This window comes from Cyprinus carpio, chromosome B3 (genome assembly GCF_018340385.1).
Source record: "Cyprinus carpio isolate SPL01 chromosome B3, ASM1834038v1, whole genome shotgun sequence".
NCBI classification, from domain to species: domain Eukaryota; kingdom Metazoa; phylum Chordata; class Actinopteri; order Cypriniformes; family Cyprinidae; genus Cyprinus; species Cyprinus carpio.
In genome coordinates, this window is record NC_056599.1 from 35,157,394 (window position 1) to 35,229,482 (window position 72,089).

A 72,089-nucleotide genomic window follows, 5' to 3' on the forward strand; every position below is an offset into this window, starting at 1 on the left:
GTTTTCATTTACAATAGCATGAACCACGAGTAGTCGAGTAACTCAAGTATTTTTCAAATAAAAAATCAACTAGTAGAAATCACTACTCTTGCAACCCCTATACTGTACAACATTAATAAGTATTTCATTATTGGTAAATTTAAGGCTACCTAGGTGTAGACATAAATAAAACACAATCTAACAAGTAGAAAATTAAATTAGAAACATCGAAACTTCTCAGAACGCAGCAAGTGCGCCGCTGGTCATGCACATCCTTTCCCGTAACAAAATTGAAAGCTAAGCCAAGATGGAGAAACAGCTGATCATGTCACGGTGTCTGTTCTGTGTCTCCCTGGGTGGCCACTAGAGGTCTCACTTCCCCTTATTGTCATCTTCGTCAGAACTTCATTTCCCACTAGCCTAAGCTGCTCATCACTGTTCATTGTATTCAGCTGTTACCACTTACCTTGTTTGCACCTGTCTTTAAATACCCTGGTTGTTCTGTCGTTGTTACGGAGTCCTTGTTGAATGTCACCCTGCTTTTTTCCTGGTTCCCTCGTGAGTGTTTGTGTTTCGTGTTTTGGACGGTTTATGTTTGGTTTTGACCCCTGCCTGGCTGGATTTATGATTTTGGATTGCCCCTAATAAAAGACTTACTGCAATTGGATCTACCTGTCTGTGTGCGTATCGTGACAGAAGGACTCCGTCATGCCTAGATCCAGCGGTGTGGGATTTCGAATCGGTTCCCCAGCCACCATGGAGGAACGGAGGGGGAGATTCCGGAACTTAACCACCCTTCGTCAAAGGGGGAGTGAGGTGGGTGGCCTGGCGCAATTGTTTTGGACCATGGCGGTCGGGATGGGTTATAATGATGCAGCACTGAAGGACTTTTTTAACAACTGTCTGGATGACCCTTTACCTCAATGGGAGATGAAGGGGCTGGAGATCCTAGACTTTTGGGGGTTTACCCATTACCTGTGCCATCGTGCTCAATGGGATACTTCGACCACACCTGTGTCTCCAGAGAAGAGGGCCGCCAGCCCAGCGCCACAGCACAAGATGGCCGCCAACCCAGCGCCACAGCACAAGATGGCCGCCAGCCCGGCGCCACAGCACAAGATGGCCGCCAGTTCAGCACCACAGCACAAGATGGCCGCCAGCCCAGCGCCACAGCACAAGATGGCCGCCAGCCCAGCACCACAGCACGAGATGACCACCAGCCCAGCACCACTGCACAGGAGGGTCGAATCTACACCTGTGTTGGCAGACAAGATGGTTGACTCAACGCCTGAGTCTTCCGTCAAGGAGCCACCGGCACGTCACCATAGAGGCCGCAGGAGGAGGAGACAGGCGTCAGCCGTTCCTCAAAGCCCGGAGGACGTTCCCGAGCAGGCCGCTGCCGTCCAGGAGGACGTTCCCGAGCAGGCCGCTGCCGTCCAGGAAGAAGTACCCTACCAAGCAGCCCCCTTCCATCAAGACGGAGGTGTCCAAGGTTCCCGATGCCGAGGCGGTGCCCGATGTTCTTTCCGATACCGAGGCGGTGCCCAATCCGAGGCCGTTCCCGAGGCGGTGCCCGATGCCGAGCCCGAGGCGGTTCCCGATGCAAGGCCCGAGGCCGAGAAGGTGGCCGAGACAGAAGCGGTTCCCGATGCTATGCACGAGGCCGAGGCGGTGCCCGAGGCGGTGCCCGATGCCGAGGCGGTGCCCGATGCCGAGGCGGTGCTCGATGCCAGGGCGGTGGCCGAGGCGGTCCCCCGATGCCAGGGCGGTGCCCGAGGCGGTTCCCGATGCCGAGGCGGTGCCCGATGCCGAGGCGGTGCCCGATGCCGAGGCGGTGCCCGATGCGGTTCCCGATGCAATGTCCGATGCCGAGGCGGTGCCCGATGCCGAGGCGGTTCCCGATGCAATGTCCGATGCCGAGGCGGTGCCCGATGCCGAGGCGGTGCCCGATGCCGAGGCGGTCCCCGATGCCGAGGCGGTGCCCGAGGCGGTGCCCGATGCCGAGGCGGTTCCCGATGCGGTGCCCGATGTGGTTGCCGAGGCGGTGCCCGATGCGGTGCCCGATGCGGTGCCGATGCGGTGCCCGATGCCGAGGCGGTGCCCGATGCGGTGGCCGAGGCGGTGCCCGATGCCGAGGCGGTGCCCGATGCCGAGGCGGTGCCCGATGCCGAGGCGGTGCCCGTTGCCGAGGCGGTGCCCGAGGCGGTGCCCGAGGCGGTGCCCGATGCCGAGGCGGTGCCCGATGCCGAGGCGGTGCCCGAGGCCGAGGCGGTGCCAGAGACGGTTCCCGATGTAATGCCCGAGACCGAGGCTGTTCCGGAGGTCGAGGCGGTGGTGGCCGATGTTGTTCCCGATGCCGAGGCGGTGCCCGATGTTGTTTCCGATGCCGAGGCTGTGCCCGATGATGCGAGGCGGTGACCGATGCTGTTCCGCAGGTCGAGGCGGTGCCCGAGGCTGTGCCCGATGCCGAAGCGGTGCCCGATGCTGTTCCGGAGGCCGAGGCGGTGCCCGATGCGCAGGCCGAGGTCGTTCCCGAGGCGGTGTCCTTGTCCAAGGCCGTTCCCGAGACCGTTCCCGAGGCGGTGCCCGATGCCGAGGACCGTTCCCGAGGCGGTGCCCGATGCCGAGGCCGTTGCCGAGGCGGTTGTCCTTGTCCGAGGTCAAGCCCCGAGGCCGTTCCCGAGGCGGAGCCCGAGGTCGTGCCCGAGGCCGTTCCCGAGGCGGTGTCCTTGTCCAATGCCGTTCCTGAGGCCGTTCCTGAGACCGTTCCCGAGGCGGTGCCCGATGCCGAGGTCGTTCCCGAGGCGGTGTCCTTGTCCGATGCCGTTCCGGAGGCCATTCCCGAGGCGGTGCCCGATCCCGAGGTCGTTCCCGAGGCGGTGTCCTTGTCCGATGCCGTTCCTGAGACCGTTCCCGAGGCGGTGTCCTTGTCCGATGCCGTTCCTGAGGCCATTCCCAAGGCGGTGCCCGATGCCAAGGTCGTTCCCGAGGCGGTGTCCTTGTCCGATGTCGAGCCCGAGGCTGTTCCCGAGGCGGAGCCCGAGGTCGTGCCCGAGGCCGTTCCCGAGGCGGTGTCCTTGTCCAATGCCGTTCCTGAGGCCATTCCCGAGGCGGTGCCCGATGCCGAGGTCGTTCCCGAGGCGGGGTCCTTGTCCAATGCCGTTCCTGAGGCCATTCCTGAGGCCGTTCCTGAGACCGTTCCCGAGGCGGTGCCCGATGCCGAGGTCGTTCCCGAGGCGGTGTCCTTGTCCGATGTCGAGCCCGAGGCTGTTCCCAAGGCGGAGCCCGAGGTCGTGCCCGAGGCCGTTCCCGAGGCGGTGTCCTTGTCCAATGCCGTTCCTGAGGCCGTTCCTGAGACCGTTCCCGAGGCGGTGCCCGATGCCGAGGCCGTTCCCGAGGCGGGGTCCTTGTCCAATGCCGTTCCTGAGGCCATTCCTGAGGCCGTTCCCTGAGACCGTTCCCGAGGCGGTGCCCGATGCCGAGGTCGTTCCCGAGGCGGTGTCCTTGTCCGATGCCGTTCCTGAGGCCATTCCCGAGGCGGTGCCCGATGCTGTTCCAGAGGCCGATGCGGGGCCCGAGATGGTTCCGGAGGCGATACCCGTGTCCAAGGCCGTTCCCGAGGCGGTGCCCTTGTCTGAGGCCGTTCCCGATGCCGTTCCCAATGCCGTGACCTGGCCATCGCCACAGCCTGCTCCTTACTGGCTCCCCGATTGGCAGGTTCCGTTCGGGCCACTCAAAATGGCGAATTCCTCCCTGGCCGTCTGCACAAACGAGAATGGACTGATCCACCGTGGCCCACCTGAACTGCCTGGCCCCTCGTGGTCCCCTGAACTTTCGGGTCCACCGTGGCCACCTGAACTGCCTGGTCCCTCGTGGTCCCCCTGAACTTTCGGGTCCCACCATGGCCCCTGATCTGACCGAGCCACCTGGGCTACCAGGGGAGCCATCACTGCCGGTCCCAGTTCCCCTACACGGGCCTGGCCCGCCATCCCTCCCCCCTGTTCTGCCTCCACCAGTCCACCTCCCTCCTGGTCTCTTTGTTTTGTGTTTATTTGGTTCTGAGGAGCATCTGGAAGCTGCTCCTTAGAGGAGGGGTAGTGTCACGGTGTCTATTCTGTGTCTCCCTGGGTGGCCACTAGAGGTCTCACTTCCCCTTATTGTCATCTTCGTCAGAACTTCATTTCCCACTAGCCTAAGCTGCTCATCACTGTTCATTGTATTCAGCTGTCACCACTTACCTTGTTTGCACCTGTCTTTAAATACCCTGGTTGTTCTGTCTTTGTTACGGAGTCCTTGTTGAATGTCACCCTGCTTTTTCCTGGTTCCCTCGTGAGTGTTTGTGTTTCGTGTTTTGGACGGTTTATGTTTGGTTTTGACCCCTGCCTGGCTGGATTTATGATTTTGGATTGCCCCTAATAAAGACTTACTGCAATTGGATCTACCTGTCTGTGTGCGTATCGTGACAGATCATAGCTGTACAAGGATAGCCATTTTTAAAATGAATTTATTAGCAGAGCTACTGCAAGGGATTTTTAGTGCAGGTAATGGTTTCTGAGCAACTGCAGACGCCACTGGAGCGCAAGCATAGAGCGCAGGCTACAGAGTGCTTTGGAAAAAAGGAGAAAGCGGCGCGCCTTGCGTTTTCCACACGTTTTCAGTCGCGACATGCAAATGTGCTTTTGTTTTGAAGGATCTTTTTTTTTTTTGCTGGACTCGATCGAGACCAACGAGAACATTTGGCGAGTCCAATGACCAAGTCCGAGACAAGTCCGAGTGCAAACACAAACGAGTCCGAGACAAGTCCGAGACGATAGAAAAATGTCTCGAGTCCGGACTCGAGTCCAAGTCCGGACTTGAGTAATACAGCCCTACATGCTAGTCACCAGCATACCAACACCAGCATCCCATGCTAGTCACAAGCAGTTTCCAGTGTTCAATCACCAGCATCCCATGCTAGTCACCAGCATACCAGCCCCAGCATCCCATGCTGCTCACCAGCATACCAGCCCCAGCATCCCATGCTGCTCACCAGCATACCAGCCCCAGCATCCCATGCTGCTCACCAGCATACCAGCCCCAGCATCCCATGCTGCTCACCAGCATCCCAGCCCCAGCATCCCATGCTGCTCACCAGCATCCCAGCCCCAGCATCCCATGCTGCTCACCAGCATCCCAGCACCAGCATCCCATGCTGCTCACCAGCATACCAGCCCCAGCATCCCATGCTGCTCACCAGCATACCAGCCCCAGCATCCCATGCTGCTCACCAGCATACCAGCCCCAGCATCCCATGCTGCTCACCAGCATACCAGCCCCAGCATCCCATGCTGCTCACCAGCATCCCAGCCCCAGCATCCCATGCTGCTCACCAGCATCCCAGCCCCAGCATCCCATGCTGCTCACCAGCATACCAGCCCCAGCATCCCATGCTAGTCACCAGCATACCAGCACCAGCATCCCATGCTGCTCACCAGCATACCAGCACCAGCATCCCATGCTAGTCACCAGTATCCCAGCACCAGCATCCCATGCTAGTCACAAGCAGTTTCCAGCATTCAATCACCAGCATCCCATGCTGGTCACCAGCATACCAGCACCAGCATCCCATGCTAGTCACCAGCATACCAGCACCAGCATCCCATGGTAGTCACCAGCATACCAGCACCAGCATCCCATGGTAGTCACCAGCATACCAGCACCAGCATCCCAGTGCTACTCACCAGCATACCAGCACCAGCATCCCATGCTAGTCACCAGCATACCAGCACCAGCATCCCATGCTAGTCACCAGCATACCAGCACCAGCATCCCATGCTAGTCACCAGCATACCAGCACCAGCATCCCATGCTAGTCACCAGCATACCAGCACCAGCATCCCATACTAGTCACCAGCATACCAGCACCAGCATACCAGCACCAGCATCCCATGCTAGTCACCAGCATACCAGCACCAGCATACCAGCCCCAGCATCCCATGCTGCTCACCAGCATACCAGCACCAGCATCCCATGCTAGTCACAAGCAGTTTCCAGCATTCAATCACCAGCATCCCATGCTGCTCACCAGCATCCCAGCCCCAGCATCCCATGCTGCTCACCAGCATCCCAGCCCCAGCATCCCATGCTGCTCACAGCATCCCAGCCCCAGCATCCCATGCTGCTCACCAGCATCCCAGCCCCAGCATCCCATGCTGCTCACCAGCATCCCAGCCCCAGCATCCCATGCTGCTCACCAGCATCCCAGCCCCAGCATCCCATGCTGCTCACCAGCATCCCAGCCCCAGCATCCCATGCTGCTCACCAGCATCCCAGCCCCAGCATCCCATGCTGCTCACCAGCATCCCAGCCCCAGCATCCCATGCTGCTCACCAGCATCCCAGCCCCAGCATCCCATGCTGCTCACCAGCATCCCAGCCCCAGCATCCCATGCTGCTCACCAGCATCCCAGCCCCAGCATCCATGCTGCTCACCAGCATCCCAGCACCAGCATCCCATGCTAGTCACCAGCATACCAGCACCAGCATCCCATGCTGCTCACCAGCATACCAGCACCAGCATCCCATGCTAGTCACCAGTATCCCCAGCACCAGCATCCCATGCTAGTCACAAGCAGTTTCCAGCATTCAATCACCAGCATCCCGTGCTGGTCACCAGCATACCAGCACCAGCATCCCATGCTGCTCACCAGTATCCCAGCACCAGCATCCCATGCTAGTCACCAGTATCCCAGCACCAGCATCCCATGCTAGTCACAAGCAGTTTCCAGCATTCAGTCACCAGCATCCCGTGCTGGTCACCAGCACCAGCATCCCATGCTAGTCACCAGCATACCAGCACCAGCATCCCATGCTAGTCACCAGCATACCAGGACCAGCATCCCATGCTAGTCACCAGCATACCAGCACCAGCATCCCATGATAGTCACCAGCATACCAGTACCAGCATCCCATGCTAGTCACCAGCATACCAGGACCAGCATCCCAATGCTAGTCACCAGCATACCAGCACCAGCCCCAGCATCCCATGCTGGTCACCAGCATACCAGCACCCGCATCCCATGCTAGTCACCAGCATACCAGCACCAGCATACCAGCACCAGCATCCCATGCTAGTCACCAGCATACCAGCATACCAGCCCCAGCATCCCATGCTGCTCACCAGCATACCAGCACCAGCATCCCATGCTAGTCACCAGCATACCAGCATACCAGCACCAGCATCCCATGCTGCTCACCAGCATACCAGCACCAGCATCCCATGCTGCTCACCAGCATACCAGCACCAGCATCCCATGCTAGTCACAAGCAGTTTCCTGCATTCAATCACCAGCATCCCATGCTGGTCACCAGCATACCAGCACCAGCATCCCATGCTGCTCACCAGTATCCCAGCACCAGCATCCCATGCTAGTCACCAGTATCCCAGCACCAGCATCCCATGCTAGTCACAAGCAGTTTCCAGCATTCAGTCACCAGCATCCCGTGCTGGTCACCAGCACCAGCATCCCATGCTAGTCACCAGCATACCAGCACCAGCATCCCATGCTAGTCACCAGCATACCAGCACCAGCATCCCATGCTAGTCACCAGCATACCAGCACCAGCATCCCATGGTAGTCACCAGCATACCAGCACCAGCATCCCATGCTAGTCACCAGCATACCAGCACCAGCATCCCATGCTAGTCACCAGCATACCAGCACCCCCACAAGCTATACAGAGCTACCCCCCAACCCCCTCCAGCTCAGCACCCGCATCCCATACTAGTCACCAGCATACCAGCACCAGCATACCAGCACCAGCATCCCATGCTAGTCACCAGCATACCAGTACCAGCATCCCATGCTAGTCACCAGCATACCAGCACCAGCATCCCATGCTAGTCACCAGCATACCAGCATACCAGCACCAGCATCCCATGCTGCTCACCAGCATACCAGCACCAGCATCCCATGCTGCTCACCAGCATACCAGCACCAGCATCCCATGCTAGTCACAAGCAGTTTCCTGCATTCAATCACCAGCATCCCATGCTGGTCACCAGCATACCAGCACCAAAACACATCATATGCTGGTCTTGCTGGTATGCTGGTGACCAGCATGGGATGCTGGTTACTAACATTGGAAACTGTGCCGTAAACATAGATGTTGAGGATGGTAGCCTGTTCACCAGGGTGGAATGCTAACTACATTGAATTTTGATATGATGAAAATCATGAAAATACAAGCAGTCATTTAATAAGAAAAAAAAGTTAATTTAATAATAACAATAATTTAATAAAATAAGTAAACATTAACACAATAATAACACATATTTAACAAAAAAACAAAAACAAAACAACAACAACTCTCATCTGGCTCAACAAGCAAATTACAATAAAACACATACACAACAATTATCTTTTCAATTATCAATTTATCTTAAGTGCTCAAATTTTCTTTTGAGCACTTTTTGTTTGTTTGTTAATGTCCATTATTTTTTCAGTGATGTCCCGTCCAGCCTTTCCCCATCTGGCCTGCAACTCTGTCTCCTCCACATTCTTTTTGACAAGCCACTCCTTAAAGCAGACTAAAAAGGAATGTACAGATAAACAGTAATGCTTCTGTCGCACCAGAACAAAGAAAAATGTATTACTATTTATTTATTTATTACTGCTACCTTTTAATGTCTGAAGTTTCTGGGGGGTTAAACGCTGCTTGGTTGTTTTGGTCGTTGCGCATTCCTTCCCTGTGAGACTTCTTTCCCACAGAGTCTTTGTTCCCCAGATTGCCACTGCCAAACTCCTTCACAAAAAATATGTATATTGTATATTGTATATACTCAATAGTATATACAGATATCTGTGAATAATATATTTGTTTCTCTTACTTTGTAAGATCTCCTTTGGGCTTGGTGGTTCAGGATCTTCGACAGCTAGAAAGAGAACAAACATATCACAAATATGACAGATGATGGAAAACATGACAACAAAGTATATACTTTGTAAACCCTCAAAGATCACAGCTGAAGCACTCCAATAAGACTTATAGTCTTCCCCAATCTCAATGCAGTGTGCTGAAATTTGAATTTGCTATATCCATAGCTGCAATTGCTTTAATTTTAATATTGTATATAAGCTGGTTTGAATGGGATACCCAGGCATTCCCAGAGCAGATGAGATTTATAATCCCTTCAGCGCATTCTGAATCTACCCTGTGGATGGTGCTTAAGAGGCATCCTGATCGGATGCCTGAACCAGGGGTCCTGTCTGTCAGGTGTGGCCATAAACTTCTGGGGATGGGTTTCAAGAGCTAATGTGGGGCCCTGTATAGTTGGGATATAAGTTGGTTTTCATTAATTATGGTATATATCCAGACATTATCTGTAAACATTTTTGTAATTGCGAGCACAAATGCACAACATGACTACATACAGTGGAGACCTTAGTCTTGTATTTGCTGCTTGTTAGTATATTCTAACACTTATGCCAGAGAAAAACGTCAGAGAGTGTGCCAACCAACCACACCCTTACAAAAGTTAACCTTAGCATTATTATAGTATACTACTGTATAAGAATAGTAGTCCTATAGTAAGTTCTATAACATTTTCACCAGTACTATAGTTTGTATTGTAGTGCTATTTTATAAGCTATAGTACCTGTCAAAAGTATGTGTGTCCAAACTTTTGAATGGTAATATATAGTAACCCTATAATATTTAAATAGCAATACTATGATGCCATAGTAATAGTAGTACTACAGTAACATTCTACACTGCATCTGAAAGAAAACCATAGAAAACACTATAGTAATACTATTTAAAATACAGTTGACATGCACTTATAATAATTTCTTGGAAAACAAAAAAACATAGTAATACTACTGGAAATAATATAGTGATATTATATATTATATAGTGCTTGGGGTACTGCATGACAGATGGAGGCGCCGCTGCGATCATTTGCTCTTAAAATACTTCGTCATTTTTGGTCATACAGATAATAGTAATGCATCTTTTGTATCTGTAAAGACTCTACGTTTATTTGTGTGCACTCAGAATAACAACGAAACGATGCGCTTTCTGCCGTCTCGGACTCTGTGGACTTTAGCACGTCACTTCGGAACTCCGTGTATGCTTGCCTTATTACAGACATAAAAAATATATCTATAGAGAGTGAAACTTTTAAATGAACCAATTCAAATAGACAACAAATATTCTTAGATTATGTAATCTGTATGAAACATGCATACAGGTGCATACCGCAGAGATGACGAGTCAGTGTCACCGACTTCATCTCTTAAACCGAAAACAGAAAGCAATAGTGTAACAATAATTTATTAAAATGTTAATGCATTGTACTTGCTGTTTTCCCCTAACACATTCATAATGATTATATTCGTCGGTGTGCAGTGGCAAGCCTTTTTTGCGTGCGCTCGAGGGCTTATTAGCTATGCAGGCAATTAAAGGCTCATTATTATAATTTATGTGGTTTATTAATAAAAGTGTGACTAATAGTCAACTAATGCTTAAAATGAACGACTACTAGTCGACCAGAAAAATCTTTAGTCGAGGGCAGCCCTAATGCATATTGACTAGTGATGGGTCGTTCGCGAATGACACACAGTGTCAAACTCGGAGGAGAGGAGAGGAAAAACACAACAGCTGTGAAAACAAAACAAAAGCAGGAAAATGAGCTGGTGGAAAAACAAGGCCTCTATCTACCCATGGCTTACTAAAGTCATGACAGGGAGACTCTGCATAGTGACCACATCCGTTCCCTCTGAGAGGGTCTTCTTGAAAACAGGACAAATTATTACTGAGAGAAGAAACCGCATCAGCCCCTCGAAAGTGTGTGTTCATGCTAGTTATACAAAACATAACTAGTGAGATAGTTCATGTTGGTTATATAACATGCCAAAAAAGAGGGACCAGTTTAATCCTTTCAGTTATTTATTTTTCTTTAATATGGGTTCTATTATGTTGTTCAGATTCAGATTGTATTTGTTTTGTAATGTTGTTGTTTCTATACATTAAAAAGTTGTAATTTAAATGCAAATGTTTAATAGTATTCTTTTTTCATAACAAATCAAGGCATTTTTAAAGAAATTGTGAGACATTGTGAGTAATTAGAATTTTCACACCTATCATAGTCAAAACATTATTGTTTTTTTAAAGAGCCGTTTGTGAGCCAAAAGTGCCTGCTCTTTTCAGTGAGCCGAGTCAAACGAGCCGGCTCATGAAAAAGAGCCAAAATGCCCATCAGCTAATGTTTGTAGATAACATGTCATATGCAATATCACTTTTATTGATAATATCATATAGCTGCCTGCACTATCAGTATGATATTGAAAGTACAGTCAGGGATATGATACAATTGTAAAGGACATGCAGAGCTTTTATACCTAGGTTTTGTGCATGGCTTCTCGTCGTGGTGAGGCCAATTTCAAATAATCAAATTTATGCATAAAACTACCCAATAAGCACGCAGTACACCTTAACAATCCCATTCTTGTAACTTACAGGTCATACTGATGTATAATTTGCATGTGTGAACAGGTTAAAAAGGATTGTTTTTTAATTATAATCTGTTCCCGTTTTAATGGTTGTGTATATTTTAAATGGGAAGACACGCCCACTGGCGTGGAGCTGCGGCTTGACGTTGAGCACACCTGTGAAGTAGGGGGAGGCTGCAGACCTGGAGCCGGTAGATATACGCCCCAAGCAGTTTTACGCCCCTGTTGTTCCTCATGCGTCCAGTAGGGGGAGGCTGTATATTAGTATATGAGCCTAGTCATATATCAGAACAGCAGACCATATCTATATGTGTGATAGCAGCAGACCTTCTTGAAGCGATACGAATTGAGGTATGTTAAATAATCTGCTAGAGTTATTGTTGTTGATTGTATTGTAATGATGCAACATTTATTATTTATAAACGATTAATGTGATATCAATTCAAAAGATGGGTCAAGTACCTGATTGAGTCAGATGTTCTGTCTGACTCAAACTTAGCTAACCGCGTGTAGGTCAAGCTGCCCCTAGTCTTCTCTTTACCCGCGTTTACCCGTCTCACTCACATTTAAAATTAATTACATTTTTATTTTTATCTTGTTGTCTGTCTTTAGCTTGCGTGACATGGCTTCTTCTGGTAAGACCCTGTTTACTCCTTGCATTTAAACATACTCCACATGGTTTTTGGAGCAACATTAGAGTGAATATTCACAAATGTGAGTTTTTTTTTTTTTTGTTTTTTTTTTTGACAGTCTATGACGTGAACACACAAAATACACATTTATAATAGGCATGTATGTATGTATGCAAATCTCTAAGTCTCTAAGTAAAAAGAGTTGAACTGCACACTCAAAAAAATATTTCAAAAAATAAAACACACCACACACAATAAAAAACACACAAAAAAAATCTTTCCCACAATATTTTAATGAATATTTTGGATTGAGTTGTTTTTTTTATAAATGAGATGATCTAATTCTCTAATGTATAGCTTAATATACAGTTTTCTTAAAATAGCTTACTGATCTGGACAAATGTATGTGCACTTAATGTGTGTTTTATCATACTCTGTCTTTAGTTCTTTAACTTGTATCTCATAAAGGTGTGTGTTTGCTTTAGCTACTTAAAAAAATTAAAATCTCTCTTTCTAAACTTGTATAAACTAAAAACACCCATCTCTTTCTCTCTTCAGGATCGACAGGTTTTGGGCAATGCTAGGGAGAGATGGAAGATTCCAGACTCTGGTGCATTTAATGAAGGCACTTTTGTGTGTGCCACACAGCAATGCATCATCAGAGAGGGTGTTCAGCATGGTTAGAAAGATAGTGACAGAGAATAGAACAAGGATTGACAATTCAACGCTTAACTCACTACTTTCCTTCCAAATTGAATTTCACAGGTGCTGCTCATAGCTACACTCCTTCAAGGGCTGTGCTACTGGCTGCGAAGCATTGCACCTTCAAATACAACCATCAGTAGAGGAGTGTTGTTGTTATTGTACATAATCAGTGGTGTCAAACATGTTTGTTGTCTTTGTCAGCACTTGAGAAAATAGATTTTATACTTGGAGAGGCATGATTATTTTATTTTTCTTTTATTGCACCAATGTTATTGCTGGTGTTTTATTATATACAATGTTCATTGCTTTTATTTTCAGTGGGAAAACTATTAACCGTGAATTATGCAGCATTGCCATTCAGTTTTTTGTTCATCAAAGGCCAATTCTGTTCAAGTGAGCCTTTTCATGCAGATTAAAAATACTTCAGTTTGTTTGAAAAAAAAAAAAAAAAAAAAAAAAGTTCACGTGCAGCCCATGCACTGCCCCTCCCCCTCCCCCACTAGCAGAGTGCTGGAAGCCTGCTCTGGTAAGTTTTAAACTTTCAAAGCATCTTTTAACTGTTTGACTTGGCTGAAATATTGCCATACACTTTGAAAGTGGAAACACGTTGCTCTATATGTGCGTGCAACTATAGCTAAGACAGTTTGTGGGCCCAAATGGAAAACGCGAATGCCGAATGCCTCGTCTATAAAACTGCTTGTCATTGTATTTAGGGAGCTGCAAATAGCTAAATTGTAGGCTATCCGTATGCATACGGCAGCTGTTACGAACACTGGTCATAGGATTAAATAATGCCGACGTTGTTCCGTGATTCTGTGGTATTTGTAGGAGTTTTATTCAGCGACCACCTGGCTGAGGTTTGGACGCGTGCTCATAAAAGAAGCGACGCGCATGCGGTGCAGCGCGCTCATTTGTCCAGGCGCGCTTATGCCGTGATGAGATGAAAACATCTCAACTTTTCAGAATGCCGCAAGCGAACGCAGATCATGTTAACAAAAACAACCGACCTTTCCATGACAACATCGAAAGCTCGGCCGAACAGCTGATCATAGCTGGACAGGGCGGGTTTTTATTTCTCATCTCCATAAATATATGTAGTAGTACAGGGCTAGAAATCAATATCCTTTGCTGATACTTCCTCATCATTGTGTAGAGTGCAGTTCATGGTTGCATAGCAACGACAGACGCCACGGGAGCAAGCACTTGCGGAAAGGAGAAAGCGGCGCGGCTGTGCTTTCCACGCATTTTTAGACACGATGTGAATGGCCCCTAATTCATAATAAACTGAGAATCTATTTGGTTTAAAATCGTTTTTGTTTTGTTTGAAATGGAGATCACGATTACATATATCAGAAAACTACACAGAATAACATGTTCCAGTCGATTTAAAAAAAAAAAAAAAAAAAATACTAATTTGAATCATTAACCCTCTGCGGTCGATTAACGCGTATACGCGTTATGAGGCATTTTCTCCTGATAACCCCGAAAAGAACTTAAATTACACTTTTCAGTTTTGATCGTACAGATAAGAGCAAATACATCAATCGAATCTGTAAAGGGTTCTACTTTTTTTTGTATACAGACATAATAACAACAAAAAACTTTGTGCACTTATAAAATAAAGATAACAAACAAGGAGTGCTGTCTGCCGCCTTTGTCTGCGCTGCTCTTCAGTTTACAAACGCGTCCGTCTTTAAACGATGAACTGTAACTCAGTGAATACTCAACACAGAGACATGCGAGAGAATATTATCTATAGAAAGCCTGACACATGTCTACTTTTAAACTAAACAAGTGCTGCCGAAAAACAAATATTCTGTGATAAAGTAATCCATATGAAAACAAAGTGCTGTCCGTTTTTCACTCCCTTCATTATCTTCTAATGATGCGACCGCCCTACTGCCCCCCACGCGCTTCGAGCGCGCTATTCAAATTAGTTTCACTGAAGCGCGCGCGCTGCCTTGAATACGCCCACGACACAACAGAAGACAACAGACCGAGACTGTTCTTCAGTTTTTTATTTTTTACTGTTTGCTATCACGATGAGAGAATAAGAGACATGGATTCACCCCAAAAAGATGATGATGTGTTTGAGGATGTTGAGATTTGGATTTCCTCCAGAAAAAAAAAGAATGATAGCCATTTATTCAGCAGAGATCATAAACATGAGTAAGTCTCTTTTTATTTAGGTATATACAGGTCCTTCTCAAAAAAACTAGCATATTGTGAAAACAGTTCCATTATTTTCCATAATGTAATGATCTAAACCATAAATTTTCATATTGATTAGATTCATTTCACACCAACTTAAATATTTCAGGTCTTTTATTGTTTTAAATACTGATGATTTTTGGTCATACAGCTCATGAACATTACCCAAAATTCCTATCTCAAAAACATTAGCTATACACACGTGAAAAGGTTCTCTAAACGTGCTATTAACCCTAATCATCTGAATCAAATAATTATTCAACTCAAACAGCTGCAAAAGAGTTCCTGAGGCGGACTGATTCCAGACCTTGGGGGACCTGTGGAATGAGTCCAGACCCGGGGGGGACCTGATGGGAAGCAGTGTGGACTGAGTCTGGAGTAGAAACCATCCAGAGCCACTAGTGCACAGGCGTGTGGTGCTTTTGGGAACCAGAGAAACAGCGGCAGAAGACAGCCCTGACCTGGGCTACAGAGAAGGCAGCCACTGGACTGTTTGCGTCCTGTGGTCAAAAGTACTTTTTTCTGGTACTGATGAAAGTCAAATTTTGCATGTCATTCTGAAATCACGGTGCCCAGAGTCTGGAGGAAGACTGGGGAGAAGGAAATGCCAAAATGCCTGAAGTCCAGGTGTCAAGTACCCACAGTCAGTGGCTGGTCTGGTTTTTGTCTTTGTGGGTGCCATGTCAGCTGCTGGTGGTGGTCCACTGTTGTTTTATCAAGGGCAGGGTCAATGGCAGCTAGGCTATCAGGAGATTTTGGAGCACTTCATGCTTCCATCTGCTGAAAAAGCTTTATTGGAGATGAAGATTTCGTTTTTTCAGCCAACGACCTGGCACCTGCTCACAGTGCCAAAACCACTGGTAAATGGTTTTACGGACCATGTTATTTACGTTGTGCCAATTGGCTGTGTTACGAACTCTCCTGACCTGAACCCAATAGAGCGCCTTCTGTGGGATTATTGTGTAAAGAGAAAGTTGAGAGACGCAAGACCCAACACTCTGGATGAGCTTAAGGCCGCTATCGAAGCATAGCTTTTTTGAGAAGGACCTGTACTTGTACTAGTGTTCACATAACGTGTAAACATTTTACTAGTTAGACTTTTTCCAAACTATAATTCCTGACTAAATGTATAATCAGGTGAAATATTATGAGTTTTCAATAACCATATACAATACTATACCAGTTCAAAAGCTTGATGTAAATAATATAAATGTAACAAAGAACCTTTAACTGTAACAAGCAGGGTAACAAACATTTGCTGTTCTTTCAATTTATCCCCCATAAAAAACCTGAAAACAATATTCTCAGCTATTTTCAACATTAATAATAATAATTATATTAATAATAATAATGATAATGATAATAAGAACAATAAATGTTTTTTGTAGAAAATAAGATTGTTAAAAGGATTTCTGAAGGTTTCTGATTGTGTGACTGGAGTAATGATGCTAAAAATTCAGCTTTGAAAGTCAGCTTTGATTGTTCCTTATAAACTGTTTAACTGCACTCGCAAGTGAATATTAAATTATGTTGGGTGGGGGATAATTAAATATATTCTAAATAAACTACAAACATAAAATTATATAGATTGTTTTTTGTCCTCACATTCTTTCTTGGTAACTCATCCCTCTCAGCCACACAGCTGACTGAATGGTCTCATTATGCAGCCTCATTATGTGGGCCTTTGTCCGTCTCAGGTGTAAATCACAATGGTATTCATGATAGTTGACGCCTACTCGCATATGACTTTTACCAACAAAAGTGTCTTAGAAAATTTGAAATCAATATTATTTGTTTTCTGTAAGTGAGTAAACAAGATGATTTTCACATCATTTAGAAAAAAAAAAAATTCTAGGCTACAACTCCAGTTCTCAAAGTCCTGGGAACCAATGTTCTTTATGTGTTTTATGGCCTTATTCAAGTGATTTAACATTTTTTAGTTTTTCACTAACCACGCATAACATTTTTTTTCTCAAAAAACCAATCAATGTACATACATGCTGCTCACATATTATTATAGCCCAGTTTGTGCTGATTACAGTGAGATTAGACTTAAGCCATTTAGATATTTATAAAAACTGAAAAAAGCACAATGTTCAGGGCATGACAAAACTTCTCCAGGCCCCAAAAATACCCTTAGACTCCAGAGAGTTAATTCAAACACGTTTAAAATTAATTCAGTCTCATTCATAAATACCTGTTTAATTAATACATAAATACCCATTTTTTTAATGAATCTCTTGAGTCTTCTTGAATAAATGATTAAAAAAAAAAAAAAAAAAAAAAAAAAAAAAACAATTAACAGTCGATTTTTGCCACCTACTGGAGTAATCAACTCAATCTTTATTTGAAGAGACTAAAATTGGCAAGAATAAAAGGAAGAAATATTTATTCTGAAAATAAATTTATGCTTAAATTTATTTTCAGTATTTTCAGCACTGAACTCTTTTACTTGTTCTACCTCACGTTTTTAATATTTGTTAAATATTGTTTATTTACTTGTTCTTACTTGTTCTACCTCACGTTTTTAATATTTGTTAAATATTGTTTATCTACTTGTTCTACCTCACCAGTTTTTACTATTTGTTAAACAGTTTTTTTTGTTTTTTTTTTATAAGTTCAATAAATGTTCCTTTTTTAAATTGAGACTTGTAACATTTGGTATCATCATTTTGTCATTTTTATGATGTAAATTGAGTGAGCAAAAGCAGGAATCGGCTTGTCAAATATCGGCTCAAAATCGGGCAGCCCGTATCGGTCATCGGCTAAAGGCTGAAAAAAAAAAAAAAAAAAAAAAAAAAAAAAAAACCGTATCGGCACTAAAAAAACTTGTATATTATATTCATTCATTACACACAGACTGATATATTTCAAATGTTTATTTCTTTTAATTTTGATGATTATACCTGACAACTAAGGAAAATCCCAAATTCAGTATCTCAAAAAATTAGAATATTACTTAAGACCAATACAAAGAAGAGGATTTTTAGAAATCTTGGCCAACTAAAAAGTATGAATATGAAAAGTATGAGCATGTACAGCACTCAATACTTAGTTGGGGCTCCTTCTGCCTGAATTACTGCAGCAATGCGGCGTGGCATGGAGTCGATCAGTCTGTGGCACTGCTCAGGTGTTATGAGAGCCCAGGTTGCTCTGCAGATAGTGGCCTTCAGCTCTTCTGCATTCTTGGGTCTGGCATATCGCATCTTCCTCTTCACAATACCCCCATAGATTCTCTATGGGGTTAAGGTCGGTGCGAGTTTGCTGGCCAATTAAGAACAGAGATACCATGGTCCTTAAACCAGGTACTGGTAGCTTTGGCACTGTGTGGTTTGCACGGTGCCAAGTCCTGTTGGAAAATGAAATTCTGCATCTCCATAAAGTTGGTCAGCAGCAGGAAGCAATGAAGTGCTCTAAAACTTCCTGGTATACGGCTGCGTTGACCTTGGACCTCCGAAAACACAGTGGACCAACACCCAGCAGATGACATGGCACCCCAAACCATCACTGACTGTGGAAACTTTACACTGGACCTCAAGCAACGTGGATTGTGTGCCTCTCCTCTCTTCCTCCAGACTCTGGGACCCTGATTTCCAAAGGAAATGCAAAATTTACTTTCATCACAGAACATAACTTTGGACCACTCAGCAGCAGTCCAGTCATTTTTGTCTTCAGCCCAGGCGAGACGCTTCTGATGCTGTCTGTTGTTCAAGAGGGGCTTGACACAAGGAATGCGACAGCTGAAACCCATGTCTTGCATACGTCTGTGCGTAGTGGTTTCTTGAAGCACTGACTCCAGCTGCAGTCCAGCTCTTTGTGAATCTCCCCCACATTTTTGAATGGGTTTTGTTTCACAATCCTCTCCAGGGTGCAGTTATCCCTATTGCTTGTACACTTTTTTCTACCACAGCTTTTCCTTCCCTTCGCCTCTCTATTAATGGTGCTTGGACACAGAGCTCTGTGAACAGCCAGCCTCTTTTTTGCAATGACCTTTTGTGTCTTGCCCTCCTTGTGCCATGTGTCAATGGTCGTCGTTTGGAACAACTGTCAATTCAGCAGTCTTCCCCATGATTTGTGTAGCCTACAGAACTAGACTGAGAGACTATTTAAAGGCCTTGCAGGTGTTTTTGATTAATTAGCTGATTAGAGTGTGGCACCAGGTGTCTTCAATATTGAACCTTTTCACAATATTCTAATTTTCTGAGATACTGAATTTGGGATTTTCCTTAGTTGTCATTATAATCATCAACAATTAAAAGAAATAAACATTTGAAATATATCAGTCTGTGTGTAGTGAATGAATATAATATACAAGTTTCACTTTTTGAATGGAATTAGTGAAATCAACTTTTTGATGATATTCTAATTATATGATCAACACCTGTAGGTGAGAGTAGGTGGCTGTAGTGAGGGGAGGAGTGAAATAAGCGCGGTCAAGATGGACAGTTCTGCTCTCGAAGTGGAGCATATACCTACAAGCATGGAAAGCCCTTTTAGCTTAAATTATTCCCAACGTTACAAAACGTTTTGGTTATTTATTATGCAAGGTAACATGCATAGAATTTGATCTAAATGTTATAGGCCAATTAATAGGTTAATCGTCACTCTTGACAAAATGTCTTTCTTTTTTTTTCTTTCCTTCTTTCTCTCTCTGTCACTTTTTGGTCTGCTATTAGGCAATAATAATAATAATAATAGCAAAATTATTTAAGGTGTTTTTTCGATAAGCTTAATTAGGCGATATTTTGCTGAGTGTTTTCGTGCTGGAACCGTGCCTGGTTTTGGCCAATATGTTGCATCATGTCTTACTGAGTGATTCATTTAAAAACACAGATTCAGGTATGAAACATGTTTCTCTAAGACGTGTAACAGTTCTTCACTGGCTTTGTTTGGAACTATTTGTGTCAGTGAAACAAAAACAGACAATATTGTGTCCAAAAATGCTCAATTATATTAATTTCTTGGTTGTTGAACTGTAAAATCAACATCACATTCATGATCACGATCATGCTCATGCGCTGATATTCAGAAAACTGCACTCTTGCCTGTGTGACATTAACTATATCAGATGTTATAAATATTAAAATCAAATACTCATAAAGGGATATTAAATTCAATACTCGAACCCCGGGATTATTTTTGCCCTCCTTAACTTGAATATAGTGTAGCCATTATACAGGCATCATCATAAAAAAAAAACCAAAAAAAACGGTGACGAAAATGAATGCATAAAAAAATCATCTAGTAACAGACAGGAGGCATTATTGTGTGAGTGGAAAATGTGACTAAAACCCTTGCAAATCTTAACAAAAACAGGTATTTTACAACCAATAATTAAGTGTGTTTCTTTGAGTGGACTCTAGGGTCTCAAGTGGCTTGAATTCTAAGTCTGTTGTAACTACTGGCGTTTTTTGATGTTGTTAGGGAGAAATATTACGGATGTGGATCCACTTTGTAACCAAGAGCAAAGACACAAACATGCAGTAGCTATTCTGGTCTGTGGAGCAATACGAGTCAAGATTTTGAGTAATTTTGCTCTCCAAGAAATTGTATTAAAATAAAAATCTTGATCAAGTTCATTTAGATACAGCGGCATTTGTTACAGTAGCTTGATACTTCTCTTGTTCAATTTCCAAAGGACATATGGATGCCTCAAATTTCCAACTCAATCACTTTTATTTTTATTTTGGCTTTGTAAGTTGATTGGTCTGTTCATTGAATTAGGTTGTAAACCTTTAAAGTCAGATAACAAATGTTACCATTTCAATTAAACATTTTTATTAAACATTTTTAATGAATTTTAATTGAGTTTAAACGTTTAATTAAACATTTTATATGAATTTTATGATGAATTACCCACTTAAGCCTTTACATAGAATAAAGAACCCATTTAACAAAACATCAATGAAGTCAATGCTGCAATGTGTTCCTTAACCAATCTACACAGCAATTAAACATAGCTTGAACATATTACACAGCATTCCAAACACCATGAAAGTAAATAAAACATTTCACTGACCATTGGCGTCTTTGGACTGATCCTCCAAGTGAACTTGGAGTGTCTTCTCAGTAAGGTTTGTTTGTCTGAATGACTGAGGAGCTCCATGTTTTTAACAGGTGCTCCAAATCAGTGAAAATGACAGAACAGGTGACCAGCAGCCAGATTGCTGCTGCTGGTGCACTCTGGTAAGTGTAGTTATTTGACTCATTTCTGAGATTCAGCTCAACACCTCCCACTTGAGCTCCTGGTTTTTTCCAAACCCAGAGGTCACACAATCCCTTCACACCTCTGCTTGTTCTTCAGTGGGAAGTAAAATGACAAGGCGTCTTACATCTCTATGAAGAATTGTGACTGGAATTTTGGTTTTGAGCCTCTTGGTTCTTTCACTGTTAGTTCTTGTGAGCCCTTCTTTGCCGTTTGCAATTTTGATGTGAACAGGATAGCTGGGAAAAGTCGTAACAAGCACATCTCTTACGATGCCTTTGCTGTCAGCATTGACACTGACCACTCTAGCCAGCTTGTATTGTCCTCTCAGGGCGCTTTGGTCAGCCAACCAGACCACATCTCCAACAGCAACATTTCGCTCTTTGGTGTGCCATTTGTTCCTTATGAACAGATTAGGTCCAGCCAATTGACTCCATTTCCTCCAGAAATGGTTTACCTCTCCTTGAATATGTTTAAGTCTTTTGTAAGGGTAGCCATCAAACTGGAAATCTCCAGGGTCTCCCTTTGGATTGCCACGTCCTAAAAGCAGAGAATTCGGGGTGATGTACTCTATACAGTCTTCTCTGTTTTGAGTTCTTGCATCGATGGGTCTCTCATTTGCAAGGTTAGCTGCCATGAAAAGAAAAGTTTGGAATTCTCCCCATGTGAAAACACCCTCTCCACCAAGGTTGCTCAACGCCCGCTTCACTACTTTGACAGCTGCCTCTGCTGCACCATTCCTATGGGGAGTCTGCAGGGTGGTTCTTCCACGACCATTCTGTACCATGTTTGGCAGCTGTGTCTTCAAGTTCAGACTTGTTTATTCGGTTAAGGAATTTGTGAAGCTTCTCCGGTGCAGGCCTGGCTCCCACAAAATTAGTGCCAGGAGACTATTCCCCATACTTTGAGTCTAGTTCTCTTCTTGACCTCATCTTTCACTTCATAAGGGCCGAACAGGTCCATAGTGTTGAATTCAAAAGGTGCAGCTGGGTCTGTTCGCTCTAGAGGCAGGTCAGCCATGATTTGTTGACACTGTTTTGCCTTGTTTTTCCTGCAGACCACACAGCTGTCAACCATTTTCTTGGCAAGTATACAGCCTTTTATTACCAATTTTAAGATAAGTTGAGCTCAAAACTTCACTCTTAGTCAGCAGCGAGTGTTTGAAATAACTTGATCCGATGTGGATTATAATCTGCATACAAGGCACTCTAGGCATTAACATTACCACAGTAAACAGTAAACATGGTAAATATGACCGCTGGAGAAATCAGACGTCAGCTTCTTATTCTTCATAACAATCATCAAAATAATTAATAAAATATAGTAATCATATCATAACTCTCAATATAGTATAATCTAACTACTCTAAGCTCCGCGTAGTCATAAACATATAATAAAGGTTTTTGTTCGGGAGCTTTTATAAAAATATATAAATGATTATTCTTTCTAAATGTGATGTATATAGGCTATTGTGACTTCAAATAAACAGAAACAGACTCGACTGAATAACAGACTATGTTCATAACATTTTATTTCTGTAACTAATTTTCAATCCTGATAAATAAATTCATCATGATCAATGTATCACTTATTATAGTAAAACATTGATGCTTTTGGATTTAAATCTTTAACAAAGCATGCAAACAAACGGCCACTTGTATCGTGTTCGTTTTGTGATCGCGCAAGTTCCAGTGACTTATTTCTTATTAGTTTTCTGATAACTTCTCTTTGTTTGTGATTTGATGGGGTTGCATGACGTTGTTCCTGAGAGGCGTGTAAAGGGCGGGTTTTAGTGAAGCGCAGCGGAGCTTCTGGCCCGACTGTGGAAACGCAGCACTATTTTGGCCTCGGTGCTACAGGTCCGAGGCTATTTAAAGAGGCTATTGATTGATGAGCCCTATAAATTTAGAAGGAGTGAATGTTTAGGAAAATAGAATCAATAAAATTTGAATCAAGATCTTTTATAGGCTTTTGCATTTTGGATGTCTGTGTGAAAGAGAAGGAGAAAATTCTCTGAGACCAGTGCAGTAGAAGTGAGAGCAAGGCATTAAGTATGGCCAAAGGAAGGGACATTCGATGTAGCATTGTGTGAGGAGATGGAAACTCTGATAAAATAAAAAACTACAAAACTAAAAGCATCAGTAAGAAAATAGAAAAAAGAGAAGCCAAAAGGGAAAAATAAAAATAAGTAATAGCCATGTTTAAGAAGGAAGGAGAGAATATGTTGAAAAGTTTTTAAACAGGCCAGGAAAATACTGAATAGAGCAGACAAAGAGACAGAGAAGAAGAGAAAGGTATTTTCTAAACCTCCCCTATTTCCCTCAGAGGGAGAGTTCCCAATACTCAAGGAAACAGTGGAAGTAACAGGAGAACTAGAGAAGAGGGGCATTTAGAGATGGATGGTAGAGAGGAACCAGTTTTGAAAACACAGAGGCAAGACAGAAAGAAAAGTGAAGAATATTTACAGATGGATTGTGATAGACAGGCACGTACAGCGTTAGAAAAAATGAAAACAAACCAGGAAGATAAAATAAGATTTGAGAAAGTGTTGGAAAAAATTAGGATAAAAGATAATGAATAGAAATAGAAGCACAAGTAGAGGCTATGGAGGAATCAGGAAAAAAGATACAAGAGGTAAATAAATTAGAAAGAGGGATAAGTAAGTTGTTTGACAGTAATGAGGATGTGCATGAAGGAAAGGAGTTATTTGATAATGGAAAATGGGAACAGGGCAGAGAAAAGGGGACACTCAGACCACTGGCTGCACAATTCCCAATTTTAATCAAGGGTGAGCGATGCAGGGACAGTATGTCCCCTTATACCCCCACCCTTCACCAGGACCTCGAGGGGCTGGTTCAATCGCCTCCCAGATATTCATGAGGGGGCTGGAAAGTGGATCAGGGTGTTTGAGGAAGAAACTATGGGCAAACTTTTGGCTGTGAGAGACATTAACCCTCTGGAGTCTAAGGGTATTTTTGGGGCCTGGAGAAGTTTTGCCTGGAGAAGTTTTGCCCTGACATTTGTGTTTTTTTCAGTTTCTTATAAATATCTAAATGGCTAAAGTCTAATCTCACTGTAATCAGCACAAACTGGGCTATAATAATATGTGAGCAGCATGTATGTACATGATTGTGTTTTTGGAGAAAAAAAATGTTCTGCGTGGTTAGTGAAAAACTAAAAATGTTAAATCCACTTGAATAAGGCAATAAACACATACAGACATTGGTTCCCGGGACTTTTAGGAACTGGAGCTTGTAGCCTAGAATTGTTTTTTTCTAAAATTAATGTGAAAATCCTCCTTTTTTACTCACTTACGAAAACAATTATTTTTTTAAATTTTCTAAGACACTTTTTGTTGTAAAAGTCATATGCCGAGTAGGCGTCAACTATCATGAATCACAACCTGAGAAGACAAAAGACCTGCATAATGAGCTGCATAACATTGAGCCATTCAGTCAGACTGTGTCACTGAGAGGGATGAGTTACAAGAAAGAATGTAAGGACAAAATAAATGTATATAATTTTTAGGTATTGTATTTTATTTAGAATATATTTACATTATCCCACAACATAATTTTAATATTCACTTGCGAGTTGCAGTTAAACAGTTTATTAGAACAATCAAAGCTGCGTTTCAAAGCTGAATTTTTAGCATCATTACTCCAGTCACACAATCAGAAACCTTCAGAAATCCTTTTAACAATCTTATTTTCTACAAAAAAAAAAACATTTATTGTTATTATTATCATTATTATTATTATTATTTATTAATGTTGAGAAGAGCTGAGAATATTTTTTTCAGGTTTTTTAGGGGGAATAAATTGAAAGAACAGCATTGTTTGCTACATTTGTTACAGTTACATTTATTTGTTACATTTATATTATTTAACACTCAAGCTTTTGAATGGTATGTAGTGTATATTGTTTATTGAAACTGTTCATAATATTTCACTTGATTATACATTTAGTCAGGATTATAGTTTGGAAAAAGTCTTTGGAAAAAGTCTAACTAGTAAAACTGTTTACCACGTTATGTGAACACTAGTACAAGTATATAAAAAAAAGATAGCTTACTCATTTTTATTGAGGCTCCTGCGAATAAAGTGCTTCATTCTTTTTTTCTGAGGAAATCCAAATCTCAAATCCTCAACCACATCACATCTTTTTGGGGTGAATTATGTCCCTTATTCCTCTCATCGCGAACAAACAGTAAAATAAAAAAACCTTTGAAGAACAGTCCTCGCTGCGTTGTCCTTCTGTTTGTGTGGGCGTATTCAAGCCGCGCGCTTTCAGTGAAACATTATATATCAATAGGCCAAGAAAAAAAATTTGCTTATCGGGCGTCGGGGGCGTGGTCGCATTAGAAGATAATGAAGGGAGACGTGAAAACGGACATGTGCGTTGGTTTTCAATATGGATTACTTTATCACAGAATATTTGTTTTCGGCAGCACTTGTTATAGTTTAAAAGTAGACCATGTCAGGCTTATCTATAGATATATCTCTCATGTCTCTGTGTTGAGTTATATCACTGAGTTACAGTTCATTTTAAAGATGCGTTTTTCTAAATGAAGATCAGCACAGACAAAGACTGCACGACGCACTGCCTTGGTTTGTTATCTTTATTTTATAAGTCACAAAGTTTTGTTGTTATTATGTCTGTATACAAAAAACAGTAGACCCCTTTACAGATTCGATTGATGTATTTGCTCTTATCTGTACAATCAAAACTGAAAGTGTAATTTAAGTTCTTTTTGGGGTTATCAGGAGAAAATGCCTCATAACGCGTATACGCGTTAATCGACTGCAGAGGGTTAAAGCTTTGCTGGCTAAAATTGTAGGAGGGGCAAAGATGGATGAAATTATTCAAATAACTACTCTAGACAGAGCAGTGAGCTCTCATAATATGGATGGAATTGTTTTTGATGCATTCGGTCCAGCAGTGTGTCAGGCACTGCATACGGAGTACCAGATCATACTGAATCCTAAATCTTTGAAGAGACAAGAGCTGGGAAACACAGAAAATCCAACCACATATGTTCAGAAACAGCTGACAAGGTGGAAGCAAGAAACTGAGGGGGTCCAGCAAAGAGACCCATTAATGGCAACATTGTTTAGCACACTTACAGCAGTCCCTCCAAACGCACACCCGAGCCCTGTGCCCATAATTAATGTTTATACTCAACAGCCAGGACCAACGGGATGGTGAAAAAAACCCATACAGCGAGGTCAGAGAGAATCATGACATTGTGAATCCAGATTATAACACTTTTCTGGAAGCTGGACGAAAGCCATGGGCAAGGAGCAGGACCTTCTTCTGGCTGTGAAGAATGGAGACCTTCCTTTGGCTCATAAACTATCTGCCAAGATCAAGACCAAAACCGAACCATAGGCTGCTTTTTTGGCATACTTATTTCTACTTTTGGCAGCGGCCATTTGAAAACATTATCAGCCACAGATCAGATTATACATAAATTAAGTGTTTTCTGAAAGTTTCTGTTTCACATTTAAAATATTTAAAATGAAATAATCTGCAACCTGATACCCTCTATGCTCTTTCTTAAAAATGCTGTTCTTATGTCCCAGATTACATTCCAGGTGAAGAATTCATTTTCAAGCCCATAAGTTGTTGATTCGACTTGGCTAAGATGTTGTTGTGTCTAATATTAACCCTCTGAGGTCTAGGGGGTTTTGGGGGCCTGGAGAAGTTTTGACATCCCCTGACTTTTGTGCTTTTTTCAGTTGCTTATAAATAGATACATGGCTGAAGTCTAATAACACTGTAATCAGTACAAACTGGGCTACAATATATGTAAACTAGCATGTATGTACATGATTGTGTTTTTGAGAAAACCAACTATTTATTTTATGCGTGGTTAGATGAAAAACTACAATTTACGAAGTTCACTGAAATAAGGTTATAAAACACCTAGAGAACATTTGTCACACTGACTGTCAAACCTGGAGCTGGTAGCCTAGAATGTTTTGATTCAAAATGCATGTGAAAGATCATCTTGTTTACTCACTCACAAGAAAACATAGATTGATTTTAAAATTTTCTAAGACACTTTTTTTGTATCAAAAGGGCATATTCAGTAGGCATCAACTATCATGAATAGTAGTGTGATTCACACCCCCCTGAGAAGACAAAGGCCCACATAATGAGCTGCATAATGAGCCTTTCAGGTCCAGGTATGTGACCGACAGGGAAGAGTTACAAGAAAGAATGTGAGGACAAAATAAATGGATATATTTTTATGTTTGTAGTTTATTTAGAATACATTTAATTATCCCACAAAATAACTTGAGATTCACTTGCGAGTGCAGTTAAACATTTTATTAGGAACAATCAAAGCATCATTACTCCAGTCACACGATCCTTCAGAAATCATTCTAATATTCTGATTTGCTACTCAAAAAAACATTATTATTATTATTATTATTATTAATAATATTATTATTATTATTATTAATTTTGAAAAGAGATTTGAAAGAACAGCATCGTTTCTAACATGATTATTTTATTTATCATCACTTGTGTGCTAAATAAGTTTATATATATATATATATATATATATATTATATATATATAGATATATATATATATATATATATATATACTGACTCCCAGCTTTTAAATGGTCTAGTGTAGATTGTTACACTTTTGAGTAAGACGGGGGAGTAATGATGCTGAAAAAAAAAAATTTAGCTTTGATCACAGGAATAAATTAAATTTTTAAAATATATTAAAATAGATAAAGCAGTTATTTAAAATAGTATAAATATTTCACAATATTACTGCTTTAGCAAATGCAACTTTTCTGTATTTTGGATCAAATAAATGCAGGCTTCATGTGTCATGTTGAAATAATATAAATCAACATCACATACCTGGCATTTCCAAAATGTATATTGTTTATGTTTCTGAAGGACATACTTTTTTTGAAAGACATTGAAGAGATGGGAGTGTGTGCCTCGCTTGGTCTTAGCTGTTTATCCAGGTTCCTGATTGGGCTGCTTATTTGCATTGGCTCGCTTTGCAACGGTTGTATTATTTATCTGAAATAAAAAAGTAAGCATGCTGTTTTACCGCAAATAAACTGCATTATTAACTTTATTGTTATGGTCACTGATACTATTAGTAATTTATATGAGAAAACAGAACACAATTACCAGATAGCACATTTATGTCAGTGAGATTTACAGCTTACTTTGAGAACATTTTTTTTTTACCTCAGACGATTGCAACCAGCACCAATGACGGGGTATAACACACCAGTTAAAAATATTTACACTACAGAGCAGATATTCATGAACAGAAGCTTAGTTACATTCTTGAAAACACAAGCATGCTTTGTATGAAGGCCTATACAATATATATAGTTATAACATATATTGCTATATTCGTGAACAGAGAATAGCACTATCACAGTAAAGTTTTGTCTAATCATCTCTTACTGACATTAAGCTAGCAACATTATAACTCATATTACTTTTGTATCGTATTGCTGTCTGTTATAGAACATGAAAAAACAAACAAACAAAAAAAAAACATCCTGGCATCATGAAACATTGAGATTATGTAAATGAAACTTCATAATGTTTCACGTGATTATACATTTAGTCAGGAATTATGATCGTGATTGTGCTAAAGTGGAGTTATTAAATGTGTACAAGTTATATGAACACTAATACAAGTAGATTAATGCACTTTGTGCAAATGTAGTGCTGACAACATCCAACTAAAGATATACTGAGGTATATCTGATTGTGCTAAAGTGGAGTTATTGCAAGTATACTTCACACTTTAAATATCTTGCATTTAAAGACTGACATTATTCAAAGATCATGCAATCATCATCAAGAGTGACATTAACACACATTTTAGGCTTTATTTTAAGAATAAAGTTTAATTATAATTTTTATATCAGTAAGAATGCATTTATTTTTAATGTATTACTCTTTTACTATGGAAATTTAAGTAAATGAGGCACTTTTTTGGAAAATTTGCTATTATAAGTTACTGAGAACTTCTTGGTGTTGCCTTGTTTTGTAAAACCAAACCCATTCCCAAAAATCTCCAAGGCACTTCTTTATGAAAGTGATTAAGATTGATATGGCATTGTGTGACAAGAAACACATTCAAAACTAATAAAAAGACTTCACACTGCCATCAATATCCTGTAGCAGAATATGACCACAATAGTGGACCCTGATTTTCAGGTATGCAGGGGAGTTCACGGACCGTCTGACCTTCCACAAACTGACCCTGTTTGGCCTCCAGTTGAAGCAGTCTCCATCTGCTTGGGGAAAACTTACAGACCGTCCTGAAAACATCCTCTGCAGGTGCACTGCACCAACTTGGCCAATAACTGACCACTGACCCCCTAGACAGCCTACAGAGACTACAGACTAAATACTTAACAACCCAAAAAAGGCTTTAATGTGCCATTCTAACTGCAGTTGATGTCTGAAGGTACCTATTTACATCTAGTGTTTATGTGAAGTGAATACATTACTGGAATGGTCAAGAGATGCTAATGGTCTTTTAATGTTCAGTTTGGATGCAGCTGTTGTTTGGTGTCATATAGGGCTGATTAGTGTTATTGCCACTGCTGTTGCAGCATAGATGTTAAATAAATGAGTCCCTGATGGTTAAGCTTAACCCTCTGCGGTCGATTAACGCGTATACGCGTTATGAGGCATTTTCTCCTGATAACCCCAAAAAGAACTTAAATTACACTTTCAGTTTTGATCGTACAGATAAGAGCAATGGTGTTTAACCATTTGTGTAAATCACAATGGTATTCATGATAGTTGACGCCTACTCGCATATGACTTTTACCAACAAAAAGTGTCTTAGAAAATTTAAATCAATATATTGTTTTCTGTGAGTAAATAAGATGATTTTCACATAATTTAGAAAAAAAAAATTCTAGGCTACAAGCTGTTCTGTATGTGTTTTATGGCCTTATTCAAGTGATTTAACATTTTTAGTTTTTCACTAACCACGCATAACATTTTTTTTCTCAAAAACCAATCATGTACATACATGCTGCTCACATTTATTATAGCCCATTTGTGCTGATTACAAGTGAGATTAGACTTTAGCCATTTAGATATTTATAAGAAACTGAAAAAAGCACAAATGTCAGGGCATGACAAAACTTCTCCAGGCCCCAAAAATACCCTTAGACTCCAGAGGGTTAATAATAAAAAAGACTTACTCATGTTTATCTCTGCTGGGTCAAGCCGCTTCTTTCTTCTTTCTGAGGTAATCCAAATCTTATTCCTCTCAGCGATCTTATTGAGGTGAATTATGTCTTATTCCTCTCAGCGCGACGCGAACAGTAACATTTAAAAAACGTGAAGTACAGTCTCGCTGCTTTGTTTGCTCTGATGAGGGCGGTTACCTGCGCGAGCTTCACTTGAAATATTTTAATATCAATAGCGCGCTCGGCGCGGGGGCGTGGTCGCATTAGATATAATGAAGGGAGACGTGAAAGACGGACATTGCGTTGTTTTCGTATGGATTACTTTATCAGAGAATATTTGTTTTTGGTAGCACTTGCTTAGTTTAAAAGTAGACACATCAAGCTTTCTATAGATATATCTCTCATGTCTCTGTGTTGAGTATTCACTGAGTTACAGTTCATTTTAAAGACGCGTTTGTAACTGAAGATCAGCGCAGACCAAGGCTGCAGACAGCGCACCTTGTTTGTTTTCTTTATATTATAAATGCACAAAGTTTTGTTGTTATTATGTGTGGATACAAATAAAAGTAGACCCTTTACAGATTCGATTGATGTATTCCTCTTATCTGTACGATCAAAACTGAAAGTGTAATTTAAGTTCTTTTCGGGGTTATCAGGAGAAAATGCCTCAGCCCGCGTATACGTGGGCATCGACTCCAGAGGGTTAAACACTAAATTAGTTGTTCCAATTTAAGTATACCAGTTTGGTATATAGCAAAAGTAAAATTGTAGGATATTTTTATTAAGTACATAAATATGTAAATGTATTTGTAGTATACTTAGCATGAAATAAAAGCATTAAAAAAACATATCACAAAAACAATTTCACAATATAGTATTAACCACCAAGGTGTAACTGCTGGTGTTGCCAAGTCCATGGTTTTAACACTGTTGCCACAGGTTGTCATGTCTGTGGGTTTAAGCGACCCCAATAATGTAATATTTACCCCCTAAAATGTGAATTTTACCAGGGAAACCCCACCAAAAAAACATGTATTTTACCCACCGAACGTGATTTTTACTGGGGGACCCCCCTAAAAACTCATTTGGGCTAGTTTTGAGTAGCAATTGGGCAGGTTTTGTTGTGAAAACCTGGCAACTCCGGTAACTGCCTTACTTTTTATTTAAAGTTGCGATGAAACAAAAGAAGAGACAGATCATCTCTTTTGTATTATGACTTACATCTGAGTGATATAGATTATCAGAAATAATGTAGAGAGGGGACTTGGTTCTATGGATTGTAAATTGATTCAGTCATATCTGAATGCAAGCTTGAGGTCGAATTTAAGAAAGTGTTTTAAGCAGACTAAATGATTGGAAGTCCAGCATACAAAGATCAAGTAAAAGAGTTAAATCAAAAAGCAAACATTTAAAATAAAAGTGAATTTTAATTTCATGCCTGACTTTAAAGAAAAGTCTTTGGTTCTTTTAATTGTGATGATTTTGGCTCACATTTAACAAAAACCCACCAATTAAATCTCAACAAATTAGAATATGGTGACATGCCAATCAGTTAATCAACTCAAAACACATGCAAAGGTTTCTTGAGCTTTCAAAATCATCCCTCAGTTGTGTTCACTAGGCTACACAATCATGGGGAAGACTGCTGATCTGACAGTTGTCCAGAAGACAATCATTGACACCCTTCACAAGGAGGGCAGGCCACAAACATTCATTGCCAAAGAAGCTGGCTGTTCACAGAGTGCTGTATCCAAGCATGTTAACAGAAAATTGTAGTGGAAGGAAAAAAGTGTGGAAGAAAAAGATGCACAACCAACTGAGAGAACCGCAGCCTTATGAGGATTGCCAAGCAAAATCGATTCAAGAATTTGAGTGAACTTCACAAGGAATGGACAGAGGCTGGGGTCAAGGTATACAGACGTGTCAAGGAATTTGGCTACAGTTGTCGTATTCCTCTTGTTAAGCCACTCCTGAACCACAGACAACGTCAGAGGCGTCTTACCTGAGCTAAGGAGAAGAAGAACTGGACTGTTGCCCAGTGGTCCAAAGTCCTCTTTTCAGATGAGAGCGAGTTTTGTATTTCATTTGGAAACCAAGGACCTAAAGTCTGGAGGAAGGGTGGAGAAGCTCATAGCCCAAGTTGCTCGAAGTCCATTTGGGGTACAATGTCATCTGCTTGTGTTGGTCCATTGTGTTTTTTGAAAACCAAAGTCACTGCACCCGTTAACCAAGAAATTTTTGGAGCACTTCATGCTTCCTTCTGCTGACCAGCATTTTGAAGATGCTGATTTCATTTTCCAGCAGGATTTGGCACCTGCCCACACTGCCAAAAGCACCAAAAGTTGGTTAAATGACCATGGTGTTGGTGTGCTTGACTGGCTAGCAAACTCACCAGACCTGAACCCCATAGAGAATCAATGGGGTATTGTCAAGAGGAAAATGAGAAACAAGAGATGAGCTGAAGGGCACTGTCAAAGAAACCTGGGCTTCCATACCACCTCAGCAGTGCCACAAATTCAATTCAATTCAATTCAAGTTTATTTGTATAGCGCTTTTTACGATACAAATCATTGCAAAGCAACTTTACAGAAAATTAAGTTTCTACAATATTTAGTAGTAGCTTATCAGTGGTGGACTGTCAGTTTTATGTGCATACGGCAGAAATGTTCGGAAAAATCAATAAAAAGACGTAAACAAACAGACGAATAACACTATTAACAGCAATTATGCAATCAAACTTATAGCAAAATGTGGTAGTTCTGTATGTTGTCTCTGGGTTAGCATCATCTGAGGTCCTGTGAGGGGTTGGAATCATCTCTTCTCAGGTGTTCTGGATCCAGACTGGAGCTTGTGTAAATCCTAGTTACCACGCGATGTAAATCCCGTGGCAAAACAGAGAAACAAATAGAGACATAATTAGCGTAGCTGCTGTTCCAGCCAAGTAAAATTAATTAGTTTAGCCCAAGCTAAAGAATAATAATGCGCATTTGATCAGATATAACTGCATTCCAAAATTATGAGATGCATTTATTGACATGCTTGGCCAAAGAGGTGTGTTTTTAAGTCTAGATTTAAACAGAGAAAGTGTGTCTGAACCCCGAACATTATCAGCAAGGCTATTCCAGAGTTTGGGAGCCAAATGCGAAAAAGCTCTACCTCCTTTAGTGGACTTTGCTATCCTAGGCACTATCAATAGTCCAGCGTTTTTGACCTTAGGGAGCGTGATGGATTGTAGCGTGGTGAAGAATAGCAAACTAGTTAGGTACGCAGGAGCTAAAACCATTAAGGGCCTTATAAGTAAGTAATAAATATTTTGTAACTGATACGGAACTTAATAGGTAGCCAGTGCAGAGACTGTAAAATTGGGGTAATATGATCATATTTTCTTGACTGGTATAAGGACTCTAGCCGCTGCATTTTTGGACTACCTGTAGCTTGTTTATTGAGGAATGCAGGAAGTCAGCCACCTAGCAGTGCATTACAATAGTCCAGTCTAGAGGTCATGAATGCATGAACTAGCTTTCTTCTGCATCAGAAACAGGTAACATGTTTCGTAGCTTGGCAATGTTTCTAAGATGGAAGAATGCTGTTTTTGTAACATGGGAAATATGATTTTCAAAAGACAAGTTACGGTCTAATACAACACCCAGATTTTTGACAGTAGAGGAAGTAACAGTACATCCGTCTAATTGCAAATTGTAATCTACGAGATTCTGTGTAAATGTTTTCTGGTCCAATAAGTAATATCTCTATGTCTTATCTGAATTTAATAGGAGAAAATTATTGGGTCATCCAATCTTTTACATTTTTAAAAACACACTCTGTTAGCTTAGATAATTTAGAACGTTTCATCTGGTCTTGTTGAGATATATAGTTGAGTATCATCAGCATAACAGTGGAAACTAATCCTGTATTTTCTAATGATATTACCAGAGGGGCAAAACATGTATATTGAAAATAGCAGAGGACCTAGGACAGATCCTTGTGGCACTCCATATTTTACTGGTGATAAATGAGGTGACTCCCCATTTAAATAAACAAAGTGGGTAGCGATCGACAGGTAGGATCTAAACCATCTTTAAAGCCTGCCCTTGGATACCTGTATAGTTTTGTAATCTATCTATGAGTATGTCGTGACTCTATGGTGTCGAACGCAGCACTAAGATCAAGTAAAACTAGCAATGAGATTGCTAGCCTTGGTCTGATGCAAGAAGCAAGTCATTTGTAATTTTAACAAGTGCAGTTCTGTGCTATGATGGGGCCTGAAACCCCGACTGAAATTCTTCATAGAGATCATTTTTTTGCAGGAAGGAGCACAATTGAGCAGACACAACTTTTTCTAAAATTTTTGACATAAATGAAAGATTTGAAATGGGTCTGTGTGATGACGAACCTATGTGATTGACGTCATCACCATTTCAGTATGTCTCTGTGAGTGTTAAATGTTGTTATATTTAGTCTGTCAAGTACATTGTTTAAGCGCTTTGTTTACATTTTATTTCTTTATCCCTTATAATTAGAAAAAATTCATACATTCAGTAACATCATACAAGTTCAGTTTCTTTGTTTACTGTTAGTACTTGCTGAAGTGTAATAAATCACAAGGAGTCTAATGTTTTTTACAGATTGTTTATTGGTAATTTAAACGATACAGCTCTGTGGTATTGTTTGTACTTACCCGTTGATCTCTGCTCTGCTCTGCTCGTTCCGGTAGCGCGTGTAACCCGGAACGCACTTATAATAGCAGCGGTCATACCATTTTTCACAACTGGGGGGAGGCAACCTAGGTAGGGATTGTGATGTTTGTTTTGTTTAATGTTTAATGTATGTTTGTAATATTATTTTGCTTAAGCTGCACTAACGGTATTAATTCGGTTGAGTAAGATGAGGTTGTTTTAATGTCATTGTTGTAGTAGACATTATTGAAACAAAGGGGTTACGCCACTGTGCAAATGATACTTTCCCTTTCTGTTTGGCGGGAAGTTTGTGTATTTAAGCAGAGTGTTCCTTTATTGAAGGGGGTTTTTGGTGGTTTGCTCTGTTACTAGAGTGCAACATTATGTCCTATTGTTGATAGACAGCTGTTTCAGCAATTTTCCTTTGTGTTTAATGTGCAAAGGTTTTAGTGCTGCTTCATTAGCATTCATCATGTATTTATTTATTTTTTCTTCATTATTAATTTGTACTTTGCATGGATCATCCTTGGCTAATTAATAAATTATCTATTTTTCACCGAAAACCATCTTGTCATGCCATACCTTCCTAACTCCTCTCTAACTCTCGGACTACAGCACCTGGCTTTGGACAGCCTCAAAGACAGTCCTTTGCGACAGTCTGTAATTTGCCAGTTCACTAGGATCTAGTTGTGGTTTCTTAATAAGAGGCTTAATAACCGCCAGCTTGAATGGTTTTGGGACGTGACCTAAAGATAACGACGAGTTAATAATATTGAGGAAGCGGTTCTTCTGCTACAGGTAAAACACCTCTTTCTGTAATTTAATGGGTACAGGATCTAATAAACATGTTGTTGGTTTAGATGCAGTGATAAGTTTATTTAGCTCTTTCCTGTACCTATAGTTGTAAAGCACTGCAGTTTATCTTTGGGTGGTGCGATGGATAAAACTGAAGTATTAGACGCTGTAGAATCTACATTTGTTATTGTATTTCTGATGTTATCTATTTTATCAGTGAAGAAATTCATAACGTTCATTACTATTTAACTGTGAGGGGAATATTTAGATCGGGTGGCGTCTGGTTATTTGTTAATCTAGCCACTGTGCTAAATAAAAACCTTGGACTTGTTTGGTTGTTTTCTATGAGTTTGTGGATATGCTCGGCCCTGGCAGTTTTTAGAGCCTGTCTATATCGCTGGACATACTGTTTTTTTCCACGCAATTCTAAAAACTCCCAAGTTAGTTTTTCTCCATTGCGCTCAAGACTACGAGTTTCTTTCTTGAGAGAGTGGGTATTACTGTTGTACCATGGCACAGTACGTTTTTCTCTAACCCTTTTTCAATTTGATGGGGGCAACAGCTTCTAATGTATTAGAGAAGATAGTGCCCATGTTCCCAGTCATTTCGTTCTAGTTTCATGTGTATTTATGGGTACACAGAGCAGCTGAGATAAATCAGGCAGGTTATTTGCGAATCTGTCTTTGGTGGCTGGAACAATAGTTCTGTCCGGACGATGACGCGAAGCCATATAGTTATTATCATCAATACGCAGAATGCACGATACAAGGAAATGGTCAGTAACATCATCACTTTGAGGTACGATATCTGTATCAGTTAGATCGATTCCATGCGATATAATTAAATCTAGCGTATGATTAAAACGATGAGTGGGCCCGGTGACATTTTGCTTTACTCCACAAACAGTTAATATGTCAGTAAACGGAAGTCCGTAAGGCATCATTTGTATTATCACCGTGAATGTTAAAATCTCCGAAAAATTAGCGCTTTATCAGCGGTAACACAACAGGTCTGAGAGGAAATCTCCAAATTCTTTTAGGAATTCTGTATACGGCCCTGGTGGTCTATACACAGTAGCCAGAGCAAAGAGATACAACATAGATTTCTTTTGCATATCTGAACGGTATAACATTAAGCAAAAGTATTTCGAATGATTTAAACCTGTATCCTGTTTTCTGGGTTAAACATTGAGAATATCACTATATATTGTGCAAAAATCTCCACCACGACCCAGTCTGACGGGGCTGGCTCATGTTTAAAAACAGTAGTTTGATGGAGTAGACTCATTTAGACCAATATAATCATTTGGTTTGAGTTCCTTTATTCCTCTAATTTTTTTTCCAAGGGTTCGGGGGCTTTTGGGGCCCTTAACATGCTTAAAAAGTATTGAAAATTGGCACACACCTTGGAATCTGCGGCCATTAGGGACGGGCAGAGACTGATACACGGGCGTGGCACAGGGGCTCTACAGCGCCCCCTGGAATATTGAGGGCCATATATCATCCATACTTGCACGTATACATATGAAACTCGGTACACATGTAGATCTCATCAAACCAAACAACTTTCGCACTGCATGTCATAAGCTCCGCCCAACAGGAAGTTGGCTATTTAGGGTTTTGTGAAAAACACATGCTCTGGAATTTGATATACTCCTCTGAGGAACTCCACCCGTTCGCCACAAAACTCGGTGAACATGATCTCAAGACATTGTTGATGCTAAATTGCGAAGATATTTTTGATATCTCGAACGGTTTGTCCGTGGCGAGGCGTTGAAATTATGGCGAGAAATGAGAAACAGGAAATGTCTAATAACATTCACATACACTACCTGAGTTTGATCAAACTTCATTGGTTTGTTCGATGTATGATGCAGATCGCATATATGTGACTATTAGGAGTCAAAGTTACAGCGCCACCAACTGGCAGCAGGAAGTGTGTCATTTTCAAAATGCTTTGAATTCTTTGAATTTTTACTCGATTTGCTTCAAACTTCATCAGAATAATGATAAAACACGGCCGATGTAAATCTGTTGTGGGGATATTGATAGCTAACATAGTGTTGCCATGGCAATGCTTCAAACTTGAATATTCTTTTCTGGGGATTTTGAGGCAGATAACATGCTCAGAATTACATAAAACTCAAAACACATATCAGTATTAATGATAGCTAGACAATGGAAAAAGCACATGAAGGGGCGTGGAGGAGCCACTCTATAGCGCCACCTTTTGTCAAAAGTGAGGGGGTTAGTTTTAGCTACAGACACCAAACTCGGTACATAAATTTTTCTTATCAAGACGGACAACTTTCTAATTCACAGTCATCAGCTACGATGAACAGGAAGGCGGTTATATTGATTTGAATATGGATTTTTGGGAAAAATATAGCTGTGAATTAATGCATACTGCTCAGAGGAGAATTACACTATACACACCAAACTTTGTCTACATGATGCCAAAACATTGAGGAACTTAAATTGCGAATGGATTTTGGATAGCTTGAATGGTTTTGCCATAGTGATTTATTGAAATAACAGTAAAAAAGTAAACATAAATTGTCTTATATTTCTTAAAGTGCAGCTTCCAAACACTTCAAAATTTTTATATATAGAGGATAAGTCATTCTGGGCAAATATGCATAGTTTCACGACTTTACAATGCTCTATGGATAACAGAAAATTAAAAAACTGTCAGTCATCTGATCTCACTCTGAGGCCACTCTCTCTGTGTGAGAGAATGGAGGGGCTGAGTCACTCTGCCATGACTCTGCCATTGCCCTTTGAAGAATGTGTGTGTGTGTGTGTTGAGTGTATGTGTGTGTGTACACTGGGGGATTTTTTTTTTTTTCAAAAAATCATAGACTGCATAGTCTTCACTGTTTAAAACTAAATATAGATTAATCGTTTTTGATGCAAAAAATTATATATATGGGTTTTTTTCCAAAAAATCTGAAAAAAAATCAAATGTAAATAACTGCATAGTCTGCACTGTTTAAAACTAAATATAGATTAATCATTTTTGATGTTACAGAGGTTATTTAGTCAGAAGCAGTGAGCACTTGTATTTTTCTTTGACAGCGCTTTCAGTTTTATTAGGTTGCTTTCACTTTAAGAACCAATAACGGGTTTAATACACACATGCCTTTTCTTTCTGAACTGTTAACGTTAAGAAATATGCCTAACCGACTGTGTTTACTAGGATATTCCCCAAAACGCTAAAAAATATCAAACAACTTATCTAACTACCATGCAACTCTAAGCGGGAGATAGCTCAATTTAGTATTTGCGCGTGCGGCTGTCTGTGTGCGTGCACGCGCTTCAGATGTGTGCGGTGAAAACTTCTCACACAGCGCTCGGCTGTTCCGCGAACAACCCCGAGCGTCTTTTATGCTCACATTGTGCCTTATACCGAGTCCTAATCGGTGAGTTTGAACGAGAATGCAGCCGTTGACGGACATTATGTGAAAATGTAGACAGTGCCAAATAAGCTGCCTATTTATATAACAGATATCTATATTGTACGTCTGCTATCGATGCATCGATCGATCCATATCGATGAATCAATACACCCCTAATATATCAAATGTAGATAACTGCATAGTCTTCACTGTTTAAAACTAAATATAGATTAATCGTTTTTGATGTTACAAAGGTTATGTAGATGTTTTTTTTTTTTTTTAGGTGCTATCGATGCATCGATCCATATCGATGAATCAATACACCCCTAAATAGGCTATATATATATATATATATATATATATATATATATATATATACACATATATATATATAATTGCATAGGTTTATAATAATAATAATAAAAATAATAATTTCAAACTCATTTAAATACTGACCTATGACATCCTGTGACATGACATGTATCTGAATTTACACAAACTCATGATGTAACAGTAAAAACAGTTCAGCTCACAGATGAAGACTAAGCTGTAATGCCGGCAAAAATATTTCACAAATGCTTATAGATCAATAAAATCATTAAAAATGCTATGCACGGCGTGCATCATTAGGCACTTGATATTCCTGATGATATTTTCCAAGCACATTTTTCCAATTCCACATCCCATCAGTCTTAATGACTACTATACATAACTGTTGTATTTTTTCATCATTATATAGTTTATGTATTATAATTGTAAAAACAAAAACAAATTTAGCGACTCACATAGTAATCATTCAACACTGCTTAAAAATGTAAGTTGAAAAATAAACTCTTAAAGCAAGAAATAAGATACAGAATCAGTAAATTAGATTTTAATGTGGGTATATTATCAGTAAACTAATCATTAAATATTTGTAATCATTCAAAAAAATTGGCCCCTTTCATAATGTTGTTCAAAAATGAAGGCCACAATGCTAATGTTGTCCACTCGATGCCGCCACAGGATAGCAAATACTTCAAGATCTGTTCAAAGACTTGAAAATGTTTCATTCATGTGCATAAATAAAAAATGCATATACATTCATTATTTTTTCATAAACTTTAATAAAGCCGAATATAGTAATTATGCAAAAGCTATCATCTCCTAAATACCATTACATTTGTTATTTTAATAGTATTGACAACAGCTATCATCTCCTAAATACCATTACATTTGTTATTTTAATAGTATTGACAACATATTATCACACATAACTGAAAAAGTGTAGAAGGGACACTATATTAGTTATCTATTTTCATGTTGTGCATATAATAGTACTCACATAAGGACTCATAATTTACTTGAAAAGAGACATGTTCATTGTGTAACTGCATCATCTACACAAACCAATGTGCTTGGACCCCTAATAATCACCTTGACTTAAACCACAATTGTTTCAGTTACCTTCTGTGGCTTAGGCCACAATGCTTCAGTGACAGGAATGTGAAATAGCAAACAGGGGAAAAAATAAAAGGCATGACTTTATTTGCATCCAGCTACTCTATTACAGATGTTCCACAGCCAAGACTTTTATTAGAATAGAAAATAGCAAGGGTTCGAATAAATAGTTTATTAATCATTTAATTTCACTTTCTTAATGAATATTGTTCTGTGTATGTGATTTCAAAGTCTTGATGCTTCGGATTAACCTGTTAATTTCCGTATCCCTTAAAACCTGAGTGCCAGAGGGTTACTGTAAATGCATGTGCCCGCTGGGCACAGTTTACCTGATGCCGCTGGGGTGGAGTTTGCGCTGCTTGCAGCTATATTTAGGGCCCGAGCACCGATGGTGCGAGGACCCTCTTGGAATTGCTGTGTTTATTATTATTATTATTATTATTAGGGCTCAAGCCTGGAGGGCGAGAGCCCTATTGTTTTCCTTAGGATTATTTTTTAGTATTATTATTAATCTTCTTATTCTTATTATTTTTTTCCAACGTCTCGGGGGCTTTTGGGGCCCTTAACATGCTCGAAAACTCTTGAAAATTGGCACACACATTGGAACCTGCGGCCATTAGGGCCGGGCAGAGACTGATACACAGGCGTGGCACAGGGGCTCTACAGCGCCCCCTGGAATATGGAGGGCCGTATATCATACATACTTGCACATAGACGTATGAAACTTGGTACACATATAGATCTCATCAATCCAAACAACTTTCGCACTGCATGTCATAGGCTCCGCCCAACAGGAAGTTGGCTATTTAGGGTTTAGTATGCTTATTTTTAGTCAAAGTTTTGGGGGCTTTTGGGGAACTTAACATACTCAAAAACTCTTGAAAATTTGCACACACATTGGAATCTGTGGCCATTAAGAGGCCGCAGAGGCTGGGACCCGGGCATGGCACAGGGGCTCTACGGCGCCCCCTGGAACACAGTCAGAAATGTTGATGTATAGCTCACACATACTTGCACGTATTCATATAAAACTCAGTACACATATAGATCTCATTGTGCCGAACAACTTTCGTATTGCATGTCATATACTCCGCCCAACAGGAAGTCAGCTATTTAGAGCTGTGTAAAAAGCACATGCTCTGGAATTTCATATACTTGTCATAGGTTTTTTACCCGATTGCCACCAAACTCAGTCAACATGATCTCAAGACATTGGGGATGAAAAATTGCCAGGGGATTTTTGATATCTCGAACGGTTTGCTCGTGGCGAGGCGTTGAAATTATGGCGAGAAATGAGAAACAGGAAGTGTCTAATAACATCCACATACAGTTTCTGATTTTAATTAAACTTCATCAGTTTATTCGTTGTATGATGGCAGTCACATAGACGTCACTATTAGGACTCAAAGTTATAGCGCCACCAACTGGCAGCAGGATGTGTGTCATTTTCAAAATGCTTCAAATTCAGCATCTTATTTTTACTCAATTTGCTTCAAACTTCATAAGAATAATGTCAAAACATGGCCCATGTAAAACTGTTGAGGGGATATTGATATCTAATATAGTGTTGCCATGGCAACATGTCAAACTTGAATATTTTTCCGGTGATTTTGAGACAGATAACATGCTCAGAATATCATGAAAATCAAAACACATATCAGTATTAATGATAGATAGAACATGGCAATATCTCATAAAAGGGCGTGGAGGAGGCACTCTATAGCGCCACCTTTTGTCAAAAGTGGGGGGCTTAGTTTTAGCTACAGACCCCAAACTCTGTACATATGCTGTTCTTATTAAGATGGACAACTTTCTAATTTACAGTCATTAGCTACGACCAACAGGAATTTGGCTATTTTGATTTGAATATGGATTTTTGGAAAAATATAGCTGTGAATTAATGCATACTGCTCAGAGGAGAAGTACACTATACACCCAACTTTGTCTACATGATGCCAAAACATTGAGGAACTTAAATTGTGAATGGATTTTGGATAGCTTGAACGGTTTTGTCGTGGTGATCTTTTGAATTGACAGTAAAAAGGAAATAAATAATTGTCTTGTATTTTTAAATTGCAGCTTCCAAACACTTCAAAAACTTTTTTCATACAGAAAAAAAGTCATTCTGAGGAATTATGCATAGTTTCACGACTTTACAACACTTCATGAATAAAAGAAAATTAAAAAAAAAAACTGTCAGACATCTGATCTCACTCCGTCACTCTGCCAGTGCCCCCTATGTGAGGAGCGTATGTGTGCTGAGACTTCCATTGTCTGAGAGAAATTGCTCCTCTACAGGAGCAATTCCCGGGACTGAGAGGGAGGAGTCTCCCTTAGTTTCACTTTTAAATAGGTTAAAAATATAAATAAATTAAACAATTTAATTCACACTGACAAGCTAAACCAACATATCTTATTATTACCAGGTCAGGGCTCATTAATAATTGATGTCTGGCCACAGAACAGTGAGATAGACGAGAGAGAAATCACCGCTCAGATCAGCGCGTGCAGTCTCAACGAGCTCACATCAAACGAATTTATTCTTGTTTAAGACCTTTTAAAAATAAAATATTACGGCGATTGCACACAATCCACACATTAGAACACACCAAGAGCTAAATTCAGATGTTTGTGAGTGTTAAAATGAAATATTTGCTGCAGCCTGTCTGACAGCGCGAGACTTCTGAACACTTGAAGGGAAAAAAAGTCGGCCTGACAAATTTCGATGATTCGCCATGAAAAAGGAAGTTGCTTTAACTCAGACATTCAATGTCCAATCTGCCCCAAACTTCACATGTTGGATAAGACTCTGGACCTGAACAGATCTACATGCCCATATTCAGTCATTGTCATAGCGCCACCTGCTGGCAACAGGAAGTGTCATGTTTTACTCTGTAACAAACTACTCCTAGAAATTTAATGACATCAACATTTTATTTCGGTCAATCTAATCTAAAGGAGATGGTAAATTGTGAAGATCTTGAGTTTTCGTTAAAGGGCGTGTCCATGGCGCCATTAAAAGTTTGATGTCTCGCCATGGGAATAAAAGTTGTTTTAACTCAATCATAAAATCTCTGATCTTCCTTAAACTTCACATGTTTGATAAGAGTCCTGGCCTGAACACAGCTGAAGGCCAATATTCCATTGGTTGTGGGAAAATGGCTCAACAGCGCCACCTATACACTTTCAACGGAGTGCGTTTCGAGCTACGTTTCGCGTACATGTACAAAAGTCGGTACATACATGTAACACACCAATATCTACAAAAAAGTCTCTTAGTATGAAATCCCAATCCCAACAGGAAGTGAGTTATTTTGAATTTTCTCTGCAAAATTTGTGTCATTTTTGCCATTTTCAAATTGTTGTACTTTAACGAACTCCTCCTAGAGATTTATTCAGATCAACACCAAAGTTGGTCCGTGTAATGCCAAGGCCTTTGCGATGTTAAATTGCGAAGATCTTGAGTTTTTGTTAAAGGGCGTGTCCATGGCGACCTGAAAAATTTCGATGTTTCGCCATGAAAAAGGAAGTTGGTATAACTCAGACATACAATGTCCAATCTGCCCCAAACTTAACATGTTTGATAAGACTTCTACCCTGAACAGATCTACATGCCCATATTCAGTTATAGTCATAGCGCCACCTGCTGGCAACAGGAAGTGTCATGTTTTACGGTGTAACGAACTACTCCAAGAAATTTAATGACATCAACATTTTATTTTGGTCAGTCTAATCTACAGGCCTTTGCAAAGTTAAATTGTGGAGATTTTGAGTTTTTGTTAAAGGGTGTGTCCATAGCGTGGTGACAAAATTTGATGTCTGGCCATAGGCAGAGAAGTTTTTGTAACTCAGGCATAAAATGTTCGATCTTCCCGAAACTTCACATGTTCGATAAGAGTCCTGGCCTGAACACATCTGAAGGCCAATATTCCATTATAATGATAGCGCCACCTGCTGGCAACAGGAAGATTGGCACATATAAATGACTTTGGCATATTCCACTTATATTTACAACTTTAAATGCATATTTCTCACCGTTCGCCTTTTTTACTAAAGCTGTTCGCTGGCGGTGAGTCCGGGTGCGAGGGCCCGTTCATCGCTGCTTGCAGCTTTAATTAGGGCCCGAGCACCGATGGTGTGAGGACCCTATTGTATCTGCTATGTTTATTATTATTATTATTCTTCTTCTTCTTCTTCTTCTCCAAAATGAATCGCATTTTTGAGGGCCTAAACATGCTCGAAAAGTCCTGAAACTTTGCACACGCGTCAGACCTGCTGAAAATTTACGTCTGATATAGGTTTTAAAAGAGGGTGTGGCAAAATGGCTCGACAGCGCCACCTATCCTAAAAAAATCAACAGCCCTCGAGCTGTGTTTCATGTACATGCACGAAAATTGGCACACATATGTAAAGCCTCAGTACCTACAAAAAAGACTTTTGGAGCAATATCCGAAACCCAACAGGAAGTCGTTTATTTTTAATTTTATGTGCAAATTTTGCATCATTTTTGTCATTTGCATGCCTTGTATTTTAACGAACTCCTCCTAGAGATTTATTCAGATCAACACCAAATTTGGTATGCCTAATCTAAAGGCCTTTGCGATGTTAAATTGCCAAGATCTTGAGTTTTCGTTGAAGGGCGTGTCCGTGGCGGCCTGACGAATTTCGATGATTCGCCATGAAAAATGAAGTTGCTATAACTCAGACATACAATTTCCAATCTGCCACAAACTTCACATGTTTGATAAGACTCCTGACCTGAACAGATTGATATGCCCATATTCAGTTATAGTCATAGTGCCACCTACTGGCAACAGGAAGTGACATATTTTACACTGTAACAAACTACCCCGAGAAATTTTATGACATAATTTTTTTTTTCAGTCACTCTATTCTAAAGGCCTGTGCGATGTTAAATTGTGAAGATCTTGAGTTTTCGTTTTAAGGGCGTGTCCATGGCGCCGTCACAAAGTTCGATGTCTCGCAATGGGAATAAAAGTTATTGTAACTCAGGCATAAAATGTCCGATCTTGCCCAAACTTCACATGTTCGATAAGAGTCCTGGCCTGAACACATCTGAAGGCCAATATTCCATTGGGTGTGGCAAAATGCCTCGATAGCGCCACCTATACATTTTCAACGAAGTGCGCCTCGAGCTACGTTTCACGTACATGTACAAAAATCGGTACACACATGTAACACACCAACACCTACAAAAAAGTCTCCTGGTACAAAATCCGAAAACCAACAGGAAGTCGGTTATTTTGAATTTTCTCGACAAAATTAGTGTAGTTTTTGCCATTTTCAGACGTTGTACTTTAACAAACTCCTCCTAGAGATTAATTCAGATCAACACCAAACTTGGTATGCCTAATCTAAAGGCCTTTGCGATGTTAAATTGCGAAGATCTTGAGTTTTCGTTGAAGGGTGTGTCCGTGGCGGCCTGCCGAATTTTGATGATTCGCCATGAAAAAGGAAGTTGCTATAACTCAAACATACAATGTCCAATCTGCCCCAAACTTCACATATTTGAGAAGACTCCTGACCTGAATATATCTACATGCCAATATTCAGATATCGCTATAGCGCCACCTACTGGCAACAGGAAGTGACATGTTTTACGCCGTAACAAACTACTCCTAGAAATTTTATGACATTTTATAATTTTTTTGGTCAGTCTAATCTAAAGGCCTTTGCGATGTTAAATTGTGAACATCTTGAGGTTTCATTAAAGGGTGTGGCCATGGCGCCGTGACAAAGTTCGATGTCTCGCCATGAGAATAGAAGTTGTTGTAACTCAGGCATAAGATGTCCGATCTTCCCCAAACTTCACATGTTCAAAAAGAGTCTTGGCCTGAACACATCTGAAGGTCAATATTTCACTATAATCATAGCGCCACCTGCTGACAACAGAAAATGGCTTGTTTTACACTAACTTAAACATGCCATGTCCAATCTGCACCAAACTTCAAATATTTGATAAGAGTCATGGCCTGAAGATATCTAAAGGCCAATGTTCAGTTATAATCATAGTGCCACCTGTTGACAATAGGACACAACATGCTTTATACTAACTTAAACATTCCATGTTCAATCTGCACTAAATTTCATATGCTTGATAAAAGTGGTGGACTGAAGAAATCTTCATGACAAAATCCAGTTATAGTCATAGCGCCACCAGCTGGCAGCAGGAAGACTGGCACATATATATGACTTTGACATATTCCTCTTATATTTACCACATTAAACGCATATATCTGGCCGTTCGCTGTTTTACAAAAGCCACCCGGTGGTGGTGAGCCCGGGTGCGAGGGCCCGTTCATCGCTGCTTGCAGCTTTAATATTTATTAATCCTCAAGACTTTATTTCTAAAAGCCCTATTGTTTTCCTTAGAATTATTTTTTATTATTATTTTTTTTTTTCTAACGTCTCGGGGGCTTTTGGGGACCTTGACATGCTTAAAAAGTCTTGAAAATTGGCACACACACTGGAACCTGCGGCCATTAGGACCGGGCAGAGACTGATACACGGGCGTGGCACAGGGGCTCCACAGCGCCCCCTGGAATATTGAGGGCCATATATCATGCATACTTGCACGTATACATCTGAAACTCGGTACACATGTAGATCTCATCAAACCAAACAACTTTCGCACTGCATGTCATAAGCTCCGCCCAACAGGAAGTTGGCTATTTTGGGTTTTGTGAAAAACACATGCTCTGGAATTTGAAATACTCCTCTGAGGAATTTCAACTGTTTGCCTCGAAACTCGGTGAAAATTATCTCAAGACATTGGGGTTGCAAAATTGCCAGGGGATTTTTGATATCTCGAACGGTTTCTCCGTGGCGAGGCGTTGAAATTAGGGCAAAAAAATGAGAAACAGGAAGTGTCTAATAACATCCACATACATTTTCTGATCTTGATACAACTTCAGGGGTTTGTCCGTTTTATGATGCTGATCACATTGATGTGACTATTAGGATCCAAAGTGATAGCGCCACCAACTGGCAGCAGGAAGTGTGTCATTTTCAAAATGCTTTGAATTCAGCATCGTATTTTTACTCAATTTGCTTCAAACTTCATCAGAATAATGACAATACATGGCCGATATAAAACTGTTGAGGGGATATTGATAACTATAATATTGTTGCCATGGCAACATGTCAAACCTTAATATTCTTCTCTGGTGATTTTGAAGCAGATAACATACATAGAATTTCATGAAACTCAAAACACATATAAGTATTAATGATAGTTAGGACGCCCCAGAGGCTGGGATCCGGGCGTGGCACAGTGGATCTACGGCGCCCCCTGGAACACAGTCAGAAATCTTGAAGTATAGCTCACACATACTTGCATGTATTTATATGAAACTCTGTACATTTATAGATCTCATTGAGCTGAACAACTTTCGCTTTTCATGCAATAGGCTCCGCCCAACAGGAAGTCAGCTATTCAGGGCTGTTTAAAAAGTGCATGCTCTGGAATTTGAAATACTCCTCTGAGGTTTTCTAGCTGTTTGCCTCGAAACTCAGTGAACATGATCTCAAGACATTGGGGATGCAAAATTGCCAGGGGATTTTTGATATCTCGAACGGTTTGGCTGTGGCGAGACAATGAAGTTATGGCGAGAAATGATAAACAGGAAGTTTCTATAACATCCACATACATTTTCTGATTTTGATCAAACTTCAGGAGTTTGTTCATTGTATGATGCCGATCACATAGATGTGACTATTAGGAGCCAAAGTTATAGCGCCACCAACTGACAGCAGGAAGTGTGTCATTTTAAAAATGCTTTGAATTCAGCATCATATTTTTACTCAATTTGCTTCAAACTTCATCAGAATAATATCAAAACACGGCTGATACAAAACCATTGAGGGGATATTAATATCTATAATATTGTTGCCATGGCAACATGTCAAACTTGAACAATATTTTCTGTTGATTTTGAAGCAGATAACATGACACCAACAGACACCAGACACCAAACTCGGTACATATATTGTTCTTATCAATACGGACAACTTTCTAATTCACAGTCATTAGCTATGACCAACAGGAAGTCGGCTATTTTGATTTGAATATGGATTTTTGGCTCTGTGTGATGAGTGTATGTGTGCTGAGACTTCCATTGTCTGAGAGAAATTGCGCCTCTACAGGAGCAATTCCCGGAACTGAGAGGGAGGAGTCTCCCTTAGTTTCACTTTTAAATCGGTTAAAAATACAACTAAATAAATCAATTTAATTCACACTGACAAGCTAAACCAACATATCTTATTATTAGCGGGTCAGGGCTTATTAATAATTGATGTCTGGCCAGAACAGTGAGAAAGACCAGAGAGAAATCACCGCTGCATCACGAGCGTGTGGAGTCAGCGCGTTTTAAAAATAAAATAGTGCATACAACGAGCTCACAGTTTCAAAGCATTTTTATAGTTTTTGCGGAGCTTTTTAAAATAAAATATAACTGCGAATGCACACAATCCACCCATGAGGACACAAACAAGAGCTAAATTCAGGTGTTTGTGACCTGTGTATGTGTGGAAATTAAAGACTATTTGACAGCGCGAGATGGTCTAAGGGCAGAATAACATCGATCTCTCGAGCTCCAGAGGACGCTGATTCTGGCTTTTCGTCGCAAGAACGAACAAATCAAGTACAAGATTATTTCAAAATACACTATAGCTTGGCAATATAAACGAAAACAGCCACGTGAACATAAACTTTTGAGAAATAAATCTGAAGTGGATCATGATACTGGATTTGAATATTAAAGTGACTACATTTACCAGCTGCTTTCTGTTTTCAATTTTAATCTATAAAACACAGAAAATCATTCGTCTTGGCTGGTTCGTCTTGGCTGCTTTTTTTATGTGTGTATGTAAATCATGTATTTTTATTTGATTATTATTATCTATTATTATTTATACTATGTTTGCTCTAACAAGAATTAAACTCTAATTTAATTAAATCGATTATTACATGTTATTTTACATTTGATTTGTCCAGCATCTAAACACCTAAATACCTAAAACATGCTCTATTATATGCTACTATTGTTAGCAATTTGTTTATCGTCCATTTAAACTGGTGTAAATACGCACACATGATGTATATATTTAAGTGTACACACTTTTATTTTCATAATAATAAAATTGTTTTTTAGATTATAGACAGTTACAGTGGTCTATAATAAATATAAACATTTTTTTTTCAAGCTGCTTAAAATGTTTGAAGTAGGCTAATTTTTTTTTTATTTAAATGTAAATCCTAAAAAAAAAAAAAAAAAACAAAACTTTGGGAAACAGGTGCATATTTACGAAAAGGTGCTTAACCTATAAAAAAAACTTCTTCATTACAATACAAAACTGAATTAAATTAGTGTTTAATTTTTAGTAATGACCATTTTTGTTGTCATAAAAAAAACTTCTTCATTACAATACAAAATTACAACTGTCAATAGTAAATATTATGAAAACAATAACTGTTGTACTTTTTGCATCATTATATAGTTTATGTATTATAATTGTAAAAACAAAAACAAATTTAGCAACCCACATAGTAATCATTCAACACTGCTTAAAAATGTAAGTTGAAAATTAAACTCTTAAAGCATGAAATAAGATACAGAACCTGTAAATTAGATTTTAATGTGGGCATATTATCAGTAAACTAATCATTAAATATTTGTAATCATTCAAAAAAATATTGGCCCCTTTCATAATGTTGTTCAAAAATGAAGACCACAATGCTAATGTTGTCCACTCGATGGCGCCACAGGATAGCAAATACTTCAAGATCTGTTCAAAGACTTGAAAATGTTTCATTTATGTGCATAAATAAAAAAATGCATATACATTCATTCTTTTTTCATAAACTTTAATAAAGCCCAATATAGTAATTATGCAAAAGCTATCATCTCCTAAATACCATTACTTTTTTATCTTATTTTAAAGTATTGACAACATATTTCTCAAGTTATCACACATTACTGAAAAAGTGTAGAAGGGACACTATATTAGTTATCTATTTTCATGTTGTGCATATAATAATTTACTTGAAAAGAGACACGTTCATTGTGTAACTGCATCATCTACACAAACCAATGTGCTTGCACCCCTAATGATCAACTTGACTTAAACCGCACTGTTTCAGTTACCTTCTTTGTCATTGCCCACAACGCTTCAGTGACAGGACTGGTAAAATAGCAAACAGGGGTGAAAAAGGCATGACTTAATTTGCATCCAGCTAGCCAATCTATTACAGATGTTCCACAGCCAAGACTTTTATTAGAATAGAAAATAGCAAGGGTTCGAATAAATAGTTTATTAATCATTTAATTTCACTTTCTTAATGAATATTGTTCTGTGTATGGGATTTCAAAATCTTGATGCTTCGGATTAACCATTTAATTGCCGTATCCCTTAAAACCTGAGTGCCAGAGGATTACTGTAAATGCATGTGCCCACTGGGCACAGTTTACCTGATGCCACCGGGGTGGCGTTTGCGCTGATGGCTTGAGCCCGCCATCGCTGCTTGCAGCTATATTTATTATTATTATTATTTTTTTCCAACGTCTCGGGGGCTTTTGGGGCCCTTAACATGCTCAAAAACTCTTGAAAATTGGCACACACATTGGAACCTGCGGCCATTAGGGCCGGGCAGAGACTGATACACGGGCGTGGCACAGGGGCTCTACAGCGCCCCCTGGAATATGGAGGGCCATATATCATACATACTTGCACGTAGACGTATGAAACTCGGTACACATATAGATCTCATCAATCCAAACAACTTTCGCACTGCATGTCATAGGCTCCGCCCAACAGGAAGTTAGCTATTTAGGGTTTAGTATGCTTATTTTTAGTCAAAGTTTTGGGGGCTTTTGGGGAACTTAACATACTCAAAAACTCTTGAAAATTTGCACACACATTGGAATCTGTGGCCATTAAGAGGCCGCAGAGGCTGGGACCCGGGCGTGGCACAGGGGCTCTACGGCGGCCCCTGGAACACAGTCAGAAATGTTGATGTATAGCTTACACATACTTGCACGTATTCATATGAAACTCAGTACACTTATAGATCTCATCGTGCCGAACAACTTTCATATTGCATGTCATATACTCCGCCCAACAGGAAGTCAGCTATTTAGAGCTGTGTAAAAAGCGCATGCTCTGGAATTTGATATACTTGTCATAGGTTTTTTACCCAATTGCCACCAAACTCAGTCAACATGATCTCAAGACATTGGGGATGAAAAATTGCCAGGGGATTTTTGATATCTCGAACGGTTTGCTCGTGGCAAGGCGTTGAAATTATGGCGAGAAATGAGAAACAGGAAGCGTCTAATAACATCCACATACAGTTCCTGATTTTAATTAAACTTCATCAGTTTATTCGTTGTATGATGTCAGTCACATAGACGTCACTATTAGGAGTCAAAGTTATAGCGCCACCAACTGGCAGCAGGATGTGTGTCATTTTCGAAATGCTTCAAATTCAGCATCTTATTTTTACTCAATTTGCTTCAAACTTCATCAGAATAATGTCAAAACATGGCCCATGTAAAACTGTTGAGGGTATATTGATATCTGATATAGTGTTGCCATGGCAACGTGTCAAACTTGAATATTTTTCCAGTGATTTTGAGGCAGATAACATGCTCAGAATATCATGAAAATCAAAACACATATCAGTATTAATGATAGATAGAACATGGCAATATCTCATAAAAGGGCGTGGAGGGAGGCACTCTATAGCGCCACCTTTTGTCAAAAGTGGGGGGCTTAGTTTTAGCTACAGACCCCAAACTCTGTACATATATTGTTCTTATTAAGATGGACAACTTTCTAATTTACAGTCATTAGCTACGACCAACAGGAAGTCGGCTATTTTGATTTGAATATGGATTTTTGGAAAAATATAGCTGTGAATTAATGCATACTGCTCAGAGGAGAAGTACACTATACACACCAAACTTTGTCTACATGATGCCAAAACATTGAGGAACATAAATTGTGAATGGATTTTGGATAGCTTGAACGGTTTTGTAGTGGTGATCTTTTGAAAATGACAGTAAAAAGGAAATAATTACTTGTCTTGTATTTTTAAATTGCAGCTTCCAAACACTTCAAAACCTTTTTTCATACAGAAAAAAAGTCAGTCTGAGGAATTATGCATAGTTTCACGACTTTACAACACTTCATGAATAAAATAAAAATAAAAAAAAAAAACTGTCAGACATCTGATCTCACTCCGTCACTCTGCCAGTGCCCTCTGTGTAAGGAGTGTATGTGTGCTGAGACTTCCATTGTCTGAGAGAAATTGCGCCACTACAGGAGCAATTCCCGGGACCTGAGAGGGAGGAGTCTCCCTTAGTTTCACTTTTAAATCGGTTAAAAATATAAATAAATTAAACAATTTAATTCACACTGACAAGCTAAACCAACATATCTTATTATTACCTGGTCAGGGCTCATTAATAATTTATGTCTGGCCAGAAAACAGAGAGATAGACGAGAGAGAAATCACCGCTCAGATCAGCGCGTGCAGTCTCAACAAGCTCACAACAAACGAATTTATTCTTGTTTAAGACCTTTTAAAAATAAAATATTACGGCGATTGGACACAATCCACACATTAGAACACACCAAGAGTTAAATTCAGATGTTTGTGAGTGTTAAAATGAAAGATTTGCTGCAGCCTGTCTGACAGCGTGAGACTTCTGAACACTTGAAGGGGAAAATAGTCTACATACAGAAACTACAGCCTTTTACACTAAAACACTGCGGCGAATCAAGACAAAACAATTAGAAGAACATATTATAGAGATGAAAATGAGTGTTTTTGAGTGCTTGTGAGATTTTCTTTGTTGAACATCGCATTGCTCTGCGCTCCAGAACATGGTGATGGTTTTTCGGCGAGAACGGACAAATAAATACACATTTCATTCAAACTGACAAGCTGAACCAACATATGTTATTATTACTGGGTCAGATCTCATTAATAATTGATTTTTGGCCGGAGATCAGTGAGAAAGACCAGAGAGAAATCACCGCTGCATCAGCGCGTGCAGTCTCACAAGCTCACATTAAAATAATTTTTATAGTTTTAAGAGCTTTTTAAAATAAAATATTACCGCGAATGCACACAATCCACCCATTAGAACACAACAAGAGCTAAATTCAGGTGTTCGTGAGCTGTTTAATTGTGAAAATGACTATTTGAAGCGCGAGACAGTCTAAGGGCATAATAACATCGATCTCTCGAGCTCCAGAGGACGATGATTCTGGCTTTTCGTCGCAAGAACGAACAAATCACGTACAAGATTATTTCAAAATACATAATAGCTCGGCGAATATAAACGAAAACAGCCACGTGAACATAAACTGTTGAGAAATAAATCTGAACTGGATCATGATACTGGATTTGAACATTAAAGTGACTGCATTTACCAGCTGCTTTCTGTCTTCAATTTTAATCTATAAAAAAACAGAAAATCATTCGTCTTGCCGGCTTTTTTTTTGTATGTGCGTATGTATTCATGTATTTATTATTATTATTATTATTATTATTATTTTGCTCTAACAAGAATCATTAAATATTTGTAATCATTCAAAAAATATTTGCCCCTTTCATAATGTTGTTCAAAAATGAAGGCCACAATGCTAATGTTTTCCACACGATGGCCCCACAGGATAGCAAATACTTCAAGATCTGTTCAAAGACTTGAAAATGTTTCATTTATGTGCATAAAAAAAATGCATATACATTCATTTTTTTTCATGAACTTTAATAAAGCCCAATATAGTAATTATGCAAAAACTATCATCTCCTAAATACCATTACATCTTTATCTTATTTTAATAGTATTGACAACATATTTCTCAAGTTATCACGCATTACTGAAAAAGTGAAGAAGGGACACTATATTTGTTATCTATTTTCATGTTGTGCATATAATAATTTACTTGAAAAGAGACACATCCACTGTGTAACTGCATCATCTACACAAACCATTGTGCTTTGACCCCTTATGATCACACTTAAACCACATTGTTTCAGTTACCTTCTGTGTCTTTGGCCACAATGCTTCAGTGACAGGAATGTGAAATAGCAAACAGGGGAAAAAATAAAAGGCATGACTTTATTTGCATCCAGCTACCCAACTCTATTACAGATGTTCCACAGCCAAGACTTTTATTAGAATAGAAAATAGCAAGGGTTCAAATAAATAGATTATTAATCATATAATTTCACCTTCAAAAACTAAAATTTTCCTATGTATGTGATTTCAAAGTCTTGATGGTTCGGATTAACCCTTTAATTGCCGTATCCCTTAAAACCTGAGTGCCAGAGGGTTACTGTAAATGCATGTGCCCGCTGGGCACAGTTAACCTGATGCCACCGGGGTGGCGTTTGCGCTGATGGCTTGAGCCCGCCATCGCTGTTTGCAGCTATATTTAGGGCCCGAGCACCGATGGTGTGAGGACCCTATTGTATCTGCTTTGTTTATTATTAAGGGCCCGAGCACCGATGGTGTGAGGACCCTATTGTATCTGCTTTGTTTATTATTCTTCTTCTTCTTCTTCTTCTTCTTCTCCAAAATGAATCGCATTTTTGAGGGCCTAAACATGCTCGAAAAGTCCTGAAACTTTGCACACGCGTCAGACCTGCTGAAAATTTACGGCTGATATAGGTTTCAGAAGAGGGTGTGGCAAAATGGCTCGACAGCGCCACCTATCGTAAAAAAATCAACAGCCCTCGAGCTGTGTTTCACGTACATGCACGAAAATTGGCACACATATGTAAAGCATCAGTACCTCCGAAACCCAACAGGAAGTCGGTTATTTGTAATTTTATGAGCAAATTTTGCATCATTTTTGTCATTTGCATGCCTTGTATTTTAACGAACTCCTCCTAGAGATTTATTCAGATCAACACCAAATTTGGTGTGCCTAATCTAAAGGCCTTTGCGATGTTAAATTGTGAAGATCTTGAGTTTTCGTTGAAGGGTGTGTCCGTGGCGGCCTGACGAATTTTGATGAATCGCCATGAAAAATGATGTTGCTATAACTCAGACATACAATGTCCAATCTGCCCCAAACTGCACATGTTTGATAAGACTCCTGACCAGAACAGATTGATATGCCCATATTCAGTTATAGTCATAGCGCCACCTACTGGCAACAGGAAGTGACATATTTTACACTGTAACAAACTACCCCGAGAAATTTTATGACATAATTTTTTTTTTTCAGTCACTCTATTCTAAAGGCCTGTGCGATGTTAAATTGTGAACATCTTGAGTTTTCGTTAAAGGGCGTGTCCATGGCGCCGTCACAAAGTTCGGTGTCTCGCTATGGGAATAAAAGTTATTGTAATTCAGGCATAAAATGTCCGATCTTGCCCAAACTTCACATGTTTGATAAGAGTCCTGGCCTGAACACATCTGAAGGCCAACATTCCATTGGGTGCGGCAAAATGCCTCGATAGCGCCACCTATACATTTTCAAAGGAGTGCGCCCCGAGCTACATTTCACGTACATGTACAAAAATCGGTACACACATGTAACACACCAATACCTACAAAAAAGTCTCTTGGTACGAAATTCGAATCCCAACAGGAAGTCAGTTATTTTGAATTTTCTCTGCAAAATTTGTGTCGTTTTTGTCATTTTCAGGGGTTGTACTTTAACGAACTCCTCCTAGAAATTTATTCAGATCAACACCAAACTTTGTCAGTGTAATCTAAAGGCCTTTGCGATGTTAAATTGTGAAGATCTTGAGGTTTCGTTTTTTGGGAGTGTCTGTGGCGGCCTTACAAATTTCGATGTTTCGCCATGAGAAAGGAAGTTGCTATAACTCAGACATACAATGTCCAATCTGCCCCAAACTTCACATGTTTGAGAAGACTCCTGACCTGAATATATCTACATGCCAATATTCAGATATCGCTATAGCGCCACCTGCTGGCAACAGGAAGTGACATGTTTTACGCCGTAACAAACTACTCCTAGAAATTTTATGACATTTTATACTTTTTTTTGGTCAGTCTAATCTAAAGGCCTTTGCAATGTTAAATTGTGAACATCTTGAGGTTTCATTAAAGGGTGTGGCCATGGCGCCGTGACAAAGTTCGATGTCTCGCCGTGGGAATAGAAGTTGTTGTAACTCAGGCATAAGATGTCCGATCTTCCCCAAACTTCACATGTTCGAAAAGAGTCTTGGACTGAACACATCTGAAGGTCATTATTCCACTATAATCATAGCGCCACCTGCTGACAACAGAAAATGGCTTGTTTTACACTAACTTAAACATGAAGATATCTAAAGGCCAATGTTCAGTTATAATCATAGCACCACCTGTTGGCAATAGGACACAACATGCTTTATACTAACTCAAACATTCCATGTTTAATCTGCACTAAATTTCATATGCTTGATAAAAGTGCTGGACTGAAGAAATCTACATGACAAAATCCAGTTATAGTCATAGCACCACCAGCTGGCAGCAGGAAGACTGGCACATATAAATGACTTTGACATATTCCTCTTATATTTACCACATAAAACGCATATTTCTCGCCGTTCGCTGTTTTACAAAAGCCACCCGGTCGTGGTGAGCCCGGGTGTGAGGGCCCGTTCATCGCTGCTTGCAGCTTTAATTAGGGCCCGAGCACTGCAGTGCGAGGACCCTATTGGAAATGCTCCGTTTATTCTTCTTCTTCTTCTTCTTCTTCTTCTCCGCAATGAGTTGCATTTTTGAGGGCCTAAACATGCTCCAAAACTCATGAAACTTTGCACACACATCAGAACTGGCGAAAATTTACATCTGATATAGGTTTCAGAAGTGGGTGTGGCAAAATGACTCGATAGCGCCACCTATTAAATTTCAACGGAGTGCGCCTCGAGCTACGTTTCACGTACATGGATGAAAATTGGGACACACGTGTAGCACACCATTATCTACAAAAAAGTCTCTTGGTACAAGATACAAAACCCAACAGGAAGTAAGTTATTTTGAAATTCCTGTAGGATTTTTGTGCAGTTTTTGCCATTTCCATGCCTCGTACTTTGAGGAACTCCTCCTACAGTTTTAATCGGATTGTCTTCAAATTTGGTGAGGGTCATCATAAGACCTTTGTGATGTTAAGTTGCGAAGGTTTTGTGTTTTCGTCAAGGGGTGTGTCCCTGGCGGCCTGACAAAATTTTATGTTTCGCCGTGAAAAAGGAAGTTGCTGTAACTCAGGCAAGCAATGTCCGATCTGCCCCAAACTTCACATGTGTGATAGGTGTTCTGTCCTGAACAAACACCTCATGACCAAATTCAGTTATAGTCATAGCGCCACCTGCTGGCAACAGGAAGTGACATGGGTAAAACTGTTATGGACTCCTAGGAACATATTAAAAAGTGTCAACAAGTGTTAAATAGGCTGGCAACATGCTAGAAACATACTAAAACATGCTAGCAACACTTAGCTAAGTGCTAAAGCATGCTACTAATGCAGTGAAAAAGGAAGTTGCTGTAACTCAGGCCAGCAATGTCCGATCTGCCCCAATCTTCACAGATTTGACAAGAGTCCTGTCCTGAACACATCAACATGCCCGTATTCGGTTATAGTCCTGGCGCCACCTATTGGCAACAGGAAGTTTGTTGTTTAACCCTCTGGAGTCGATTAACGCGTATACGCGTTTTGGGGTATTTTCTCCTGATAACCCCGAAAAGAACTTAAATTACACTTTCAGTTTTGATCGTACAGATAAGTGCAATACATCAATCGAATCTGTAAAGGGTCTACTTTTTTTTGTATACAGACATAATAACAACAAAACTTTGTGCACTTATAAAATAAGATAACAAACAAGGAGTGCTGTCTGCAGCCTTTGTCTGCGCTGATCTCCAGATACAAATGCGTCATTAAAATGAACTGTAACTCAGTGAATACTCAACGAAGAGACATGAGAGAGATATCTATAGAAAGCCTGACATGTCTACTTTTAAACTAAACAAGTGCTGCTGAAAACAAATATTCTGTGATAAAAGTAATCCATATGAAAACAACGCGATGTCCGTTTTTCACGTCTCCCTTCATTATCTTCTAATGCGACCACGCCCCCGCGCCGAGCGCGCTTTTGAGATTCAAATGTTTCACTGAAGCGCGGCTTTTGAATACGCCCACACAACAGAAGACAACGCAGCGAGACTGTTCTTCAAGTTTTTATTATTTTACTGTTTGCTTCGCGATGAGAGGAATAAGACATAATTCACCCCAAAAAGATGTGATGTGGTTGAGGATTTGAGATTTGGATTTCCTCAGAAAAAAGAATGAAGCACTTTATTCAGCAGAGTTCATAAACATGAGTAAGTCTCTTTTTATTTATTTATATACTTGTACTAATTTTCACATAACGTGTAAACATTTTACTAGTTAGACTTTTTCCAAAGACTTTTTCCAAACTATAATTCCTGACTATTATGTATAATCAAGTGAAATATTATGAAGTTTCAATAACAATATACACTACTATACCATTCAAAAGCTTGATGTAAATAATATAAATGTAACAATAAATGTAACTGTAAAAATTATGCATTGTCATTGCTGTTCTTTCAATTTATCCCCCCTAAAAAAACCTAAAAAAAAAATATTCTCAGCTCTTTTCAACATTAATAATAATAATAATAATAATAATAATAATAATAATAATAATAATAATGATGATGATAATAATAACAATAAATGTTTTTTTGTGTAGAAAATAAGATTTGTTAAAAGGATTTCTGAAGGATTGTGTGACTGGAGTAATGATGCAAAAAAATTCAGTTTGAAAGTCAGCTTTGATTTTTTCCTAATAAACTGTTTAAACTGCACTCACAAGTGAATATTAAATTATGTTGTGGGATAATTAAATATATTCTAAATAAACTGCAAACATAAAATTATATAGATTTATTTTGTCCTCACATTCTTTCTTGTAACTCATCCCTCTCAGTGACACAGCTGACTGAATGGCTCATTATGCAGCTCATTATGCAGGCCTTTGTCTTCTCAGGTGTGAATTCAGGATAGTTGACGCCTACTCGCATATGACTTTTACCAACAAAAAGTGTCTTAGAAAATTTAAATCAATATATTGTTTTCTGTAAGTGAGTAAACAAGATGATTTTCACATCATTTAGAAAAAAAAAAAATTCTAGGCTACAAGCTCCAGTTCTCAAAATTCCTGGGAACCAATTTTCTGTATGTGTTTTATTGCCTTTTTCAAGTGATTTAACATTTTTAGTTTTTCACTAACCACGCATAACATTTTTTTTTTCAAAAAACACAATCATGTACATACATGCTGCTCACATATTATTATAGCCTAGTTTGTGCTGATTACAGTGAGATTAGACTTTAGCCATTTAGATATTTATAAGAAACTGAAAAAAGCACAAATGTCAGGGCATGACAAAACTTCTCCAGGCCCCAAAAATACCCTCAGACTCCAGAGGGTTAACACTGTTATGGACTCCTTGCAAAATAATAAAAAGCATCAACATGTGTTAAATAGGCTAGCAAAATTCTAGAAGCATGCTAAAACATGCTAGCAACACTTAGCTCAGTGTTAAAGCATGCTATGAATGCAGTGAAATAGAACATAACTGTAACTCAAGCATACAATGTCCAATCTGCCTCAAACTTCACAAGATTGATTAGAGTCCTGCCCTGAAGACATCTACATGTTCAAATTTGGTTATAGCTATAGCGCCACCTACTGGCAACAGGAAGTGACATGTTTTTCACTGATATGCACAATCAGCAAAAAAAAAAAAAAAATATGCCATTGTGTGCTAAACATGCTAGAAATATTCCCAAACATGCTAACAACATTAACTAAGTGCTAAAGCATGCTATTAATACTATGAAACAGGAAGTTGTTGTAACTCAGGCAAGCAATGTCCCATCTGCCCCAAACTTTATACATTTGATAGGTGTTTTATGCCCTGAACAAACACCAAATCCCAAAAACAGTTATAGACATAGCGCCACCTGCTTGTAACAGGAAGTGACATGGTTAACACTGTAAAGGACTCCTAGAAACATATTAAAAAGTGTCAACAAGTGTTAAATAGGCTGGCAACATGCTAGAAACATACTTATACATGCTAGTAGCACTTAGCTAAGTGCTAAAGCATGCTACTAATGACGTAAAAAAGGAAAATTGCTGTAAAACTCAGGCAAGCAATGATCAATCTGCCCCAAACTTCAAAACGTTTGACAAGAGTCCTGTCCGGAACACATCAACATCATGCCCTTATTTTCGGGTTTATAGTCATAGCGCCACTACTGGCAACAGGAAGTGTCATGTTTAACACTGTTATGGACTCCTGGCAACATATTTAAAAGTGTCAGGAAGTGCTAAATACACTGGCAACATGTTAAAAACATACTAAAACATGCTAGTAGCACTTAGCTAAGTGCTAAAGCATGCTACTAATGCAGTGAAAAAGGAAGTTGCTGTAACTCAGGCTAGCAATATCCGATCTGCCCCAAACTTTACACTCCAAATCCAACCATGCCTGTATTTGATTATAGTCATAGCGCCACCTGATGGCAACAGGAAGTGGCATGCTTAACACTGTTATGGGACTCCTTGCAAAATAATAAAAATCATAAACATGTGTTAAATAGGCTGGCAAAATTCTAGAAGCATGCTTAAACATGTTAGCAACACTTAGCTCAGTGTTAAAGCAATGCTATTTATGCAGTGAAGTAGAACATTACTGTAAACTCGTAAATACTATGTCCAATCTGCCTCAAGCTTCACAAGATTGATTAGAGTCCTGGCCTGAAGATATCTACATGCTCATATTTGGTTATAGTTATAGTGCCACCTACTGACAACAGGAAAGTGCCATGTTTTTTATTACTTTTATGCTCTATTAGCAACACCGTAAAATATGCCATTGTGTGCTAATCATGCTAGAAATATTCTCAAACATGCTAGCAACACTTTACTATGTCCTAAAGGATGCTATTAATACTATGAAACAGGAAGTTGTTGTAAACTCAGGCAAGCAATGTCCGATCTGCCCCAAACTTCACATGTGTGATAGGTGTTTTGTTTTTTTCTGTGCTGAACAAAACCTCATGACCAAAATTCCAGTTATAGTCATAGCGCCAACCTGCTGGCAACAGAAGTGACATGGTTAAAAACTGTTATGGACTCCTAGAAACATTTTAAAAAGTGTCAACAATGTTAAAATAGGCCAAAAAAAGAAATCATTCTTAAACATGCTGGCAAAACACAAAAAGTGCTAAAGCAACTACTATTCAGTCGAAATAAGTGGCTAAGCAGGCCAGCAATGTCCGATTGGCAACAAAAAGGAAAGTTTGTTGTTTGAAATACATCAACATGCCCGTATCGTGATAGTCCTGGCGCCACCTATTGGCAAACAGCGTTTGTTGTTTAAAACTTCTCCTCGATTTAACGCTTATACCCCTGAACCCCGAAAAAAACTTAAATTTGACACTTTCAATTTTGATCGTTCACAGATAAGTGCAATACATCAATCGAATCTGTTCGGTTAAACTTTTTTTTGTATACAGACATAAATAACAACAAAACTTTGTGTGCACTTATTAAAATAAAGATAAACAAACAAGGAGTGCTGTCTGCAGCCTTTGTCTGCGCTGAGCTCCAGATACAAATGCGTCATTAAAATGAACGGTAACAAAAGGAATACTCAACGAAGAGACATGAGAGAGATCAAGTCTATAGAAAGCCTGACATGTCTACTTTTAAACTAAAACAAGTGCTGCATGAATACAAATATTCTGGTGATAAAGTAATCCATATGAAAACAACGCGAATGTCCGTTTTTTCACACGTCTCCCTTCATTATCTTACTGATGCTGTGTGACCCCCGCGCCATCGACCGCGCGCTTTTGAGATTCAACATGTTTCACTGAAGCGCGCGGCTTTTGGAATACGCCCCACACAACAGAAGACAACGCAGCGAGACTGTTCTTCAAGTTTTTATTATTTTACTGTTTGCTTCGCGATGAGAGAGAATAAAGACATAATTCACCCCAAAAAGATGTTGATGTGGTTGAGGATTTGAGATTTGGATTTCCTCAGAAAAAAGAATGAAGCACTTTATTCAGCAGAGTTCATAAACATGAGTACAGTCTCTTTTTATTTATGTATATATTGTACTAATTTTCACATAACGTGTAAACATTTTACTAGTTAGCCGACTTTTTCCAAAGACTTTTTCCAACTATTATTCCTGACTATTATGTATAATCAAGTGTGAAATATTATGAAGTTTCAATAACAATATACACTTACTATACCATTTGAACAAAGCTTGATGTAACTAATATAAATGTAACAATAAATGTAACTGTAACCAAAACACATGTAACAATCATTGCTGTTTCTTCAATTTATCCCCCCTAAAAAAAAAACCTAAAAAAAAATATTCTCAGCTCTTTTCAACATTAATAATAATAATAATAATAATAATAATAATAATAATAATAATAATAATGATGATGATAATAATAACAATAAATGTTTTTTTTGTAGAAATAAGATTGTTAAAAGGATTTCTGAAGGATTGTGTGACTGGAGTAATGATGCAAAAAATTCAGTTTGAAAGTCAGCTTTTGATTTTTCCTAATAAACTGTTTAACTGCACTCACAATCGAATATTAAATTATGTTGTGGGATAATTAAATATATTCTAAATAAACTGCAAACATAAAATTATATAGATTTATTTTGTCCTCACATTCTTTCTTGTAACTCATCCCTCTCAGTGACACAGCTGACTGAATGGCTCATTATGCAGCTCATTATGCAGGCCTTTGTCTTCTCAGGTTGGAATTCAGGATAGTTGACGCCTACTCGCATATGACTTTTACCAACAAAAAGTGTCTTAGAAAATTTAAATCAATATATTGTTTTCTGTAAGTGAGTAAAACAAGATGATTTTCACATCATTTAGAAAAAAAAAATTCTAGGCTACAAGCTCCAGTTCTCAAAATTCCTGGGAACCAATTTTCTGTATGTGTTTTATTGCCTTTTTCAAGTGATTTAACATTTTTAGTTTTTCACTAACCACGCATAACATTTTTTTTTTTCAAAAAACCACAATCATGTACATACATGCTGCTCACATATTATTATAGCCTAGTTTGTGCTGATTACAGTGAGATTAGACTTTAGCCATTTAGATATTTCTAAGAAACTGAAAAAAGCACAAATGTCAGGGCATGACAAAACTTCAAAAATAAAAAAAAATAAAAAAAAAAAACACATACATAACACTGTTATGGACTCCTTGCAAAATAATAAAAAGCATCAACATGTGTTTAAATAGGCTAGCAAAATTCTAGAAGCATGCTAAAACATGCTAGCAACACTTAGCTCAGTGTTAAAGCATGCTATGAATGCAGTGAAATAGAACATTACTGTAACTCAAGCATACAATGTCCAATCTGCCTCAAACTTCACAAGATTGATTAGAGTCCTGCCCTGAAGACATCTACATGTTCAAATTTGGTTATAGCTATAGCGCCACCTACTGGCAACAGGAAGTGACATGTTTTTCACTGATATGCACAATTAGCAAACAAAAAAAATATGCCATTGTGGGCTAAACATGCTAGAAATGTTCCCAAACATGCTAACATTAACTAAGTGCTAAAGCATGCTATTAATACTATGAAACAGGAAGTTGTTGTAACTCAGGCAAGCAATGTCCCATCTGCCCCAAACTTTATACATTTGATAGGTGTTATGCCCTGAACAAACACCCATTCCCAAATTCAGTTATAGACATAGCGCCACCTGCTTGTAACAGGAAGTGACATGGTTAACACTGTAAAGGACTCCTAGAAACATATTAAAAAGTGTCAACAAGTGTTAAATAGGCTGGCAACATGCTAGAAACATACTTATACATGCTAGTAGCACTTAGCTAAGTGCTAAAGCATGCTACTAATGCCGTAAAAAAGGAAATTGCTGTAACTCAGGCAAAGCAATGATCAATCTGCCCCAAACTTCAAACGTTTGACAAGAGTCGCTGTCCGGAACACATCAACATGCCCTTATTCGGGTTATAGTCATAGCGCCACCTACTGGCAACAGGAAGTGTCATGTTTAACACTGTTATGGACTCCTGGCAACATATTAAAAAAAAGTGTCAGGAAGTGCTAAATACACTGGCAACATGTTAAAAACATACTAAAACTTGCTAGTAGCACTTAGCTAAGTGCTAAAGCATGCTACTAATGTAGTGAAAAAGGAAGTTGCTGTAACTCAGGCTAGCAATATCCGATCTGCCCCAAACTTCACTCCAAATCCAACCATGCCTGTATTTGATTATAGTCATAGCGCCACCTGATGGCAACAGGAAGTGGCATGCTTAACACTGTTATGGACTCCTTGCAAAATAATAAAAATCATAAACATGTGTTAAATAGGCTGGCAAAATTCTAGAAGCATGCTTAAACATGTTAGCAACACTTAGCTCAGTGTTAAAGCATGCTATTAATGCAGTGAAGTAGAACATTACTGTAACTCGTAAATACTATGTCCAATCTGCCTCAAGCTTCACAAGATTGATTAGAGTCCTGGCCTGAAGATATCTACATGCTCATATTTGGTTATAGTTATAGTGCCACCTACTGACAACAGGAAGTGACATGTTTTAATACTTTTATGCTCTATTAGCAACACCGTAAAATATGCCATTGTGTGCTAATCATGCTAGAAATATTCTCAAACATGCTAGCAACACTTACTATGTCCTAAAGGATGCTATTAATACTATGAAACAGGAAGTTGTTGTAACTCAGGCAAGCAATGTCCGATCTGCCCCAAACTTCACATGTGTGATAGGTTTTCTGTGCTGAACAAACACTCATGACCAAATTCAGTTATAGTCATAGCGCCACCTGCTGGCAACAGGAAGTGACATGGTTAAAACTGTTATGGACTCCTAGGAACATTTTAAAAAGTGTCAACAAGTGTTAAATAGGCTGGAAACATGCTAGAAACCTACTAAAACATGCTAGCAACACTTAACTAAGTGCTAAAGCATGCTATGAATGCAGTGAAAAAGGAAGTTGCTGTTACTCAGGCCAGCAATATCCGATCTGCCCCAAACTTCAAACGTTTGACAAGAGTCCTGTCCTGAACACATCAACATGCCCGTATTGGTTTATAGTCATGGCGCCACCTATTGGCAACAGGAAGTGTCTTGTTAAACACTGTTATGGACTCCTTGCAAAATAATAAAAAGCATCAACATGTGTTAAATAGGCTGGCAAAATTCTAGAACCATGCTAAAACATGCTAGCAACACTTAGCTCAGTGTTAAAGCATGCTATTAATGCAATGAAATAGAACATTACTGTAACTCAAGCATACATTGTCCAATCTGCCTCAAACTTCACATGTTTGATTAGAGTCTTGGCCTGAAGACATCTACATGTTCATATTTGGTTATAGCTATAGCGCCACCTACTGGCAACAGGAAGTCACATGTTTTTCACTGATATGCACTATTAGCAAACAAAAAAGTATGCCATTGTGTGCTAAACATGCTAGAAATATTCCCAAACATGCTAACAACATTAAGTAAGTGCTAAAGCATGCTATTAATACTATGAAACAGGAAGTTGTTGTAACTCAGGCAAGCAATGTCCGATCTGCCCCAAACTTCATACGTTTGATAGGTGTTATGCCCTGAACAAATACCCATTCACAAATTCAGTTATAGACATAGCGCCACCTGCTTGTAACAGGAAGTGACATGGTTAACACTGTAATGGACTCCTAGGAACATATTAAAAAGTGTCAACAAGTGTTAAATAGGCTGGCAACATGCTGGAAAAATACTTATACATGCTAGTGGTAATCTAAAGGCCTTTGCGATGTTAAATTGTGAACATCTTGAGGTTTTATTAAAGGGTGTGGCCATGGCGCCCTGACAAAATTCGATGTCTCGCCATGGGAATAGAAGTTGTTGTAACTCAGGCATAAGATGTCCGATCTTCCCCAAACTTCACATGTTCGAAAAGAGTCTTGGCCTGAACACATCTGAAGGTCATTATTCCATTATTCCACTATAATCATAGCGCCACCTGCTGACAACAGAAAATGGCTTGTTTTACACTAACTTAAACATGAAGATATCTAAAGGCCAATGTTCAGTTATAATCATAGCACCACCTGTTGGCAATAGGACACAACATGCTTTATACTAACTCAAACAATACCATGTTCAATCTGCACTAAATTTCATATGCTTAATAAAAGTGCTGGACTGAAGAAATCTACATGCTAAAATCCAGTTATAGTCATAGCACCACCAGCTGGCAGCAGGAAGATTGGCACAAATAAATGACTTTGACATATTCCTCTAATATTTACCACATTAAACGCGCATATCTCGCCATTCGCTGTTTTACAAAAGCCACCCACTGGCGGTGAGCCCAGGTGCGAGGGCCCGTTCATCGCTGCTTGCAGCTTTAATTAGGGCCCGAGCACTGCAGTGCGAGGACCCTCTTGGAATTGCTCTGTTTATTCTTCTTCTTCTTCTTCTTCTTCTTCTTCTTCTTCTTCTTCTTCTTCTCCGCAATGAGTCGCATTTTTGAGGGCCTAAACATGCTCCAAAACTCACGAAACTTTGCACACTCATCAGAACTGGCGAAAATTTACATCTGATATAGGTTTCAGAAGTGGGTGTGGCAAAATGGCTCGCTAGCACCCCCTATTAAATTTCAACGGAGTGCGCCTCGAGCTACGTTTCACGTACATGCATGACAATTGGTACACACGTGTAGCACACCATTATCTACAAAAAAGTCTCTTGGCACAAAATCCAAAACCCAAAAGGAAGTAAGTTATTTTGAATTTCCTGTATGATTTTTGTGCAGTTTTTGCCATATCCATGCCTCGTACTTTGACGAACTCCTCCTACAGTTTTAATCGGATTTTTTCAAATTTGGTGAGGGTCATCATAAGACCTTTGTGATGTTAAATTGCGAAGGTTTTGAGTTTTCGTCAAGGGGTGTGTCCCTGGAGGCCTGACAAAGTTTGATGTTTCGCCGTGAAACAGGAAGTTGATGTAACTCAGGCAAGCAATGTCCGATCTGCCCCAAACTTCACTTGTGTGATAGGTGTTATGCCCTGAACAAACACCCATTCCCAAATTCAGTTATAGACATAGCGCCACCTGTTTGTAACAGGAAGTGACATAGTTAACACTGTAATGGACTCCTAGGAACATATTAAAAAATGTCAACAAGTGTTAAATAGGCTGGCAACATGCTAGAAACATACTTATACATGCTAGTAGCACTTCGCTAAGTGCTAAAGCATGCTACTAATGCAGTGAAAAAGGAAGTTGCTGTAACTCAGGCTAGCAATATCCGATCTGCCCCAAACTTCACACGTTTCACAAGAGTCCTGTCCTGAACACATCAACATGCCTGTATTCGATTATAGTCATAGCGCCACCTCATGGCAACAGGAAGTGTCACGTTTAACACTGTTATGGACTCCTTGCAAAATAATAAAAAGCATCAACATGTGTTAAGTAGTCTGGCAAAATTCTAGAAGTATGCTAAAACATGCTAGCAACACTTAGCTCAGTGTTAAAGCATGCTATTAATGCAGTGAAGTATAACATTACTGTAACTCGTGCATACAATGTGCAATCTGCCTCAAGCTTCACAAGTTTGATTAGAGTCCTGGCCTGAAGATATCTACATGCTCATATTTGGTTATAGTTATAGTGCCACCTACTGACAACAGGAAGTGACATGTTTTAATAATTTTATGCACTATTAGCAACACCGTAAAATATGCCATTGTGTGCTAATCATGCTAGAAATATTCTCAAACATGCTAGCAACACTTACTATGTGCTAAAGGATGCTATTAATACTATGAAACAGGAGGTTGTTGTAACTTTTGAATACAATGCCCAATCTGCCCCAAATTTCAAATGTTTTATAAGAGTCCTGGCCTGAACACATCTAAAGGCCAATATTCAATTATAATTATAGCGCCACCTGCTGGCAACAGGAAATTACTTATTTTAAACTAACTTAAACATGAAATGTCTGATCTGCCCTAAACTTCACATGTTTGATAAGATTCCTACTCTCAACAGATTTTAAGGCCAATATTTCAGTTATAATCATACCGCCACCTGCTGGTGACAGGAAATTACTTGTTTTAAACTAACTTAAACATGCAATATTCGGTCTGCCCAAAGTTCTTGTGTTTGATATGGGTCCTGGCCTAAACTCATCTTTAGGCCAATATTTGTTTATAGTCTTAGCGCCACCTGCTGGCAACAGGAAATTAATTATTTTACACTAACTTAAACCTGCAATGTCTGATCTGCCCGAAACTTTGCATGTTTGGTAAGAGTCCTGGCCTGAAGACATTTACATGCCGATATTCAGTTATAATCATAGCGCCACCAGTTGGCAGCAGGAAATATGGGACAAATATTTACCTTTTTATAAGCATATGGCCCAACGTTCGCTGTTCTCCTATGGCCACCGGTTGGTGGTGAGCCCGGGTGCGAGGGCCCTTTCATCGCTGCTTGCAGCTTTAATTAGGGCCCAAGCACCAGTGGTGCGAGGACCCTATTGTATCTGCTTTGTTTCTTCTTCTTCTTCTTCTTCTTCTCCAAAATGAATCGCATTTTTGAGGGCCTAAACATGCTCGAAAAGTCATGAAAGTTTGCACACGCTTCAGACCTAGTGAAAATTTACGTCTAATATAGGTTTCAGAAGATGGTGTGGCAAAATGGCTCGACAGCACCACCTATCCTAAAAAAATCAACTGCCCTCGAGCTGTGTTTCACGTACATGCACAAAAATTGGCACACATATGTAAAGCATCAGTACCTACAAAAAAAACTCTTGGAGCAATATCCGAAACCCAACAGGAAGTCGGTTATTTTTAATTTTATGAGCAAATTTTGCATCATTTTTGTCATTTGCATGCCTTGTATTTTAATGAACTCCTCCTAGAGATTTATTCAGATCCACACCAAATTTGGTATGCCTGATCTAAAGGCCTTTGCGATGTTAAATTGCGAAGATCTTGAGTTTTCGTTGAAGGGCGTGTCCGTGGCGGCCTGATGAATTTCGATGTTTCGCCATGAAAAATGAAGTTGCTATAACTCAGACATACAATGTCCAATCTGCCCCAAACTTCACATGTTTGATAAGACTCCTGACCTGAATAGATTGACATGTCTATATTCAGTTATAGTCATAGCGCTACCTACTGGCAAAAGGAAGTGACATATTTTACGCCGTGACTAACTACTCCGAGAAATTTTATGACATCAATTTTTTTTTCAGTCACTCTATTCTAAACGCCTGTGCGATGTTAAATTGTGAAGCTCTTGAGTTTACGTTAAAGGGCGTGTCCATGGCGCCGTGACAAAGTTCGATGTCTCGCCATGGGAATAAATGTTATTCTAACTCAGGCATAAAACGTCCGATCTTGCCCAAACTTCACATGTTTGATAAGAGTCCTGGCCTGAACACATCTTAAGGCCAATATTCCATCGGGTGTGGCAAAATGTCTCGATAGCGCCACCTATACATGTTTAACGGAGTGTGCCTCAAGCTACGTTTCACATACATGTACAAAAATTGGTACACACATGTAACCCTCCAATACCTACAAAAAAGTCTCTTGGTACAAAATTCGAATCCCAACAGGGAGTCGGTTATTTTGAATTTTCTCTGCAAAATTTGTTTCGTTTTTGACATTTTCAGGGGTTGTACTTTAACAAACTCCTCCTAGAGATTTATTCAGATCAACACCAAACTTGGTCAGTGTAATCTAAAGGCCTTTGCGATGTTAAATTGCGAAGATCTTGAGGTTTCGCTGAAGGGCGTGTCTGTGGCGGCCCTACAAATTTCAATGTTTCGCCATGAGAAAGGAAGTTACTATAACTCAGACATAAAATGTCCAATCTGCCTCAGACTTCACATGTTTGATAAGACTCCTGACTTGAACATATCTACTTGCCCATATTCAGTTATCGTTATAGCGCCACCTGCTGGCAACAGGAAGTGACATATTTTACGCTGTAACAAACTACTCCTAGAAATTTTATGACACTTTATAATTTTTTTGGTCAGTTTACTCTAAAGGCCTCTGCGATGTTAAATTGTGAACATCTTGAGTTTTCATTAAAGGGTGTGGCCATGGCGCCTTGACAAAGTTTGATGTCTCGCCATGGGAATAGAAGTTGTTGTAACTCAGGCATGAGACGTCCGATCTAACCCAAACTTCACATGTTCGAAAAGAGTCTTGGCCTGAACACATCTGAAGGTCAATATTCAACTATAATCATAGCGCCACCTGCTGGCAACAAGAAATGGCTTGTTTTACACTAACTTAAACATGCAATGTCCAGTGTGCACCAAACTTCAGATATTTGGAAAGAGTCATGGCCTGAAGACATCTAAAGGCCAGTATTCAGTTATAATCATAGCGCCACCTGTTGGTAATAGGACACATCATGCTTTATACTAACTCAATCATTCCATGTTCAATCTGCACTAAATTTCATATGCTTGATAAAAGTGCTGGACTGAAAAAGTCTACATAACAAAATCCAGTTATAGTCATAGCGCCACCAGCTGGCAGCAGGAAGATTGGCACATATAAATGACTTTGACATTTTCCTCTTATATTTACCACATTAAACGCATATTTCTCGGCGTTCGCTGTTTTACTAAAGCCATCCACTGGCGGTGAGCCCGGTGCGAGGGCCCGTTCATCGCTGCTTGCAGCTTTAATTTGATTTGAATTAAAACAATTGAAATACTATTTGGCCAGTGTAAAATAATGAGATCAACTCTATTCTAAAATATATCTGAGAACAACTTTTTATAACTAAAATGTAAAAATAAAATTATTACTAAAATGAACTTTTGACAGATTTGACAGACACAGGGGGATTAAGGAACTGATCTTTGTCGGCGTCCCTCATTTCAACCAGACTCAGCCAGAGATGGTGCTCCTGGACCACAAGCGTGGACATCGCACGACCCAGAGAACGCACTGTGACCTTCGTCGCTCGGAGAGCGAGGTCAGTGGCGGTTCGGAGTTCTTTCAGAACATCTGGATCGTGACCACCCTTGTGCAGGTCCTTCACTTCCAATGCAGATGCAGCTTCTCCACACGCCATAGCATGTAAGGCGGAAGCAGCTTCCCCGCAAGCCATATAGGCACTGCCAGTTAGACCAGACGAATGCCTATATGCCCAGGAAGAAAGCACTGAGTCT